This window comes from Miscanthus floridulus, chromosome 16 (genome assembly GCF_019320115.1).
Source record: "Miscanthus floridulus cultivar M001 chromosome 16, ASM1932011v1, whole genome shotgun sequence".
NCBI classification, from domain to species: Eukaryota; Viridiplantae; Streptophyta; class Magnoliopsida; order Poales; family Poaceae; genus Miscanthus; species Miscanthus floridulus.
The window spans coordinates 34,756,867-34,822,763 of record NC_089595.1 but is presented as its reverse complement, the minus strand read 5'-3'; the positions used below and the strand labels follow the sequence as shown (position 1 = coordinate 34,822,763).

At 46.0% G+C, this 65,897-nt stretch overlaps 5 protein-coding genes across 6 annotated transcripts; 1 reads left to right on the top strand and 4 right to left on the bottom strand.

Moving 5' to 3' along the window:
- Positions 1 to 5,280: 5,280 nt before the first annotated feature.
- LOC136514399 (mediator of RNA polymerase II transcription subunit 33A-like) lies at positions 5,281 to 21,353 on the bottom strand. The gene is made up of 12 exons (XM_066508360.1): positions 20,939 to 21,353; positions 20,694 to 20,804; positions 16,967 to 17,302; positions 15,920 to 16,230; positions 15,746 to 15,837; positions 15,275 to 15,596; positions 14,975 to 15,170; positions 14,762 to 14,876; positions 14,516 to 14,674; positions 13,152 to 13,818; positions 6,793 to 7,002; positions 5,281 to 6,639 (listed from the first exon to the last, which is right to left on the bottom strand). The coding sequence occupies exons 1-12, from the start codon at positions 21,217 to 21,219 to the stop codon at positions 5,546 to 5,548; spliced, it is 3,894 nt and encodes a 1,297-aa protein (XP_066364457.1). The 5' UTR covers positions 21,220 to 21,353; the 3' UTR covers positions 5,281 to 5,545.
- A 1,613-nt stretch (positions 21,354 to 22,966) lies between these two features.
- LOC136512592 (transketolase, chloroplastic-like) lies at positions 22,967 to 32,703 on the bottom strand. Its single transcript, XM_066506554.1, has 7 exons — positions 31,917 to 32,703; positions 26,068 to 26,158; positions 25,868 to 25,973; positions 25,499 to 25,781; positions 24,977 to 25,125; positions 24,729 to 24,882; positions 22,967 to 24,638 (listed from the first exon to the last, which is right to left on the bottom strand). Exons 1-7 carry the CDS (start codon positions 32,415 to 32,417, stop codon positions 23,682 to 23,684), a joined length of 2,241 nt encoding a protein of 746 aa, XP_066362651.1. The 5' UTR covers positions 32,418 to 32,703; the 3' UTR covers positions 22,967 to 23,681.
- Positions 32,704 to 45,571: 12,868 nt separating this feature from the next.
- Positions 45,572 to 46,378, bottom strand: LOC136510569 (uncharacterized). Its single transcript, XM_066504978.1, has one exon. It carries the CDS (start codon positions 46,376 to 46,378, stop codon positions 45,572 to 45,574), a length of 807 nt encoding a protein of 268 aa, XP_066361075.1.
- Positions 46,379 to 55,363: 8,985 nt separating this feature from the next.
- Positions 55,364 to 58,485, top strand: LOC136512898 (phospholipase D alpha 1-like). The gene is made up of 2 exons (XM_066506910.1): positions 55,364 to 57,443; positions 57,564 to 58,485. Exons 1-2 carry the CDS (start codon positions 55,412 to 55,414, stop codon positions 57,998 to 58,000), a joined length of 2,469 nt encoding a protein of 822 aa, XP_066363007.1. The 5' UTR covers positions 55,364 to 55,411; the 3' UTR covers positions 58,001 to 58,485.
- Positions 58,486 to 58,957: 472 nt separating this feature from the next.
- On the bottom strand, positions 58,958 to 63,829 carry LOC136512899 (phosphoenolpyruvate/phosphate translocator 3, chloroplastic-like). Of its 2 annotated transcripts, none has more exons than XM_066506911.1 (9): positions 63,046 to 63,829; positions 62,822 to 62,944; positions 62,474 to 62,649; positions 62,318 to 62,403; positions 62,154 to 62,238; positions 61,927 to 62,046; positions 61,763 to 61,831; positions 59,457 to 59,586; positions 58,958 to 59,367 (listed from the first exon to the last, which is right to left on the bottom strand). In XM_066506911.1, exons 1-9 carry the CDS (start codon positions 63,377 to 63,379, stop codon positions 59,291 to 59,293), a joined length of 1,200 nt encoding a protein of 399 aa, XP_066363008.1. In that variant the 5' UTR covers positions 63,380 to 63,829; the 3' UTR covers positions 58,958 to 59,290. The 2 variants fall into 2 exon arrangements, with proteins under 2 accessions (XP_066363008.1, XP_066363009.1); XM_066506912.1 differs by having other exon boundaries at positions 62,497 to 62,649; positions 63,046 to 63,183.
- Between the last annotated feature and the right edge of the window lie 2,068 nt (positions 63,830 to 65,897).

Sequence of the window (65,897 nt, the reverse complement as noted above, 5' to 3'; positions counted from 1 at the left end):
GCTCAACACTAGCCTTTTCCGCTATGTCACATTTAGCTAAAAGTGAGTTATTCTTAAGTTCTAGCTTTTCATTTTTAGCTCTTGTCTTTCTAATGATCTTAGTATATTGGTTAAGCAACTTGACAAGATGATTCAAATTCATCATCACTATCACTATCATCATTGCTAGCATGATCATCACCACTACTTTCATCATCACTTTGTACCTTTCGTTCACCCTTGGCCATAAGGCATAGGAGTGTAGAGGATGATGGTGGTGGTGTCGGTGAAGATAGTGAAGAATCAATCACAATAGTGGCCACCTTCTCGTTCTTACTATCATCATCGGATGAGCAACTTGATGAATCAATATCCATGAGCCAATCACCGACGATGTATGCCTTGCCATTTTTCTTCTTCTTGTGAAAGTCCTTCTTGCTATCCCTCTTCTTGTATGGCTTGTTTTTCTTCTTCTCATCATCATCTTCATTGCTTGAGTCATCTTTCTTGCACTTGTACTTCTTCTTGTATTTATCATTCTTTGGCTTGGGGCATTGATGTGCTAGATGACCAAGTTCTCCACAATTATAGCAATTCATCTCCAAGATTAGCTTCCTTCTATTGCTAGTGAAGAACTTCTTCTTTTTGCCATCAAATTTAACACCGTTATTGTTGAGCTTCTTAAGCATCTTGATGGTTCTTCTCACCATGAGAGCAAGACTTACATCATCAATTTCATCATCACTAGAGCTCTCATATTCAACTCTTGTTTTGCCCTTCTCTTGGTTAGCCTTGAATGCCAAGTCTTTCTTCTTGGTGGAGGAAGAGCCATCTTGTGGTGTGATGTGCATATACATTTCATGTGCATTGATCTTTCCTAATATTTGTGTTGGGGTAACGGTGAAAAGATCACCTTGATGAAGCATGGTCACAATGTGCCCATACTTGTCAATGGGGAGGACACTCAAGATCATTCTTACAACATCGGATGGTGCCATTTGTGTAAGTCTAAGCCCATTGACTTCCTCTACAAGAACATTTAAGCGTGAGTACATCTCATTAGCACTTTCTTTAGAAAGCATCTCAAAAGAATTAAGCTTTTTTATGACAAGATGATAGCGTTCCTCATGCTCACTCTTTGTTCCCTCATGGAGCACACAAATGTCCGACCATAGTGCATGGGTGTCCTTGTGGTTCCGCACACGATTAAACACATATTTGCAAAGGCCTCTAAAGATGGCCTTTTTAGCCTTTGCATTCCATTTCTCATAATTGACTTCATCGCCTTGAAGGTGTGTGGGATCCTTAGGTTTTGGGAAACCTTGAGAGGCGGCTCTAAGAATTTCAACATCTAGAGCTTCTAAGTAAGCCTCCATGCGGATTTTTCAATAAGAAAAATTATCTCCCTCAAAGATAGGAGGAGGTCCATCCTCGTGGGACATCTTTCTCTAGGCGGTTAAGCCTAAATTCGTGAGCACAAGGCTCTGATACCAATTGAAAGAATCAAGATGCCCAAGAGGGAGGATGAATTGGGTTAATTCTAAAATTCTTTGCAATAATTAAACCCTACACTTAGCCCACTTCACCCCTTGTGCCTAGAATGTGATTCTATTGATCTACCGCATAAAAGTTTAGCACCCTAAGTTCCAATCCTACTCTAGCATGGTAATTCTAAGAATTTAAAGATAAGAAATGAATTGCTCAAATGTAAATGCTTAAAGTAAAGAGAGGAGAAGGAACACGGCGATGTTTTGCCGAGGTATCGAAGAGTCGCCACTCCCCACTAGTCCTCGTTGGAGCACCCGCGTAAGGGTGTAGCTCTCCCTTGATCCGCGCAAGGATCAAATGCTCTCTACGGGCTGATTCTTCGACACTCCGTCACGGTGAATCACCCACAACCGCTCACAACTTGAGTTGGGTCATCCACAAGCTTCGCTGGATAATCACCAAACTCCCGATCACCACCAAACCGTCTAGGTGATGGCGATCACCAAGAGTAACAAGCACGAACTCTCACTTGACCACAACAAGCCTAATGAGAAGGGTGGATGCACACTTGCTACTCTCCTTGCACTAATGAGGCTTTAATCTTGGATTCTCAAATCTCAATCACCTCACTAGGCTCTTGCTCTCCTTTGCACTCTCAGGGGTGTTTCACAGCTGAACAAATGGGCAAGAGACCTCCCTTGGATGAATAGAGGAAGTATTTATACCCCCTCATTCAAAACAAAACATTAGGAGGTTGAGTCAGCACTCTGTGGGGTGACTGGATGCTCCTGTCAAGGTGACCAGACGCTCCGATCAGTTATCCCCGCCACAGAGCTGTTAAGTTGTGACCAGACTCTGACCTGCATCTTGTCAACACTGACCGGACACGTCCGGTCAACACTGACTGGACACGTCCAGTCACGAAAACTACTCTCTAGAACCTTATTGATGTTGACCGAACGCTAGCACCCAGAATCCGGTCACTTCGCTGTTCAGCGTCTGGTCAGTTACCGGATCCTGACCAGCGTCCGGTCAGCACTGACCGGACACGTCTGATCATGAATCTCCCTCTCTGGAACCTTTCTGGAGTTGACCGGACACAGGAACACAGCGTCCGGTCGCAACCAGACGGCTCTAGTTGACCAAATGAACTGACCAGACTCACCCTTCAGCGTCCGGTCACAACCAAACCAGCGTTCGGTCAGTCATTTGACCCTCCATTCACTTTCAACTCGAAATCATATGTGAATGAAGTTTGCTCCAATTGATCTTAGGGCTACTCCTGAGCTTCCTAGTGCTAGATTTGACAAGTGTGCACCACACCTAACCCACTAGACTCACCTAGGTCAAGCTACTAGTCCATACCCCCCTTAATAGTACATCTAAATAAAAAACAAAGTCCTAAACTACTCTAAGTGTCTCTTCAACACCAAACGACACTTAGAACTAGTCCATTCTTAACCTTGTCGTCCATCCATTGAAAACCAAAATAATTTTCATCGTAGGGGCATGACAACCATGATTGCCCAATCAATTGCCATTACCATGACCTAACTTAATTGCCTCTACAAAACACACTTTAGTCATAGTAATCTCATATTGTCATTAATCACCGAAACCTAACTAGGGGCCTAGATGCTTTCACGAGCCAAGACAAAGGGTTAGAAGGAAAAGTTGTTGAGTATGGGCGGAAAAGAAATTCTTATAAAGTCTATCGCTCAAGCCGTGCCAGTCTATGCGATGATGGTTTTCAAAATCCTAAAAAACATTTGTAAAGGGATTTCAGACACCATATCACAGTTCTGGTGGGGTGATGAAGATGACCATAAGAAGATTCATTGGAAGGCGTGGTGGAAGCTTTGCATTCCTAAGAAGAGAGGAGGTATGGGTTTCAGAGATTTGGAGAGCTTTAATCTTGCGCTGCTGGCCAAACAGATTTGGAGACTGTTGCTTGAACCGGATTCACTTTGTGCTAGAGTGCTAAGAGCAAGATACTATCCTGATGGAAAATTGTTAAATGCAAAATTAAACAGTGGGAGTTCATATACTTGGCAAAGTATCCTGGCAGGATTGGAGTGTTTTAAACATGGATATATTTGGAGAGTGGGGGATGGTTCTCAGATTAATATATGGGAGGATTGTTGGATTCCATCAAGCCATAATCTCAAAATTATGACACCAAGGGGAAACAATTTAGTCATGGAGGAGTTAATCAATCCAGTGACGGGTTATTGGGATGAGGACTTGATCATAGATTTGTTCTGGCCAGTTGATGTTCACCAGATCCTACAAATACCATTATCTGTTGGTAGAGAGGACCTTGTGGAATGGCATTATAACTAGAACGGTTTCTTTTCAGTCCGTTCAGCATATCATATACAATGGTCACGTAAATTTGGTGGTAACACGCTACAGGTGCAAGCAAGTGGTGTGGGTGATATTGATATTTGGGGAAAACTCTGGCAATTGCAAGTTCCGAGCAAGATCAAAATTTTTGGTTGGAGGGTCCTGCATGGCACTATACCATGCAAAGGGATTCTTGCAAACCGACATATAGAGAACTCAAGCAGCTGTCCAGCATGTCATGAGGGATGTGAAAATATTAAACACCTTCTGTTCACCTACAATCGTGTCAAAGGGATATGGCAATGACTTGGTGTTTTGGAACAAGATGGAGAGAGTTCTAGCATCAGATAGATCGGGGTCTGTTTTACTAGCAGATTTCATTAACAACTCTAGACCGGTTATGAATCTAAATCAGGTTGGTCTTGCTGAACTAATACTGACGGGAGGTTGGTATATTTGGTGGGAGCGTAGGAAATTCGTCCACGGTGAGGCCATCCAGCAACCGATGTAGTCAGCTCTCTCAATTGCTTCTCTGACGACAAACTATAAAACTGCTATGAAGAAGTCTATCAAACAAAGAGAGGGATGGAAGAGATCGCCAGAAGGAAAGTTACTGATAAATATAGATGGAAGTTTCAGAGAGGAAAGCAGCAGTGGAGGTACTGGCGTGGTCATCAGAGACTCAAAAGGAACGTTCATTGCAGGATCTTGTAACTATATGGAACATGTGGTGGACGCCCCAACATCAGAGGTAATGGCGCTAAAGGAGGGACTTTTGTTAGCATAACGGATTGGATGTAATGGTTTCATCATACAATCAGACTGCATGGAAGTCGTGGAAACTATGAGACTTGGGATCTCGTTTGCTACAGGTGCACCAATTTATGATGACTGTTTCCTCCTATAACAAGACTTTGAAGCTATCTCCGTTGAGCATTGTGATCGGGAAGCGAATACGGTGGCGCATGAAATAGCTAGAGTAGCTTTATCTTTGAAAGATAATTGTATTTGGGTTGATGAATCCCCCTAATTTTCTTTTTGAAGCTATGGTAAACGATGTAATCATGTTTGATAATCAATAAAGTGCGCCACATGGCTTTCCTCAAAAAAAAATCATGGTGCTGTATTGGACTTGTGCCAATTTGATATGTGCATTTCAATGATTAGTAAGGGGCTGTCCTGGTTGTAATGAACTGGTGGTGTAGTTGAATGGGCTGGCTGCTGTTGTTTGAATTTGAAATGCATTAAATGATGTATTTGGCGCCTTTTTTTGAATTGAATTGGCTGCAGTTGCTGTTCGGCTGGAGCTTGGCTGAATCTTGGTACTGTTCAATGTGGCTGAATTCAGCCGGAAATTTTACCAGCCGACCGGGGCCTATGGAAGCAAAGAGGCTAACGGCACATCTGCACGGGTCGTCCGATGGAACGGACGCCTGACTCCTAGCAATACTGTTTTCTAATACTGAATTTTTCCAATTATTCCATGAATTTTATACACCCCAAATGGACGACTGCCAGTAAATGACAAGTTCATTAATTACACACTGACATGTAACTAGTACAAAAACTGCTGGCCATCTCTTTAGCTAACCGACAATATGAACAATCAAGCTTCGGTAGAACTGTACTGTTTATTTTTCTGATGACTGAATTTTCAGATCAATAACATGTTATATGTGTATATGGACCAAGCTGTCGTAGAAAACTATACTGCCAGTTGAGCACCAGCTTATTATTGCAAAAGGGATTCAACTACTGAAGTCACGGTTTTGGTTCCCCCTCGCTCAAGCAAAGAGAGGGCAAGATCACCCTCGTGCCATCTCTGAAGCCCAGATGCCAATTTCTGTAGCGTCTTTAGCTTCACTTCAGGAATCCATGTGGGCACAAAGTTGACCAGCAAGTTGACAAAACAGAGAACATAGGACCTCCATGTGGCATCGCCACAGCCCAGCACAATGTTACCCTCCATTACCCTGGCCATGAACTCCAAGTGCCTATCGACAACCTGTTGCCTTTTGGATGTGTATATCCAAGTGTAAGCTGGCGACGTTTCTCCAACTCCCCAGATGCTTGCACCCGAAAAGAGGAGAACATAGGCTAATGTGTGTCCTTCGATTATGCTGCATACCTGACCAGCGGAACCAAGCTTAGCTTTTCCACCTGAAAGCAGCAGAGTGGGGATAATCTGCTCGTAGAGGAGACGAATCAAATTCACCCCACCAGCATGACAAAGCATAGTTGCTGCAAGTGATGCTATCTGCTCTACCAAGGATGATGCAGCTGATAGCGGCAAACAGTCTGACCTCAAACGAGCAGGTCTATCAGAACTACAAGCATTTGCTAGCGCATGGGCTCTCTCAATGACCACCTCCAAAATCTCTTCACAAACAAAGCTGTTGTTTGGAAATAACCAGCAAGATCTCATGTAAAGAAATCCTGGTGCTACAGCAAGCCTGTGGGCTTTTTCATCAAAAGTCTGCCCCAGCAGATTAGCAACTCCTCTGTTTGCTACGAAGCAGGAGCGCCCATCAACCAAAGGCCCAAGGAAAGAAGAGAAGCAACTCCTGATCAGTTGTGCCACCGCGGTGTTATCTCGAGTGAAGGGGGACTGCGAACAAGTCAGGATGATGAAATCATGCCACCGCCGTACTTTTTGGGACCACAATGCACCTATAATTTGCGAAGAGGGCCATGAACTAGATGTTGTACAAATTTCAATTCCTTGGCCAATGATGCCGTGTAGGTGACTGAATTCCTCCATCTTGACTGTTATTGACAAACTGATTAGCGCTGCTATTGGCAATGGAAGCATTGGCATCACAGAACCTGTAGAAGGATTAAGTGCCCAGTTAAGAGTGTGATATGAGATATTGGCCTGAGGAAAGTTAGTACTATCTTAAATACTGAAAATTATAGATTGTGATAATGTAAATCCAAAGAACAAAAATGAACAAATTACACAAACAGGCATTGACATACGTGGTCGTGGACAGATATTGATATGAACACCAGCAAATGCAAGAACTTCTTTTATCTCCGATTCAACTACTGGAAGAGTTGCAGCTGGACTTGGCCAGTCCATTCCATTCAACATAACTGGCTTCCATATGCCACGAGTGACTTCTGCAGAAAGGTAGCTGACAATAGCAGCAAGTGAAGCAGGCAAGAAATCTGCAAGATCTCTTAGACCTGAAATCAAGTACAATGGTAATATGCTAATAAGTATGCAAGGACAGTTGGAGAGCAAAACTGGAAAAAAAAAGACTGGTTGTTTACTGGAGTACAATAAAGTAAGCCTCTACAGCTCTACCTACAAATATATAATGGTCAAGATAAATACAGTAAGGAACTTTTTTTTTTTGAAACGAATCAGGCAGGAGAGCTGCCGATTATATTAAAAAGAAGATAAGCCCAAAGTGGGCACACAGTAAGGAACTTTGAAACTCAAGCAGTGTTCTAAGAGCAGGTGACTGAGACTGAACCTTGGCGCTGTCTGTCACTCAGCTGCCAAACTTTTTTAGGTATGTTGCCCACATTTTTTCTCGAAAAACGCAGGAGATGTGCGCCTCATTATATTAAGAAAAAAGAGGGTGTAAGAACCCAACAACACTTACACCAAACACCCAACACACCAACACACACTCAACACCACGCACTCACAGCCTAACACGCCTCAGGAAAAACTGGAGGCCGACCCAAACAACACCAAACAGCCCCAGAGACTAATCACCAGGGAGGGGGGCAGACAGGAGGGATAATCCTCGAGCCCCTGCTGAGGTCCAAAGCCTACGCTCCTCTCCAGCCAAGATTAAAGCCCCAGCAACACTTGGAGCCGACCCATCGAAAACACAGCGATTACGATGATTCCAGAGAATCTAGGCTCCAAGAATGATTAGGGAATTAACACCTTGTCTCACCAGCTCAGAAGTAGCACTACTAGCTCTTTCCCACCAATCAAGAAAGGAGTTTTCCGAAGGTTGTGGGGATAAGGCATGAAGACCAACCTGTCTTAGCAAAAGGAACCAAAATTCCCTAGCAAAGATGCAGCCGACCAGGAGATGGTTGATGGTTTCATCATCTTGATCACAAAGTGGACAGCATTTCGGGCGGGCCAGCCCACGGCGTGCAAGTCTATCTGCTGTCCAGCACTTATTGTGCGCAACAAGCCACATGAAGAACCGACATTTAGGTGGTGCCCAGGACTTCCAAATTTTCTCCCATGGAGCAAAGAGGGTCGAACCCAAGAAGAAACCCTCATACTGTGTATGTTGTCCACATAGGCAGTGACTAGGCAAGCAAGGCAGTGCACGAAGAAGGCAGGCCAGATCATTGGACAATTACTGGAAGAACGAGAACTGTCGTAGGAGCAACAAAGTTCCCCATGACCTTCTGCGCCTTGCATAGTGCTCAATATATTGTGCATGTGCTACATAAGGTTGGCAGAACTTAGAAAACTTAGTCCAAATGGAACTGTGCATGTGCTAGACTTAAAAGTTGCAAATGTTCGATGAAATCCTTGGACAAAATGGACAGAAATGCTCCCTTTTTTGCTTTTGAAAGGCATTTTTGTCCAATCATTCAGTGGCAAATAGTTGAGATTGACATGGAACGAAAATCAATTCTCCAAACTGGAGAAATTAAAAATGTCCAGATTCATATGGAACACTTAGGGGTGTTTGGTTTGAGGAACCACCTCATTCTAGATGAGATGGTGCATCATGAGCTCATTCCTCAAATTTGGTAAAATTACTCAATTTCTCATGCTAGTACTAATTATTAGAAACAAGACATCTCTTACTGTTTCAAAGCATTAAAAAACTCATTGGAATCACATTCCTACTTTCGGAAAACCAGATGAGCAAAAGATGCGCAAATCGAAGAAAAAAATATTTTTCTTTTCTCTTTCTAGACCTGCCGAGGGCACACAAGAAAAGGTCTTTCAACTGAATGATAGCAAACAAGTACAAATGTGTGAAAAATGAGCATTAGGAATTATGCATAGCTAACACATTGTTATACTGTACTTCTTGTACAACTCTCGTATATATATGAAAGGCACCCTACAATAGGTGTGTGGTGTTCACCAAACCATTATCCCCGCTTGTTCTACATGGTATCACGAGTTCGGGCCTAGGTCTTCTCGCCCACCAACCAAACCCTAGAGCCCCCCCCCCCCCCCCATCAGGCACGTCGATCGCTACTACCTCCCCTACAGTCGATCCTCGATCGTTACCGCGTCCTGCTGGGCGTCGACCACTTCCTCCCTTCCGCTAACTCCCAAACATAGCCGCATCGTCCTCCCACCTCCCAAACCCTAGCTGGCGGCGCCAACTTCCTGCCACGCCGCCGCTAACTCACCTCCCTCGCCATGTGGACGAACACCTCCATGTCCAGCGGCATGCTCGGCTCCAACACCTCGGGCTCCCTGCCGCATGACTCAGAGACGACACCACCAATCTTCTTCACCCCCTTTGCGATGATCGCCATCAAGTCCCATGGTCCAAGGACCCTTGAGTTGAAACACGCTTACTTCAACCGATGGTCTCCCTTCTTCCTCTCCTTGTGGAGCAAGTTTGGGCTTCACTGGCCCCTAGTGTTCTCAGGCCATACCCACAGGTGCACATCGTCTTTGTGCCGGCGCAAGTCTCTGACGCGTCTATGCTGCCCCCTAGTGCTAAATCGAGAAGAGGGCAAGCAAAATCAAGTGACTTGGACACCATGAGGTAGGCATAGATGGAATTACAATACAACAAACCATTTTGCCATCCTAATCTCGACTCTTCTATTCCTTTCTTCACTATCCATGGGCTCTGACAGTTCATGCTATGTTTAATTGGACGCCTATGGCCTAGGCGACGCACTAGGTCTCCACCTAGCGCTTAACCATGCCTAAGCAAGCATTTAACAAAGTTCTTTTGAATACTGCATAGTGCAATGGCGGACAAGTACAAGGCCCTCATCGACAACGGCACTAGGCGCATGGTGCCTCCCCCCTTGCTACTGTCGTGACAGACAAGTGGAGTAGGCCAGAATCTACTACGACGAGACCTTCAGTCCGGTTGTCAAGCCGGAGGGCGTCCTCAGCATCGCCGCCTTGTGCTCCTGGCCGATTCACCAGTTGGACATGAAGAACACCTTTCTTCACAGACATCTGGAGGAAACCGTGTACTGCCAACAGCTGTCAGGCTTCGTCAACCCCGTTGCCCCTGACTATGTCGTACGGTCTAAAGCAGGCTCACCGTGCTTGGAACCGGTGCTTCACCATGTAAATTTGCGCCATCGACTTCACCACTTCCAAGTTTGATGCATTCCCCTTTGTTTACAAAGACAGAAACCATGCTACCTACCTACTGCTCTTCGTCGACGACATCATCCTTATGGTGTTATCCTCTGCGCTGCTCATGCACATCACTAAGCGCCTTCACTTGGAGTTTGCCATGACGGACCTCAGGGACCTGCACCACTTCCTCGACATCTATCACACACTCCAGTGACGCCCATTCCTGTCACACTGCCAGTACACTGTCGAGCTCCTCCAACATGTTGGTCGACAGCGACACCAGTGGACACCTGGGCCAAGCTGTCGATCATAGACTGAGCCCCCATCACTGATGCCTCAGAGTACTAGAGCCTTGCTAGTGCGCTCCAGTACCTCTCCCTAACGCAACCGAAAGTATGCAGTTCTGCCTGTTCATGCATCTCATCCTAACGAGCCTCATCTCACACCGATCAAGCAGATCCTCCGCTCTGTGAAGGGCTCACTCTCCACATGCCTTCACATTGGCGTTAGTCCAGCCACCTCCCTAAATGCATACTCCGACACCGGCTCATCTTCCTTGGAGACAACCTAGTGTCCTGGTCTTCCACTGCTGGAGCGCGGAGGCGGAGTATCACATTGTCGCCCACGCCATTGCAGAGTGCTGCTGGCTACGGGAACTCCTTCAAGAGCTTCACATCTCGATTCCTTCAGCGATGATTGTCTAATGTGACAACGTGAGCCCATTCTACATGGTGGTTATTGGGGATTCAACCTCAGACAACACAGTCCCCGAATTTGACTAACAAACTGTAACCAATGTGTTGTCTTCATAGCAAATCATGTTTGTTGCACAGAAATGACTTCACGTTGTTCAAAACCTTCGGAGGTATTCGGTGAAGTCAAAAAGGGCAAAGACGAAGACATTTGGACGAAGTCCAAGGCAGAGGACCGAAGACAATGGACACACTTCGCGATGAAGCGAAGTCAGAGGCGAACAGAACGAAGCCAACACAGGTTGAGGCCGCAAAGCCTCATCTGGAAGACTCATCTCGGCGAAGCTAGATGGACAAAGTAGAAACCTTGAATAGAAAAGCACCGGTTCGAGTGTAATAGCTAATCCAGGGGCAAAAGTGCAATTGTAATAGAATAATCGAAGGTTCTCGCTCCTATAAATACCCTCTGACATGTACTGTACTGGACATGAAAATTTTATCCAATTGAGTTAATTCTACTCAATGATGCTTGAGTGATTGTTTCGCCCAACAGTGGTCAAACCCATTCATCACCGGCGCACCAAGCACATCTAGATCAACATCCACTTCATCCGAGAGAGGGTTGCCTTGGGCCATGTCCGTGTCCTCCATGTTCCCTCAACTGCATCAATTTGCAGACATCATGACGAAGGGCTGAAGGGCGGGCCTGGTGCAAGCGGTAGAGTCTTACCGCCTGTGACCGGAAGGTCCCGGGTTCGAGTCGCGGTCTCCTCGCATTGCACAGGCGAGGGTAAGGCTTGCCACTGACACCCTTCCCCAGACCCCGCACAGAGCGGGAGCTCTCTGCACTGGGTACGCCCATGACGAAGGGCTCTATAGTCTGTGGACCCGTGATCCTACCGCTACGACTGCAGACAGGTATTAGGAATTATGTTTAGCTAACACACTGTTGTACTACCATTATTACCAATTCTTGTACAACTCTCGTATATGGCTATACATATGAAATGCCTACAATGGGTGTGTGGTGTTCCCCTTAAACCATTATGCCCACTTGTTTTTTTATGAGATGGTGATGGATCAACTCAGTTCCATTCCGTAACAACAACAACAACAACATAGCCTTTCAGTCCCAAGCAAGTTGGGGTAGGCTAGAGCAGAATAACACCATCAGGGCTCTAGCAGAATACTCTTAGGAAGTTTTGAATATCAAAGAAATGAAAAGCAACATTATGGTTTATAGGCTACTCGCTAGAAAAATATTTGTGATATTTCCAGTTTTCCTCTCATTTTGAAGGAACGTACCATGTTGAGATCTTAGCAAGTTTATTGGCCACCTTTCATGAAGATTACTATTTACTAGTAAACTATGTCCAAACGTACAAATATCTCTGCCACTAAAACTTGCCAGCACCTTTTTTTTCTGCAGTTCTACTATGTTTCTGCTGTATAGTTTTGTTTACTTTTTTATCATACGAAGCCCAAATGTAGTGCAAAATCTTTTCAATGAAGATGATTGTATAGGAGGGGGGCAGGGACAAGGGCCTCAACCTGAGCAGGGGGGGATAACGAGTATACAACAGGCTCCCCAAATGGCAACAGGTTGTTTTTCCCCATTCTATGAATCACCAAATTGGAATTTTCTTTTTTATCAGGGGGGTGATAAGGTTTCATGTGGCTTGTCACTTGTGCAAGTAAGATCAGGATAAAATTTCAGTGGCTCGGACAGTAAGATAACTGTTGGTTTGAAATATTCGCTCTGAAGAAAGTAAATCAAATTTTCTTCATACTAAATGATCATTCCCTTTCAGAAACGTTTTTTTCCTCAAAAGTTGCAGGAAAAGCCACCTTTTTTTGTGCACAACATACTAAGAATGCAAAACACTATTTTTCAGATTTGATATGTACCACAAAAAGATGTAAACTATATGATACACAAAAGTAGGTCATCAGCTACATGCAGGTATTAGATAACCAGGGGAAGTGAAAAGATGCAGAACCACCAACCATATGTTACAGTAACCCACTTGGTAGAATGACACATAAACGAAAACTAACAGGGCACAAAGCCAAGTGCATTCCTTACGTATCCACAAAGGAACAGTGGGCTTAAACCTTAATTCATGAGGGTACCCAATGATAATACACCTTAATAAACCTTAAACCTTAAACCCAGTGACAGCAAAGACGCAGACCCGCCACCTACCATGTACCGACAGAACTACACCACCTAGCAATCCAGCATGGGACCAAACAAAAAAGTAGGGAGTGAAAAGATGATGGACTACTTCATTCCTCAAACCAAACACGCTATTAGTTTGTAGAGCAATACCAAAACAGACGGAAGTTGTAGTCAGAGGTATAACCTGTAACCAAATCACGGGATGAAAGTCTGCCATGAGCGCATGAAGTTAGCACAGCCTCAAGCACAAAAGGAACAGCTTCAAGAATTTCCCATGCTGGAAGTGTTGGCCACTGGCACATATCTTCCTGTACACCTGCAGGTGAACTACTCGTACTGGAATTTTCTGTTGACTGAGGATTTACAGACAGGACACCACCTTTTGGCACTTTATTATGGCATATAATTTTCAGTATCATGTTTGCCACATGGAGCACAGTTGTCCTGCTGCAAGCACTAGAAAGTGTAGAGGCTATGCAAGCTTGATTCTGGAAGTACCATGACCTTAGCTTTGGAAATGAGTCAATATACACTGGCTTTTGAAATGGTGTATCTAATTTAAATATGCTTGATTGAGTAACATTAGATAGATTTTTCGAAGAAGAATGATTATTACGTAATAACAAGAGAAAATCCAAACGGAGCTCTGACCAAAGAGAGACTCCACGCCTTGATAAAGCATTCTCAATAGGTGGTCTATGAAATTTCCAAAAGCGAAGCAGGGACAGGAAAGCACATGAGAATACTGAATACACAGAAGCCTCTTCAAATTTACAACTCCTATGATCAGATGGAGGTAAAGATCCAAAAATCTCACAGAGAGGCATTAACATAGATGCTACTTCTGGCACCTGCAAAATATCATGTCACAAGGGAGATGGTACCATAAGCCCACAACAGGTTCATACAGCACATATACCACCAAAGCATGTAAACCAATTACTACTCCGTGCAAGTAAATTTTCTTTTACAATGTAGTTGCAAGTGGTCACCAGCCCAGTGGCTTATGGTTGGCGGTTGGCCCAGGTCATGGTGCGGGCCTATAGGGTGAAGCCGGGGGTTCAGGGGTTTTCTCCGTCGGTTTGGCTGAGGTTCCTTCTCAAAGTAAAAATCATAGGGGTGGTCTTTCCCCACTGGCCGAGTTTTTTTTTTATCAATGTAACATGTGGTGCTGACATCCAACGAGCATTAAACCGCATCCAAGGAATGTACTAAAAAAATTCCAGTAGGTTTGAACGGCATCATGATTGCAGCAATAACTTAAAGAGATACTATCCGTAATTCAAAACCACAAGTAAACACAAGTCATTCACATATGAAAATATGAAAGATGCACATGGACTGACAAAGTTTTGTCAATACTTATCCATGCCTGAGAAATATGTTTAACACAAGATTAGTTCAAAAAATATTTTCATTCTGCTTCAAGGAACACATATAATTCTAGGTTATTCTTGATTTCATCTCAAACTTCATCAGAAGCCCATGTTATCCATGACTAAGTCAAAACGAATAGAGCTGAACTATTAAGCTAGCGATGTTTCTTACCAGGCCATACATTGAAAGAATATGAACAGTGTCAATAGAAGAAATTCCTGATACAAGAGCGTGTAGCATAGGCATGTCCTGTACATATCGCCCTTCTGGTCCAGAATCCAGAGGGAGGAATGTCGATAACAACTTAAGCACCATTTGAACAACATGTTCCTAAGCAGAAAAACAAATTGCACGCAAACATGTTACATTCTTCTGTAGAACATTACTACAATATGGTTCTTTTAAATTGAATAATACCTGAATGTTCCAACCACGAAGCAGTGATGCTCCACACAAAATCTTCGAAGCTGCCAACTTTTCCTCCGGTGACCCACTTACTGCAAAAGAGTACAATTTCTCCAACTCTGCTACACTAAGAAAACAAAATAGGAATGAGATCATGAATCAAGCTAGTCAACAGACATAAAACAAAAAAAGCTCTAAAATTAGTATATTCCAATGATTTATAACCTCGAAGCAGGTGTGACCATAAGGGCGTCCTTAAGTTCTATAAGTGGAGACCCTTCTACTAAAGATGGCCATGGAGACTCCTGAACTGGAGAGGATTCTTTAAGTGGAACCACGTAGCCAGGCCAGAAATAAGCAGATGTATCAATTAAGTTCCTTGTGATGCAGGCTTCCACGATAAGATGTAGCATATTTCCAACTACAATTTTGAAGCGTAACTATGATTTAGATAATTCATAATTCCGAAAAGAACAAGATAACCAAAGGATACTAAATGTTAAAATATCTCAGTTCATAGGTAACCTGCTTTAATAGAGGGACTGTCTTTGAAAGAACTGTACATGTTCTCACTCCCATTTTTCAGGTTAGACAGAACAACTGCTGCTTTTCTAGCTGCACTATTTGCCAAATGTACAGCTGCTGGAGGTGGTGAAAGAAGACCAAAAAATTGCCTCAGAATCTGAAGTGAAGACACTAATTGTCCTCTTATAACAGAGGTTGTTTCCCCTTCCAGATTGCCCACCTCTTCCTTCACAATAGTTGCAATGGACAAGGGGATAATAGCCAACAACATGCACAACCGTGAATCAAGACGAGGAAATGGTCCTTCCGAAGCATCTGGGCCCTATTAAGCACATTTTTTAGCAAGGAGTAAATATCAATGTATGTGTTTGGAGCATATTCCAAATGACAACATAAGTAAATACTTTTTTTCTTTTTTATTATTCTTTATTTAAAAATAATACATATAGACTGTGGTTGAAGTCATCTCACTCGCTGTACTAGTCGCAAAGCCGAAATCCATAAAGCTTGAAAGGTCTCTTGCCAGGTTGCCCGATTCAACACTTGAAGTGTTTTGGATAGTTCTGTCAGCCAATGGTCTCATGTTAGAAAATGTTTTAAAGCTATGGGAAAGGCAAGAATTAACAGCTTTATGCATTTATGCACCTGTCAGATATTCAACTGATGATATAGCATGAAGATGTCTCCCATCCATTGTGTTCTCCATAAACATGTCAAAAGGAATCCAACAAGATCCCTTTCCAGCTCTGAATATACTGTAAACAGCTGAACTGCAAGGCTGTATGCTAACAGGAACTCCCAGAAGCCTTTTCCTGTCTAATTGGTAGTCCGTGCTTATGACATTCTGTATATTCATAATCAAGCTATCTAGCAGATTGTACGGAGACAATGTGTTCTTCTTTTTAAGAGCACCAATAAGATGAAGTTTCCGAAGTAGACAATTGAAATTTTCAGGTCTATCCTACCACATCCAAAAAGGAATGGAAGTATTATCAGTTTAACATACACAATACACTAGAACATTTAGACAGTGATTGAGTGGTCTGGAGAGGGGGATCACAATCCAAAAGCTTTCTAGTGATTATTTGTTACGCTTGCTCAATGTCAACAAATATACCTGTACCAAAGTTCTCCCAAACTATGCATGCATACTCACATTCTAAAATGAAATCATAAGCTTGAAGTTTAGAATCACAACAAAGCCATAAGTTTTATGAAGTTTCGTATCTGGGAAAGAGCCAAACATGACACGACAAGCTAGAAGTTGACTCATTTGAAAGTGCCTAAGATGATGTGTGGCTTGAACCAACTTCCCATATGTTCTCCCTAGTAAAATTAGTACGGTCGAAGTTCTTCTCTTCTTTTATTGGTCAAAATAGTGCTCTCAATCCCACCCATGCTAACATGTCACATTTAGGACAAAACGCAGATAGCAGCCGGCACTATTGCACATACCGCCAAAAACTCAAAGGTAGTACTATTACCATCTGATAACATGATAATATATCAATTTCATTTTCATCCCCAACCCCAAGCTTGTCAAGTGAAAAATGTTTCTAAAAACAAGCAAACTTTACCGATTTGGATGAAACCTAGTTTTTCAGGGAGTATGTAGCTGAGGATCTACAAACTTGTAATGATCAAGATTTGCATGGCAGAAAAGAGTAAAGTTACAAAGATAACACAGCATACGTGTTACGATTGACAAGCCGCAGAAAGACTTGGACAATTTTGTTTGCAGTGACCTTCTCAACAACTTCAATAGACATAAGTATATTCTTTCTTCTTAGATGTTCACGGTGCTCATCTCCCCTGTCAAGTGATCTCCCCTTGCCATTAAAATTCATATCATTTCTGTTGCCATGTTCATCAGCGGAGGTGATGGGCAATCCACAATCATCTAAGATGCAATCAATCAGCATGTTGACAAGACTCAACACAAACAAAATAACAGTATGTCCAAAATCCAAATGTTGAAAACCAAATCTATGTGAAAGCTGCATAGCACTGTCAATAGATTTGGCTAACCTGCATAGTAAATGCAAATATAAAGTTAGCACATTTGAGAGGATTATATGTTGGTATCAGAAAATTTGTTCACCACCACCAACAACAACATAGCCTTTCAGTCCCAAGCAAGTTGGGGTAGGCTAGAGTTGAAACCCACCAAGAGCCCCAAAGTTAGCACATTTGAGAAAATTTGTTCACCAAATAAAATATTTCAGAACATCTTCTATTCCCTAGAATAGTTCTGCTGCTAGATCAGGACTTGACTGATCACATGCTAATCAGCCCAGGCAACCGATAGACTCACCTACATAAAGTCGGTCCTTGCTTCTATCCCGGTTTACTATATGTCCACTGTTCTTTTCTCCAAGACCTTTGTGGAAAAAATCAATGCCATCATTAGAAGGTTTTGGTGGGCAGGTGTTCAGGACGACAATCCTACCTCTCCTATTGCTTTTCGCTCTTGGGACGTTATCTGCCAGCCCAAGGAAAATGGGGGGTTGGGGATCAGGGATCTGCATACTGTCAATAGAAGCCTCCTCACCCATGCTGCTTATAACATTGCTAATAACAAAAACCCTTTTCTCTCTTCTGTACTTAAGGCTAAATACTATCACAACGGTTCTTTTTGGACAGCTAATGCCAGTGGACCTAGGTCTATTTTTTGGTCCTCTATTTTACAGGTAAAAAAGGAACTCTGCACCAGCGCTGTCTACCAGATTCATGCAGGTAACACTTCCATCTGGTCAGCACCGTGGTGTCCTATATGGAACTCCATACATGACCACCTTCTCCTACCTGTCACTACAACACCCTTGCCAGCTACGGTTTCTGACGTCTGGATTAATAATACTCGCTCCTGGAACATGGAGATTATCTCCAACACTTTCGATAACCAGGCTGTCCAAGTCATCACTGGTGTCCAACCTGTTCCTAGTGATCAGCAAGACATCCTAAGATGGACGCCTTCTAAGAATGGAATCTGCACCACTAAAAATGTTTACAGGCACCTATCTTCCCAGCTCTTAGTCCAGCTCCCACAGCAAGGCTCCAGAAGCATCCATCCCCAAGCTAATCAAATTTTGCAGAGAGCTTGGAAAAGTAAGAATTTATCCCCTCTCATCAAGACCTTCACCTGGAGACTTATAAGAAGAGCCCTCGCCACTGCCGATCGGGCAGCAAGGTATGCCACTCACATTGACAAACATTGTGCCTCCTGTGGCGCAGTGGAAGATGACGCTCATCTCTTCTTCCACTGCAATCTCCCTCGTGCAGTTTGGTTTTCTGCTGATCCTTCTCTCAGAACTGACAGTCTTCCACAAGAACATAATGGAGTGCAATTAACTCTCCAAGCTTTTATTACCAATTCAACATCTGACTTTTTGTTTCATAAGAGCCTAATTACTATGTGGTATCTATGGAAGGCGAGAAATGATAATCGCTTCCAACGAAAGACCTGGACTCCTTGGCAGGTTCATCACGCAGTGCGCACATCACCACCCAACACCAAGTACAGATTGCAGGAACAGACATTGCAGGCGCCCAAACTCCAAGCCCGGCGGACAGGCAACCGCACATACCAGCAGCTGGCCCTGTCCAGAATCAACAGCCTAGTCACAACAACTACCTAGTGCAACATATGCCTACTCCTATTGAGGGAGCTGCTACAGCCATCGACGGGGACCCCAACTCCATGGTGTCTTCACCGCATCAGGGATGCCGATCAGCTACAACTCAAACTGGACCATCAGGTATGAATAGCTTATTGACAGGGATTCAACCACAAACGACGAACAGATACACCATCCATACACCAGCACTACTCCAGGGCATCAGATGCTTTGCTGATGCATCCACGCCTCCTGATCAACCATCAGCGATGCCAAGAGACGCTGGCATCGGAATTTTTATTGTTAACACACAGGTACAACCCACACCATCTACATCAAGGCGAGAATGACAGGATCCAGCTCGGTGATCATGGCAGAAGCTGCGGTGCTGGCCTTGGCCGCGGCCGTCACTGAAGGCATGAACCTGAACAATATCAACTTCTTATCAGACTGTGAACAACTAGTTCACTTCCTTAATGCCGCAGATCAGACTAATCCACCAGACTGGAGAATTAAATACTTCACACAGCTATTCTCCAATCACTCAAGTTGCAGGCAGTCAAGGATCTTCAAGATTTCCAGGACCCTCAACACTACAGTGGATGCATTAGCTAGGCAGGCACTTTCAGACTCAGAATCTCAGCATTTTGAGTCTTCCTGTTCCTACGCCCATGTAAACCAATGCTCATTACTGCAGGCTTTGCAATCTGTAAGCCAGAACTCTGTAAGGTTACTTTCAGCAAGATGCTGTTGAAATAAAAATGTTTGTTGTCAAAAAAAAAAAGAAAAAGTACATTGCAGACGAATATAACAATCAGTAAAAAATAAAGCCATTCTAAAGTTAATGCTAAAATATTGGAAAATATTTTCTCAAAAACCTGATAGAGATTAGCTGGATAAAGGCCTGAAAAGCTTCAATTGCACACATCTGAGCATCAGGAGTAGCTCACAATATTGACGGGCAGCATACATTGACGTGAAAAAGAATATTGTGCACTTGACAAATAGGCGCCTCAGTGGTATGTGGCATCTCAAACCCTTGGTGTTTGCACACATTTCAATCAGACACTTTGACCATGTTGGTACACATAGGAATAGTTTGCAGTTTCCTGACAAACTGTGCTGTGCTATGATATGCACTTATGCAGTAAGGTTTTTGGCTATGAATCAAATAGAAAATATGATTTTAACAAATAACTAAGAGTAAATTTTGCATGCCAACAGGTGATTGACCACAGTATCAGAACTTTAAAGATCGGAAGTCCATTATCAGAAAGCTGCAGATTGATGAACAATTTATAGTTGAAGATAGTTAGGTCAATTAAACTGTAGGTTTTAAATATTTACTCAGTAGCTTATATACCCAAAAAGTAGGGGGGAGTGCTTTTGAAAAGCCACCGCAATGTGAAAGGAGCTTAATGACACTTGTGAAGCCTTTGAACCACAGGACAAGGTTCTTTTTCTAGAACACGACTTCACGACAGCACAAGGTTAGAAATGGTGCACCTTTTCCTTTGAAGACCAAGACCAAGAATTTTGCAATCGTTTTCATCCTACCTAGTTTCCACCTCCAGATACATCTAACGGAATTACGGAAATGACCAGGCAACCCCCTAGCAGCCGGGTCAAGCTGGGCCCACGTACCCGCAAAGCATCAGCTAATACAGCACAGATTTAAACCGGGATATCCAACAAGCAAGTTGCCAATTCTGACGTGTGCAAGTTGTATCGTGAATACAGAGTACACCAAACCAAAAATCAAGGATGCAAGTGTAAACATAGTACTGGAGTAAGGTCCTTACATATCCTTCTTCTCCATGCGCTCCGGGTAAACAGGGGCCACCGCGTACCGGCCTAGAAGCTCGAGGTAGAGCCTGTACGCCTCCGGCTGCTCCCGCCGGTTCGGCACCACCCTGCATAGCAATAGTAATACAGTATTATACAAACCAGCACACAACAACCGGCAACTTAGCATCTGAAAGCGAACTAGGGCCGAAACCCAATTGATAAAAGGAGACGACGCGGGAAGGTGGAATCGCTCAAGCACCTCGGGGTAAGGAGGGCGAGGGTGTGGTGAGGGTCCACCAGGCGGGACAACATGGCCTGATCCAGCAGCTTCCACATGGCGGGTGTGTTGTGCGCGAAGCACAGGTTCGTCACCAGCGCCTGGGAGAGCGCGAGGCCGACCGGAGCGGACGCGGGGGCCTCGCGGATGCAGCGCGCGGCCTCGGCGGCCTGGAGAAGCGGCGGGTCCCCGCGCTCTGCGGAGGCCTTCACCGCCGCCATCACCCGCCGCACCAGCTCCAGCTCCGTGACGGCGGCAGCCATCGGCCCGCCTGGTTTTGGGGAGCTCTGCTCTGGTGTGCTGATTGCGCGCCTGTGCGGGGGATTTGGGTTGGCGATGGGAGGAGGAGAGGACAGAGGAGAGGCTGCTGCTGGTCGACGACTGTATTTAAACCCCAAAAATTAGAACGGGATAGCGAAAAGCTTTTACCAGCAAAGCGGTCAAGGTCAATCCCGATGAAAAAACATCGAGTGCTTTGACTTGATGAACGAAATAATCCCATCAAATATTATTGTCAAAAAATATATCCCTTTTAAAACGCCGGGCCCGCGTAGACACCACGATCTTCTTCGTCGGCACCACGGCGGGCGCCTGTGGCCCGATCCGGCAAGGTTGGGCCTACCGCCACGGCCATAGCCATCTTGTGCGATTTTTTTTATTATTTTTAACCCTTTTTAAACCATTTTCAAATTTGACACTGTTTAATTTTTTTTAAATCTAACATTTTTTGTTGTGACTAATGCCACGGCGCTGCGAAACTATACTGCTGCGCCATGCATAACGGCGCAGCAAGGCCACCACCGTGGCAACGACCAGACCCGCTGATCGCTGACATGGTGAAGCTGGCATTAGGCGCGGCTACTGAAATAGTTAGATTTGAAAAAAAGTGTTAGATTTAAAAAAAAAAAAAACAGTGTTAAACAGTGCATTAGGCGCGGCTAGTGAAATAGTTTAAAAAAGGGTTAAAAATAAAAACAAAATCTCTTGTGCCAACTGCCGAGTGCCAGCGCCCAGTTGTGCAGAGGAGAAAGAAGGATCCTGATCCTGTACAGGAGTAAGTGTGGACAGGATAAGCTAAGCTAGCTGTTATGTTTGAACTTTGAACATACTTATGTCATTTGTTCCTCAAAATTTTCTGGAGATCTAAATGCTATCCAAAGATTTCATGTAATTTATAGAGAGATAGTAGACACTGTCGATCCCATTTTGATGTCCTAGCCGGCCTCTACTGTGTGATATCAGAACTATCAGTTTTCAAATAGCCATTCGGGTTTTACACTTGCTATTTAATTCCACAAGAAAAGATATTGACATAAACAGTAATATTCAACGGGTTTGACCAAACACATCGAGCATATCATATCCTTGCATCAATTTGTTGTCCATTTGCCTTTCTCATCAACAATCTCCACCACAAAAGATAATGGAACGGAGCATTATTAGCTATATATGATTGTTTACTGTAGCGAGATTAGACAATATTGTCCAGGGTAGTAATTTTTTCCTTTTCCTCTAGGAAAATAAAGTTGATTTATTATGTGACCAGCCGTTTAACAACAGTCCCGGACAACAGAACATATAACATTTTACATCTCAATTTTATCTTCCAAAATCTAAACCTTGCATGAATACATAGCAGTTGGCAATATATGGTCCATGTTACTCTTCATAAATAAACTATTTAAATCATTTTATATGCAGTATTTAAGTAAAGTTAGGTTGTTAACCATATAAGATTTAAAAGTTGAAAGAACTCTTATAAAAAGAATAGGATCCTATCTAAGAGTTACTCAACTTTTTACAACAAGTATCTGCCCATAATTTGTGAGTTTACCGAAAAGCCACTAGGCGTTATTGTTCAATATTTTTTAATAAGGTATATAAGAAGGCATTGTTCAATATATTAAGGTATAAGAATTTTCATGAGATTGCAGCAACTTCACAATTTCCAATCGACCACAGAATTATTGTACATACTATGGCCCCAAATAAACATCAGCACCACAAATATCCATTGGCAAAAAAAGAAATCCATTATCCATGGCGTGGTGCATCCAACATGTCTTTCTAGTTCGGATCGGAGCTTCAACTGCACAGTCCTGACAATAGTTATCAGAGACAGCTAGCCTTCCTGAAGCAACAGCATTGGTATTTTGTTCACTTCTTTCTTGACAATGGTACATTCAGATTCATATGCAATTGCAAGTTACAGCAGCAACAGAAAGTTCAGCACATCAAGGCATTTGAAGTGGATAAAGGTTGCCATTGTTTTACTTCTAACCATGTCTGGTTTGAATTCAAGAAAAAAAAAAACAGAAAAAAGATAGACCACATGAAGTTGAATAGATGCTCTGCTTATATTGCAATCCTAAAAGCACCACAAACTGTATAGAAGTTAAAAAATCCAACTAAGGCACAGCGTGATTTAAACCCAGGATCTCACGAAGAAAAGAATGAAACATTGTTGCAAGAGCAAGACTATCAGTTGATTGCCAGTGTTACCAAAACAAACCAGCACCCAATTTAATCAAACTCAACTTCATGAATCGTCTAAGGGGTCACCGAATAAAAACCAATGTAAATGGAAAATACATTGTTTATTACAGTCCTAAAATACCACTCACCCTCCAAGCGCATCTTTATGCTCCCTCAATTATTTGGGCACAAGACCTCCAGGTATGGCGTTCCTTCGGCATCGGTGACAACAAAAACTCAGTTATGAGTCTTAGAAGCTTTTGGCTGCCGCAATAACGCCCTCCACAGTGATGCCATACTCCTTGTAGATCTTTCCAGCAGGAGCACTTGCGCCGAATTTGTCGATGCCAATGGCCTTGCCCTGGGCTCCAACATACTTCTGCCATCCGAGAGGAGAACCAGCCTCAATGCTGATTCTTGATGTAACAGCCTCAGGGAGAACACTCTCCTTGTATTCATCTGACTGCTCCTCAAAAAGTTCCCAGGAAACAAATGACACAACACGGACAGTCTTCCCCTCCTTCCTCAACTCATCAGCAGCCTTGGCAGCAATCTCTAGTTCAGAGCCGGTACTCAACACGATGAGATCAGGCTTGTTGCCGGTTGAATTGTCAGAGATGGTATATCCACCCTTCTCAACACCCTCAATTGAGGTGCCAGGCAGATGAGGAAGCTTTTGCCTTGAGAGAGCAAGAATAGATGGCCTCTTCCTGTTGAGAACTGCAACTTTGTATGCTCCAGCAGTCTCATTGCCATCAGCCGGGCGAAGCATCAGTATGTTCGGCATTGCGCGGAAACTCACCAAGTGCTCAATGGGCTGATGGGTTGGGCCATCCTCTCCGAGACCAATAGAGTCATGGGTCATAACATAGATAACTCCAGCTTCAGACAAAGCTGAGATTCTCATAGCACCTCTCATGTAATCAGTGAAGACAAAGAAAGTAGCACAGTATGGAACAAACCCTGGGCTGTGCAGAGCAATGCCATTAGCAATGGCGCCCATTCCGTGCTCTCTGACTCCAAAGCGGACACTGCGCTCCTCAGGCGTATCCTTCTGGAAGTCACCAAACATCTTAAGCAGGGTCATGTTGGAGGACGCAAGATCAGCACTACCTCCCATAAGACCAGGCACAACATTAGCAAGTGCGTTCAAGCACTGCTGGGAGAGGTTCCTGGTGGCATCCGCTTGGCTCTCTGGAGTGTATTTCTAGGGTGGAGAAACAAGAATCAACCATTAGAGTATAATCCTCCACACATCACATCAGCTGTAGTATTGTGTGTAGGTATGTATTCTTACCGGAAGAGCATCAGCCCAGCCAGTGGGAAACTCCCCTGTGATGAGACTTTTCAAAGTTGCTGCATCCTCTGCATACTTCTTCTCGTACTCTGCAAATTTGGCATTCCAATCAGCCTCAAGTGCGGCACCTTGTGGCGTGTGGCGGCTCCAGTGGCTGCAATGATACATTCAAAGAAATTGCATTTGTGCTATGCATTTCACCTTCTCATTTGGATACCTAGATTATCAGAGCAAACAACAAGACCTACCTCTTGACATCCTCTGGTACAAAGAATGGCTCATAGGGCCATCCAAGGTTCTGCCTGGTTGCTTCGACCTCTTTGGCACCCAATGCACTTCCATGCACACTGTATGAGTTGGCCTTGTTGGGTGATCCAAAACCGATTGTGGTTGTCACCTAAAAAGGATACAAATTAGACCAATATTATAAAATCTACAGCAAGCGAACTGAGCGATAGCTCAGTTGGTGGTCTCCCAGTGGTGGGAAGCCCCAAGTCGGGAGTTCAACTCCGCATGTTGTAAAAAAAATCCCCTCGCCTGTCCTATGCCAAAGCACAGGTCTAACGCCCAGCCCAGTCTCACGTGGGCAACGGTGCCGCTGTGTATGGGTGGGACAGGGGTTCGGAGATTTTCTCGATCTGCGTGAGAAGGTCATCATCTATCTTAAGCAGAATACCCGGGGGCCGTCTACCCCCTGCGGATCGATTTTTTAAAAAAAAAAATCTACAGCAAACAAAACATAAAAGATTGCAAATACCAAAGAAACAAACCTTGATTAAGGTGGGCTTGTCGGTAACCGCCTTTGCTTCCTTAATAGCTGCACGGATGTCATCATAGCCAGTGTTCCCATTCTTAACCCAGATTGTGTGCCACCCAAGAGCCTCAAAGCGGGTGCTCACGTCCTCTGTGAATGCAATCTCTGTATCTCCATCAATGGAAATGTGGTTGTCATCGTAGAAAGCAATGAGCTTGCCAAGACCCCAGTGCCCAGCCAAGGAACAAGCTTCATTAGCAACACCCTCCATTTGGCAACCATCTCCCAAAATAACGTACCTGTACAAAATTCATGAAACTACTTACCAAAATTGCACCACACAAACTAAAAGCAAAACATGGCACGTTCACATTAGAATTATTACGTGTAGTGGTCGACAATCTCATTGTCAGGCTTGTTGAAGCGGGCAGCCAGGTGCTTCTCAGCAAGTGCCAACCCAATGGCATTGGCGACACCCTGACCAAGAGGTCCTGCAGAACAACCATATCGGAAACCGAAACTTTCAGTTTTACAGTACAGCAGGGAAACTTTACTAGTGTCAGCTCTATAGAGAAGAAAATAGACCAGTGGTAACTTCAACTCCTGGAGTCTCAAAGTTCTCAGGGTGGCCCGGTGTTCTGCTTCCCCATTGCCTGAACTGCTTCAAGTCCTCCTCCTGCAGCAGCAGCATACCAGCCGTTCAAAAGAAATTCAATCGCACAAGAGGTGATGTAAATGATCCATATGAAACAGCAAGCAGTTCAACTAAGGTGAATCACACTAAAGTTCTGCTCAACTGAACATGAGTGCTGAGGGGTCCACGGTGTAACGTCTGGGTTTCCAACTAATCTTCGAAACTCAAATTTTCACTTAGCTTATTAGATTTTTGACAACTGGATAAAAGCAGCCAAGCAGGCACAGCCCTTTCTAGTGGAAAGGAATGTTGGAGGTAACAGAGCAATAATCAGCCAGGGCTTGGTCACCCAGATGACTGCATTGCAATATATATATATAGGATAAGAACTGCATTGATTACATACAGCTCACTAGAGCTTTTACTAGACAGGAAACCTGCCTGGGTACCCGCACACCTCTTGAGCTACCCAAGGACTTAATGACATAGATTAGCTAAAAACTTAAAAGCACTAAATGTGCCTGGGAAGCAGGGCTTACAGCTACAGTTCTCCCCCTAAGACCTGCTTCAACCCTTCTTGATCTGCTTGATGCCAATTCTGCTTCTCATATCTTCAAGCTTGGCCTTGCCCAAAGCCTTAGTGAGAATGTCTGCCAATTGATCAGCTGTAGGGATGTACTCAGTCCTGATGCTGCCTTCTTCAATACAATCCCTGATAAAATGTTGCTTAACTCTGATATGTTTGCTCCTGTCATGGAAGACAGGGTTCTTAGCAAGTGCAATTGCAGACTTGTTGTCAACCCTCAGTTCCACAGTCTCCACCTTTCTTCCCAACAGATCAGCCAACAATCTTGACAGACACAGGGCTTGTGTTGCTGCTGAAGTCATAGCCATATATTCAGCCTCACAACTAGACAAAGCCACCACCCTCTGCTTGATAGATTGCCAGCTGACCAAGCTGTTGCCAAAGAAGAACAGACAACCTGTTGTGCTTTTGCTGGAGTCAATATCACCGGCTAGGTCTGAATCACAGTAGCCCACAAACCTAGCAGAATTTGGGGCTCTTTTGAACTGCAGACCATAGTCCAATGTTCCAGCCAAGTACCTCAGCACCCTCTTGACTGCTTGCTGGTGCTCAGTGGTCGGTTTCTCCAAGAATCTGCTCACATAGCCCACTGAGAAAGCCAAATCAGGCCTGGTATGAACCAGGTATCTCAAGCTTCCAACCAGCCTCCTATACTGAGTTGGATCCACCTCCTTGGCAGTGCTATGCTTGCTGAGCTTCAGGCGCTCTTCCATTGGTGTAGCTGCTGGATTGCAATCAGACATGCCTCCCAGTTCTAGGATTTTCTTGGCATAGTGAGTCTGCCTCATGGTGATCCCATTCTTGCCTTGCTGTACTTCAATGCCAAGGTAGAAACTGAGCAAACCCAAGTCACTCATCTCAAAAGTGGATTTCATCCTTTCCTTGAAAGCCTTTACTTCATCTTTGACTGCTCCAGTGATAATCAGATCATCAACATAGACCCCAACCAGCAACACTAAGCCCTCTGAACCTTTCCTATAAATTGCTGCTTCATGTTTGCTCTGTTTGAACCCCATTTCCTTCAGAGTAGAGTCCAACTTAGCGTTCCACGCCCTGGGTGCCTGCTTCAGCCCATACAAAGCTTTGTGCAGGCGATATACCTTGCTTTCTTCCCCAGGAATAGCAAACCCAGGTGGCTGCTGGACATATACTTCTTCCTTGAGCTCTCCATTTAGAAAAGCTGACTTGACATCCATATGATGAACAGTCCATCCTTCCTGGGCAGCTAGAGCAAGCAACAGTCTCACTGATTCTATGCGCGCAACAGGAGCGAACACATCCTCATAATCAACACCCTCTTGCTGCACAAACCCACGAGCAACAAGCCGAGCCTTGTGCTTGATCACATCTCCTTTCTCATCTTTCTTCAGCTTGTAGACCCATTTTAGAGAAATTGGCCGATGGCCAGCTCGGGGAGACACAAGCTCCCAGGTGCCATTGCGCTCAACAGCGCGCAACTCCTCTTTCATTGCTGCCTGCCATGCAGGATCATCTTTAGCCTCTGCATAAGAAATGGGTTCCCCAAAGTGGGTGAGGTGGAGCTCTGCGAACAAGCGCTGCGCCGGCGGCGGAACTTCCTGTTCCCCGCCCAATATGCCATCTATGGTACGATAGCGCAGCTGCTCGTCGTTGTGATAAGTGTCCAGCCGTTCCTCATCATCTTCCAAGGGAGTCACGTGCTCCACTTGTGGGCTGGCTGGAGCTGGTGGTGGTGAAGGCATTCTGGATGTCTCAGACACCTCTTCTCCTGCATCAAGCACCGATTCTGCTGCTGGAAAAGCTTCAGGTGAGGCAGAATGGGGCTGAGGAGATGAGTGTGACTGCACTGAACCTCCAGCTCCAGGGACTTCTTCCTCCCAAGGAAATTCCACCACAAAATCACTACCAGCTGCCCCAGACGTACCTGCTGCTGGTGATGTCCAATCCCAACCTCTTCCTTCATCAAAAACCACATCTCGGCTGACACGTACACGCTGAGATGCTGGATCAAAAACTCGATAGGCTTTGGCTCCTTCAACATAGCCAATAAATACTCCAGCTTCACCACGATCATCAAGTTTTCTGAGCTGAGACAAACGGCGAGTATATGCCACACAACCAAACACCTTCAGATGGCCAACAGTGGGTGCTCGGCCATGCCATGCTTCATAGGGAGTGACATCACCTAGAGCCTTGGTTGGTGACCGATTCAGAATATGCACAGCAGTCATCACTGCCTCCCCCCAAAACTTGGCTGGCATCTGGCGCTGCTTGAGTAAGGCACGTGCCATGGCCACCACGGTTTGATTTCTACGCTCCACCACGCCATTCTGCTGTGGTGAATGAGGAGCACTGTAATGCCTTTTGACTCCTTCATTGGCACAATAAGCAGCAAATTCTGCAACAGTAAACTCTCCTCCATTATCTGTGCGCAGAACTTTCAGTTTACGCCCACTCTCCACCTCTGCAGCAGCCTTCACCTTTATGATAGCATCTGCTGCAGCATCCTTAGATGACAGCAGCACTGCCCACATGAATCGTGTGGCATCATCTACAAGCAGCAGAATATAGCGATTACCTGCCGAAGTTGCTGGTGTAACTGGCCCACAGAGATCACCATGCACCAATTCAAGGTGATCCTGAGCACGATATGTTGCTGCAGCAGGAAATGATCGCCTCCTCTGTTTGGTGGTGACACAAGTGTCACACACTTGCTCAACATGATCGATCTTTGGCATCCCTCTTGCCATTTCCTCCTTGCCAAGCCTCCGCAGGGCCTCAAAATTCAGATGCCCAAAACGCTCATGCCATTTCCACGCCTCCTCATCCCTGCGCGCAGCAAGACACACTGGCTGTGCTGTCTTCATATGCAGTACATACAGCCGGTTCGCGCCACGCCTCACCTTGGCCAGTAGGCGGCCGCTGCTGCGTTCCCAAATCTGCAGTACTCCATCATCAATCACCACCTTTGAGCCATTCTCATCAAGTTGACCGAGGCTCATGATCGAGTTCTTCAATGCCGGAATGAAATAAACTCCATGAAGAACACGATGCTCACCAGTCTTTGCTTCAAAAACAATTGAGCCAACGCCCTTGATTTCCACCTTGGACGCGTCCCCGAACCGAACCGTGCCTTGAACGTCCGTGTTCAGGTCTGAAAACAGGTCACGCTGCCCAGTCATGTGGTGTGTTGCGCCTGAATCAAGGTACCAGCCGCCAGCCATCTCTTCATCATCTGCTCCCAGATAAGCACGCGCACGTGGCTCAAAGAACTCAACGCGCTGTGCTGTATAGTTGAGCTCCGGCGTGCTCTGTTCCATCTCAATGAAGCCATGAGACAGAAACAGAGCTGCATCTTCCTCACACTCAGCAAACTGGGCACGCCCTTCATGTCCTCCTTGCTGCCCAGCTTGGTTACCGCCGCCACGGCCTCCTCCACGGTTTCCGCCACCGCGTCCACCACGATTTCCTCCCCCGCCGCCGCGCTCTGTTCCATCACGGCGCGGCTGGGGACATTCACGCGCCCAATGCCCTTCCTGATGGCAGTTGAGGCACGTGTTGGGGCCAACACGGCCGGCGCCATTGCCTTCTCCACGTCCGCTGCCACGGCCAGCACCTCTGCCCCGTCCGCGTCCACCTCCGCGGCTGCGTCCTCCGCCACCGCCGCGCTGGTTCTTGAAACCAGAACTGCCAGCTTCTTCTGCGCCTTTCTTCTCCTTCCTCAAACGCGCACGCCACTGCTCCTCAGTGTACAGCAGCTTGCCGTTGATGAACACCGGCTCTGTCACAGCTTGCGCTTCACGGTCATCCACCGCCTTGAGCCTTCCTGTCACCTCTTCAAGTGTGAGCGCCTCGAAGTCGAGGAACTGCTCAATGGCGACGACGATCTGCGCGTACTTGGTTGGCACCGTGCGCAGAAACTTTTCCACGACACGCGCCTCATCGATGTCCTTGTCTCCATGAAGCACCAGCTGCTGGTGCAGAGTTGACAGCCGCAGGGCAAAATCCTCCACCGGCTCGCCAGGCTTGACGTCAATGTTCTCCCACTCCCGACGCAGTCGCTGCAACGTCGCTCGGCGGACCCTGTCCACACCGATACGAGTCGCAGCGATGGCATCCCATGCCTCTTTTGCCGTCGCCTTGTCGAGGAGCGGGAGCCCCAACTCCTTGGGCACAGCAGCGACGATCACCTCCAGAGCTCGCCTGTCGTCGCGAAACTGCACTGGGCCTCCTTCGACAGCTTCCCAGAGGTCGCGCGCCTGCATCCTGAGCTTCATCGTCTGGCTCCACTCATAATAATTGGTCTTGTCCAGCATTGGCCATGATGTGCCGCTGCCGGAATCGCGGTAGACCACCCTGCCATGCGGCGACTCATAGCGACCACCGCCACGACGCCTTCGGTCACGCAGTGGTGACTGCGAACGGCGCCTGTCCCGTGGCGGAGTCCGTGGCCGCCGGTTCCTCCGGTCCTCCTCTTCTTCTTCCTCCTCCTCCTCCTCATCTCCCTTCTCTGCTGCTATCTCCGCCCGCAGCTCCTGCGCTGTCCTGGCCGCCGCCTCCGCGGCTGCTGCAGCCTGCTGTGCCGCCTCGACAGCCAGCGCCGCCGCCTCCTCTGCTGCCTTCAGGCGCGCAGCCCTGCCAGAGGGGTCGCCCAGCTCGCCCTCAGTGGCTCCCTTGGTCTTCCTAGCCCGGCGCTCAGAGGAGGTTGACGTCATGGAGAAGATGAGAGGGTGAGAAGGTGTCTAACCTGTCTCTGATACCAATTGTTGGAGGTAACAGAGCAATAATCAGCCAGGGCTTGGTCACCCAGATGACTGCATTGCAATATATATATATATATATAGGATAAGAACTGCATTGATTACATACAGCTCACTAGAGCTTTTACTAGACAGGAAACCTGCCTGGGTACCCGCACACCTCTTGAGCTACCCAAGAACTTAATGATATAGATTAGCTAAAAACTTAAAAGCACTAAATGTGCCTGGGAAGCAGGGCTTACCGCTACAAGGAAAACGAAGCCGACACCAAAAGTTCTAGTGGGAAGGAAAACGAAGCCGACACCAAAAGTAGCAGCCAAGATCCTTCCAACCTTCCACTATTTTACCAAACAAACAAGACCCAAACTTTACACACGAAATTACCAGCTCCCGAGTTCGCCGCTCCAACTTTCCACACGCAGGACACAGATGCAAAACACTGAAAAGGGAGCGAGCAGTGAACCAGCTGCCTTACCTTGACGCTGTCGTACCCGGCTAAGTGGAGCAGGGCGTACTGGAGCATGCACCCGTGGCCGGCAGAGAGGACGAAGCGGTCGCGGTTGAACCAGTAGGGGTTCTTGGGGTTGTAGCGCATGACCTCGTCGTAGAGGACGTGACCCACGGGCGCGCAGCCCATGGGCAGCCCCGGGTGCCCGGAGTTGGCCTTCTCGACGGCGTCGATGGCCAGGAACCGGATCGTGTTGACCGACTTCTCCAGCAGCTCGCCCGTGGCGGCCTTGATCCCCTCGAGCGTCTCGGCGGCGGCGGCGCGCACGACGCACTGGCGGCGGGAGACGGCCGCGGACGACGGCGGGCGGCGGCGGGCCGGGAGCGGGGAGCGCAGGCCGCGGCCGGCCACCGAGATGAGACGGCGGAAGCCGAGGCGCTCGGCCCGGGCCGACGCTCCGGCGCCGGGCGCGGGGCCGGCGCGCGCGGATATGGTGGCGTGCGCGGCGGCGACGGAGTGCGCGGCCATGGTATGATGGGCGTGTGCGTGCGTCTGAAGGCGGAGATGGCGAGGCTGCAGTTGTGGGCGATGAGGGGAGGGGCTATGTATGGACTCCAGCTCGGGTGCGTTTTGGCGGACTTGTTGGCAACAGCAGCTACGGGCCTACGGCGTTCCACGGCGGAGCTCCCCGTGGCGCGAACCATGGCTGCTCTCTCCATTTGTCTCCTCTCTTCTTCTGCGCCTAAAAAATATCTCTGCACCTAAAATATATCCAGGGTAAGAAGGATACTTTTCTCAGCATGAGATCGATGCTTTTCTCGGATGTACTATGCACGAAGGCACTTCTGGTATGTCTGTATGTGGTATGAGAAATCAATCCAAATACCATCTGTGCGAACAAAAAAGAGCATCTTGACTTCTTGAACTGAATGTATGAAGTTGAAGTATTTGCAAAGTACCTTTTTAAACATATCCAAAGTAATTTCGCATAAGGGTACGATGTAGTATTATTTCGCGAGATTTTTTTTATGTTTATAAAAGATCTATGAGTAAAATACACCGGAGGTCCATTAACTTTTGGTAAAATGTTATTTAGGTCCATCAACTTTGAAACTGCATGTTTGGGTCCATTAACTTTCGTTTTGTGTCATCTAGGTCCATCAACTTTGACTCATGCATTTTTGGTCCATGAACTTTTAAAATGGTTCACTGCAGGTCCACGCATGCATACACGCACGTTGACTTTTTGCGTCGGTGGAGCCATGCCTGCACTCGCCGCCAGTTTCGCTTTCACCTTCACCCAAGTACTGTAGGAGAGGAGTAACTAATTACTACTGTAATTACACATTGAGAAGAAGGCCGTGAGAAGTCCATGCTGGTGTACGTCTCCCATGAGAAGCGGCCCGGGTTCAACCACGAGAAGAAGGCCGGCGCCATGAACGAGCTGAACGCTGCTCCGCCGTGATCTCCAACTCGCCCTTCATCCTCAACCTGGACTGCGACCACTACATCAACAACTCGCAGGCGCTGCGCACGGGCATCTGCTTCATGCTCGGCCGCGACAGCGACACGGTGGCGTTCGTGCAGTTCCCACAACAGTTCGAGGGCGTGGACCCCATGGACCTGTACGCCAACCACAACCGCATCTTCTTCGACGGCACGCTCCGGGCGCTGGACGGCATGCAGGGCCCCATCTACGTCGGCACCGGGTGCATGTTCCGCCGCATCACGCTCTACGGCTTCGACCCGCCGAGGATCAACGTGGGCTGGAGCTCACCACCAAGGCCGCCGTGGCGAAAGGCAAGCACGGCTTCCTGCCCTTACCGAAGAAGTCGTACGGCAAGTCGGACGCGTTCGTGGACACCATCCCGAGAGCGTCCCACCCGTCGCCGTTCGTGGACGCAGACGAGGCCGCCGCCATCGTGTCCGACGAGGCGACCATCACCGAGGCCGTGGCGGTGTGCACGGCGGCGTACGAGAAGAAGACCGGGTGGGGCAGCGACATCGGGTGGGTGTACGGCACGGTGACGGAGGACGTGGTGACGGGGTACCGGATGCACATCAAGGGGTGGCGGTCCCGCTACTGCTCCATCTACCCGCACGCCTTCATCGGCACCGCGTGGCGAGCTCCGGCGGCCGTGCATGTGCACGTGGCTGCCCGCACGGGCTGCATGCGCGTCAGGTCAGGGTAAAACAGAGCGGCGCATCATCACTCAGTAGTCATCAGTAGTGCCGGACGCGTGCCACTGCCGACTTGCCGAGTTTGTGCAGTAAGTAGTGTCGACGACGCGGCGGCGGCTTCTTCAGTGACCTTCAGTGTCTGAAGTGCCGGACGCCGGTGAAGACGAGGGCCACCCCGTACTTGTTGCAGCAGTCCACGGCGTCCTGGTCCCGGATGCTGCCGCCGGGCTCCGGGATCAGCGATTCCGCTCTGGCACGCCTCCTCCACCGCATCGTTCCAAGCTGCATCATCATTCCGGTTCAACAACACATTAATTAGCTAATAGGAGTAAATAACAAACGTTGTTTTTAGTGTTCTTTGTTGCATCCAGAACCATGTGATTGCTTGCTTCTACGTACGGTTCAGGAACAAGATAAAAATTGATCGAAATCAACTAGTACTCGATAAATGCTTCAATTCCAATTTTTAAGCCAGCACTTTTTGGTTTCTTTTTCCCTTACCAAACGGGAAGAAGGCATCGCTGGCCAAAGCAGCTCCTATGGCATCCTCCCCTGCCTTCTTGAAAGCAATCCTCAGGCTCTCCCGCCGGTTCGGTTGGCCACTGCCCATGCCCAGCATGCAATTGTTCTGCAGAGACCAGCCATCATCAGGCACAGAATCAATAGACTGTACAGCTAGCTATATCGCGCTCCCCACATAACCTAAAAGGTATGCATGCGTGCACTACTGACCTTAGCGATCACAATAGCGTTGCTCTTGACGTGTGACGCAGAGGCACGCGAATTTCGCGTCCGAAAGCTCACTGCACCCAGGAGTCCTCTCTGACATTTTTGTGAAGGTGATGTCTTCCGGGGTCAGATCGTCCGACTCTTGAGCCAACCAGCCGCCAGTCACCTGTCGCAGCGACAGCATTCCTTTCCCGCTCCTCTTCGCCTCCAGTATCCTCAGCGTCTTGGATTTCGCAAGAGGTACGAGCTCTACGGCTGGCCCTGAGGGACCGAGCAACCAGCCGCCGCCGCCCAGCATCGTCATGCATGCACATACCTGCCCTGATGATGATGATTCGAGCACGAAACACACATGCATGCCCGGCAGACGAGCGACGGCGGCGAGTGCAGGCATGCCTCCACCGACGCAAAAAGTCAACGTGCGTGCATGCATGCGTGGACCTGCAGTGAACCATTTTAAAAGTTCATGGACCAAAAATGCATGAGTCAAAGTTGATAGACCTAGATGACACAAAACGAAAGTTAATGGACCCAAACATGCACTTTTAAAGTTAATGGACCTAGATGACATTTCACCGAAAGTTAATGGACCTCCGGTGTATTTTACTCAAGATCTATCGTTAAAGATGTTTTTAGACTGACGCTTTTCTTAAGCTACCAGTACAAATAATTTAAAATTGGGATTTGCTAACTTGAATTTTATAGGTGACCGGTTATTGCATATATTTTAAAAAAAATTATAGTTTTAGTTCCTTGCAATTTATGTAGATAAAACTGCACCAATGGATAAAATCGCAAACATGACAAAATCTGATATGGGTTGGCACAAAGATAATTTAACAATTTACAATTATTTCTATAGTCAGATAAGGACAAAAAAAATTTGATATGTTATGACACAAAGACAAATAACAAATCACAAAAATAATAATTTACTTGCACTAATTGTTAATACAAAAGTGTTGCATAAAATCATCTTAGAATTCAACCACCTGAAATATAGGAGAAGTGTTCAAAATTTTTTTTATGACTTTACAATATTACTAAAGTTCATGAATACCATCGGCCTCTAGTTCCCACTAAACGGGCAACCAAATATAGACAAATTGCATTGCACTAGTAGTCTGAATATATGCTAATGCAAACATCCAAATAGGCCATATATCTATAAAAAAAATCTAAAAAGGAACTCCATGTTCGTCGAGAGGGCAAGAAAATATGAGATTAATCAGAAAGAAAAGAATATGCCCAATTAGATTTTATAATTTTGTAACTATGTAGAGCAAATGAAAGAGTACATATGAATTATGATTGACAATTAGCTAAATTTGGTCCACATATTCTCCCTCCATTTCTTTTTATCTGTCATTCTCCCTTCCTGAAAAATCAAACGTACTTAACTTTGACCAAGTATATACATAAAAATATTAGTATTTATGGTACATATAATTAATATTATTAATTAGATAGATCGTTGACTCTATTTTTTAATAAACTTATTCGAAGAGACAAATGTTGCTAAATTTTTATAACGTAAGAAAGTTTGAACGTGGTGAGTACCGTAACGACAATTACAAAGAAACAGAGGTAGTACAGCCACATGGTAACAAACGAACAGTAAATCTATCTAACTAGTACTACGAGAAATATAACTGTTGTTAATGATCAAGATTGAATAGACATGGGCGAAAGAAAACGAATGCTTTTGTGAATGGCAAGCCGATAATGATGATCTCACGGCAACCAGACGCTTTAGTATAGAAATGATATTTTCGGACGACTCCCATTTTTAAAGAAACAGATGACTTAAAAAACCACGGTGGGAGGACTGTAGCTCAAGAATCGTTCTTGCAAATCAATTTTCAGAGCGGTTCTATTAAGAAAACTGCATCTAGAGACAGATCCATTTCATGGTCGATTTTCATAAGTGAACCACACGTAAAAATAGCATTTTCAGGGATGGACGTCTTTGCCGAACCGTCTATAAAAGAACTAGATTATAAAGGACAGTTCTTTTAAGAGAACCGTTCTTAAAAATGATTAACTAATGCGGTCCTCTTAGTCAATCAGCCCTAGAAAGAACTCCCTATAAATACTCTTCTTCCTCCTCATGACTGTAGCTGGTCATGTGTGATTGTAGTTGTTGATGACATTGTTGAGTTCACTTGGACACGAGAAAATAAAAAAAATAGGGCGAGGGGGTTTGCCCTTTGAACCTTTGAAGGAGTTGAGTTTGAGAAGTGAGTTTATATATGTATCCCTGAAGTCTTTTCAAAGTTTACCTTACATTTCTCTCACAATTTTTTTTTGTCATATAGATCTAGATCTGGAGAGGCATGTTGTTTCATAATTACTAGAAGAATACCCCGCGCTTTGCTGCGGGACTCTCTCGAAAATAAAACTATTGCATATATGAGATAAATCATCTACATATTCTTACATCCATTCTTACTAAATTTTGTTGCATTAAAAGATTAAAAGTTAGTGGGATGATATAACTATTAGTTAAAGATGATGTGGATACTTAATGGAAGATAATGTGGATGGCTTGCATGTTGAGATAGAGCATATAGTGGGAATTAGCGTTATAAGAGATATAGATTCACTTTTGTTAGCAATTTAGACCCATTTTTTGCACAACTTACTTGGCTCACATCAACTCTAGTTATTTTGTATAGTTACTATGTCAATATTAAACTATTTTTTCTATGACTACACAAGTTTTTAGATTTTTTTAGCTCTAGCTTTAGCTCTAGATCTGAAGGGTGGGCCTGGTGCAAGTGGTAGAGTCCTACCGCCTGTGACCGGAAGGTCCCGGGTTTGAGTTGCGGTCTCCTCGCATTGCACACACGAGGATAAGGCTCGCTACTTACACCATTCCCCAGACCCCGTATAAAGTGGGAGCTCTCTGCACTGGGTACGCCCTTTAGCTTTAGCTCTAGATCTAGATTAATATTTATATAAAAAATTTTAATTAACTCTTTCACCAGTTATATGCGAATAATATCAGCTTTGAAATCAGCCAATACCACAGCTTATGGAGAAATCAGCCAAGATAATGGAATATCATGAACCTAGCTGAGAATTCGTTTCGAGCATCTTGATGTAGTTTTGTCAAACATCTATGACAGCACTCCCCGGGCGGCTACAAGGAAGAAGATTCGGTAGCATCTTTTAGCAATATATCGTGTCAATCATGATAGAAATAATTAGCGAATGAAAGGAGTCTTTAACTTTTAAGCCTCACCACTAGGTGCATTATTAATTAATAGACCGGTTGGTTAAGTTGTTTGTGGTAGAACTGCCTATCATGTTTAAGTCCTCGAAGTTGAGCGTGGGTGCGTGTACATAGTACTGTGTGATCGCACTTACAAGGCTGGTGTAGCGACGAGAGTAGGATTCTGGCCAGCATCAGCTATTTAGCTTCACGATGAAAATAAGTGGGAAACGCTAGGGATGACGCGGTGTATCTAGTTAAAAAAGCCAAAGTGGTAATAAATCAACGAGTTTTTCAAGTGGCTAAAAAAGTTGCCTGGCTGGTGTAGCGACGAGAGTAGGATTCTGGCCAGCATTAGCTATTTAGCTTCACGATGAAAATAAGTGGGAAACGCTAGGGATGACGCGGTATATCTAGTTCAAAAAAAAAAACAAGTGGTAAATCAATGAGTTTTTCAAGTGGCTAAAAAAGTTGTCTGCATATTTGTTGGGTTCCTCCAACGGTTTTAAAATCTCGATCCTAAAATATAGAAGATAATTTTACATCACGAATCTTGGACTATTTCTAAATCATCATAACTAATTTTATATTTCTTGCTCTCTTGTATATTTGCATCAGGAACCCTATCATCCCTTTTATTTTTTCTCATATTCTTCCACCTTCAGTTTGGCGGATGGATATGCGTGCATATTTACCCGTACAATTGGATTGTTTTCACCAAGCGTGGAAAGATTGGGAGTTGTTGGAGAGCAGTTTTTTTTATTTTGCCAAAAAAAAGATTGGGAGTGGAATTTGGAAACTCTCGGAGATGTTCTAAGTCTATGAAATTTTTTCGCGGCCTAAATTATTTATTCTAATTATTTTCAACTAAAAAATAGAGGAACGGACCGCCTAGACCATCCCATAAACAGTGTCTGACTTCGCTCATTGAACATGTTCAACTAATAGAATAATGCTACAAACTCATGGATATTGATGTAACTTCACCCAAGAGTATTCCAAGTTATCGATTTTTATGATAAACATAAAATAAACTAGCAACGAATCAAGTATGTCAAGGATAACTGATAAGAGAAGATATACGATACTTTGGGTAGAGGAGAGTTTTCTAAGATTTCCCTTAAAGTTCTAAGGAAATAAAAATTAGGTCCTCACCAGATCCTATCCAACCATCAAGGGGGGTGAGAAAACAAGGTAGAGCTCAGGCTGGTTGATAGGGATATCATTTCTTTGTATACACACATCACTCCTCAAGAAAGGCTAATTACAAGAGTTCAAGCACGACAATTAAATCTTCGTTTGAGCTTGTTCCTAAATATTATTTTTCATTATTATGATCATAAATTGCTATCTAATGATATTATTCTTAAGAATGATGGAGAGGTAAAAAGAAGTTCATGGAGAGAGTCATGGGGGCAGAGAAGACCAATGCAGGGGATTCAATTGAAGTTGGAGGCACAATCCATATATATCAAGTTTGAGTACATCTTGAACTATAGGGGCAACTGATACTAAAATTCAGAAGTGCTTGCATCCTCTTAGTTCTCATGCTGAGTTGTATTGTTGCTTAGTTAAACTAGGTCCAGCCGAGTTTAGGCATGCGATATAAACTATCTTGGGACTACTTTTAGCCTTACAATTTATAAATTGAGCTATTGCTACTCCATGCTACCATGTTGTGCCTCCCAAGCTCAAAATATATAATTCTACTCAGATAGTTTTGACCCTAGCACACCCTCACAGGTATCATGAACCAGCCACCGGTTGTGTGATCCATGGTTTTTCTTTGGCAACAACCATATAAGATCTTAATAGACATGTGAGAGTGTGTGCCCACTGTCTACATAGTAGTTGATAGGGAAAATCCTTTGTGTTTTCTTTTTCTATCTTCTTGCTAACAATGTTGAACCATGAGTTTGTTATTGTGAGCGACCTATATAGGGCTACATGGACCAGATGTTTACAAGGATGGATGAAGCCATTGCAAAGGGGGTCAATGATGTTTTTGCCAAATAGTTTGGTTCTCAATGTCATATTTTTACTAAAAATGGTGATTATTTAAAGGGGCACCTCCTTGCCGTCCTTTCTCCTGCGACTAACCTTTTGTACAGACTTGCAAGTGCTGCGTTCAAATGGAGAAGGCAGAGCAAAATCAATTCTGCAATTTATTCCGGATTTTCTTTGTTGTGATGGAGTGACATTGTACAATCATCATTGATAGCGAGAGTTACAACAACCTTGCAAGCAGTGAAGTCGAGAATATTGGCTTGACCAAACAGACGTACCCAGGTTTGTACAACATCCAATGGAAAAATTAATAAGACAAAGGTTAATAAAATTGCACGCATGGATTTCAATTGGTACTTATAAAGATATATAGTACATATTTTGACATAATACCTATATGCAAGCATGCTTTTGTTGCTAGGTACACCATTTTTTTAAAGAAACGGGAGGAGAATCCCCTACTGAACTCATTTTATAGATTTAAGTCTGTATAAAAAGGAAAAGAACTATAAAAAAACTAAACTGAGCAAGCCAAGCTTGAAGAAGAGGGTTTTTTGAAGGCTTGCGCTCAAGAACATAAGAAAAAAGCTCCTTCTGAAGGCTACTCTTCCATCTGCCCAAAGATGCAGCAGCGCCATCAAAGATGATACTGTTACGCATTGTCCAAATACACCAAGCTGTTAGGATAACAATCTCCACGAAGATGGGCAAACCGAACTGAGCCCTAGCAACTTCTATCTCTCCATGATAGGCAAAGAAATATCCTAGATAATTCCAACTAGGCGCCACCACCAAGCACTAAAAGTGCATTCAAAGAACAAGTGATCCAATGTCTCTTCAAATACAATGAGATTGCTAATGAATACTCGTTCAAATACAATGGTAGAAAATTTACTCTCTCTTTTTTTGGAAACCTCGCCTCATTAGGCCTTTAATTAACAGAAAGCTCAACAAGATCGCGAGCCACCAAGTTTTGTACAAAGTTTGGGATCAGATACTCCCAGACCTCCGACATCCCAACACATGCCTAAAGTGGCTATCTCGTGCGCAGACGAGTTACAAAGACGAGGAACATATAAACATTCAAAACATAAAAAGTGATCTCTAATCACTCTACGGATGTCTTGAAAAATAACACCAGCTCGCGCTTGGTCCATCTCATCAGTGAGCACACCTCTTTGAAGTAGCAGGGAATCAGTCTCTATTTGCAGTTTTGAAATGCCAACAGAAGCTGCAGTATCGATTGCCGTCCAATAAGCAGTAGTTTCAGCCATCAGAGCATCATATATGTTTGCAGCCTTACCAGCACCTGCCAGGACTGCCTCTCCAGCGGCATCACGCACCGCAAAGCCCCAAGCCCCAAACTTCGTTGCATGATTAAAAGCTCCATCCACGTTTATTTTCAGGAAATCTTGTGGTGGCGGTGTCCAGCGGTGTCTCCTTGATGCTACAGTCACTAAACTCGGCTCGTTCTTTTGCTTTCACTCCTCTGTTAGTTGCCAAACTGCATATATGATTTCAGAATTTGTCAGCAGCTTTTCTCCCGCATTGATTGCGTTGCGTGCACTCCACCACTTCCAGAGCAGGTTTAGCACCATTATGCATGTCTCTTCCTCCAGGGAAAGGATATTGATTACCACTTCACGTGACGATCGTAACTCAATTAATTCCTCCCTGAGATAACTAAGGCTCCAATCTAGCCAGCATCTTTGCATAGGTTTGCATTTGAGAAAACAATGTCCCCCGTCTTCGTCAAAATGTTTGTAAACTGGGCATAGAGTGTCAATCGGACCCAACCTTCTCTAATATTCTTCTTCATCGGCAGACTATTATGCACTAGTCTCCAAACAAATTGCCTAACTTTTGGTTGAACTGGTAGCTTCCAGATTTTTTCCACTTGAATTGTCCCGAGGTCACTTCTCTTGATCCGGATGATTCGCCACGCTGGAGAACTGCTGAGAATTCCTTCTTATCATCAAGGACATGGTAGGCTGACTTCACTAAAAATAGTCCTTTTGCATCATAATACCATGCAACAAAATCTTCATGTCCAGATCTCACCGGTATCGCCATGATATCCTTCACGTCATCCTCCTAAAAAATATCCCTCAACAGCTGGACATCCCACGAGCCAGTACTTGGATCAATGAGCTCCGAAACTTTTGAGAGAATTATTGCACCTTTAGGAGTAATTGGTCGGTGTGTTGTTCCCCCCAGAATCCATGGGTCTTCCCATATTTTGATCGATTCTCCATTGCCCACACGCCATATGATGCCTTCTTTCAGGGCTTGAATCCCACGTACAATGCTTCATAAGGTCACCATCTGGGCAATATTTGGCCATCAACAACCTTGCACATAGTGAATCTGGGTTCATCACTATCCTCCAAGCTTGCCTAGCCAGCATTGCCAAGTTGAAGAGATGGAGATCACGATAACCCAGACCCCCCTTATCCCTTCGGCTGCATAGTGTGTCCCAGGAGAGCCAATAATTTTTATTCTCTTTATCTTGATGAGCCCACCAAAACCTGTTAATCATTTTGCTAATGTCATCACACAGCATATTGGTAAGATCAAAGCATGACATAGCATAAGTTGGAATTGCTTGTGCAATGGCTTTGATCAATATTTCCTTGCCAGCTTTGGAGAGGAGCTTCTCCTTCCAGCCTTGGATCGTTTTCCACACTCGATCCTTGAGATACTCAAAAGTTTTCCTCTTGGAGCCACCAACATAAACCGGCAAGCCAAGATAGCGCTCACAGCTAGCTTCTGTGGATATGTCAAGAATTTCCATGAAACTTTCTTTTGCTACAGCTTCAGTGTTTCTTCTAAACATAATTGATGATTTATCCTTGTTGATGGTTTGCCCTAAACACTCCTCATAAAGTTGTAGCACATGCCGCAAATGATTTTCACTCTCATCATTACCTTTTAAGAGAAGCAATGAATCATTAGCGAACAAAAGATGAGTGATGCTCGGTGCATTGTTGCAAATAGACACTCCCTCCAAAACACCATTACTTTCTGCAACATTTAGCAAGGTAGAAAAGCCTTCAGCACATAACAAAAAGAGATAGAGAGAAAGTGGTCTCCTTGATGTAACCCCCATGAGGGAATTATTTCATCTGCAAGTTCCCCATTCACTTTGATCCGATATGACACAGTTGATATGCACTGCATAATCAGTTTGGACTCCATCATCTTTTGTAAAAAGCTCCATTCAACACGGTCGTAGGCCTTGCTCATATCAAGCTTCAGAGCTGCATAGCCCACAGCCCCTCTTCTTTTATTCTACATATAGTGTGACATTTCATAGACTATTAATACATTGTCCATAATCAATCTTCTAGGGACAAATGCGCTTTGGTTTGGAGCAATAATATCAGGGAGGATCAATTTCAGGCGATTTGCCAAAAGCTTCGAGGCTATCTTGTAGATCACAATACAGAGACTAATAGGGCGAAGATCTTTGAGTCTCTCAGGTCTCGGCACTTTTGGAATCAAAACCACCACCGTTTCATTCCACTGGCTAGGCATTTCACCTCCATCTAAAAAGTGCTTGACTTCTTTGATCACATCATCACCGCAAATATTCCAATATTTCTTGTAAAATAGATCGCCGATGCTGTCCAAAGCCCTTTTAATTTCATCAGTTGTGAATTGTTTGATCAAAGACATGTTCATCTCCTGGGTCACTTTGGGCTGCACATATTGCAATAATTCATCAGTGCTCCCCCCTGCATTGGCATGAAACAAACTTTTATAATAATTAGTAATAATGATATGCTTCTCCCCCTCCTGCTCCACTACTGATCCATCCTCCATCACTAATTTACAAATACGGCTCCTCCTCTTTCTTTCAGAAGCAAATTGGTGAAAGAATTTTGTATTTCGATCACCATTATCTAGCCAATGAGCATGTGCTCTTTGCTTCCAATACAAATTTCTTTGCTCCTCAAGCCTCTCCAATTTATACTTTAAAATCTGCTCTCTCTCCCCACTGTATGTGCACTAATCAGCATTCTCCTGCACAACTCTAACTTCTTACGAGCAAATTTGATTCTCCTCTCAAGATCACCCAAAATATTCTTACTCCAATCCCACAAATCACTAGCAACCCCCTTCACCGCATTTTCCACTTTCTCTCCTCTCACTTGAGTAGCAAGTTTCCAAGCATTCTCGATAATCACCCCACATTGTTCTTCTTCAACCTAGCCCGCCTCAAAACAAAAAGTAGCCCTCGGGTGAGTATTTTCTCCCCCGTACAAGTCCTCCTTATTCACAATGACGGGCCTATGATCAGAATGGTGTTGATCTCCATTTATCACCATGTAACCTGGGAATCGCTCCCTCCATTCACCATCCGCAACAGCCCTATACAAACGCTCGTGAATGTAATGTTCAGAAGTACGACTGTTATTCCACCAAGTAAACACATCATCTTCAAAGCCTAGATCATGAAGGCCACAGTCATCCAACGCTTCCTTGAATTTGTCCATGCACACTTGGGGTCGAGGCACCCCACCATCCTTCTCACAGCTTAGGAGTATTTCATTAAAATCACCCATGCAAATCCATGGCCTCCCTCTTGCCGCATTCAGGATACGCAATGCACTCCACGACAAATCCTTTTTATCTGAACTTGGTTCACCATAGAAGCCCGTGAACCACCAGATGAAACCATCATTCTTCGTCACATCCACATCTATGTACAACCTTGAGACCGCTCGAACATGCAAATCAACCCCATTCTTCCAAAAGAGTGCGAGACCACCACTCCTCCCATCGCAATCTTTTGTGAAGCAATTCATCATCCCCAATTTCCACCAAAAGCCTTTGACTTTATTTTCCTCCATCTATGTCTCCGACAAAAATAGAATGTCGGGGTCCTCCTCCTTCTGAATATTCAGAAGGCCATGAACTACCGGGCCGTTCCCCAACCCCCGGCAGTTCCACGCGATGAGCTTCATTGGGCTCCGTGGGACTGTTCCAACAGTCCCGCTTTCACAAGTTCGGCTTCCATGGATGCACCTACACCACTCTGTAACTTGGATTTCTTCACCCTTAAATCATGCTCATCATCAGGATCCATCAGCGCCCCACCACACTTCTTCTTCAGCTCCTCAGGTGCAAGATCAGAATTGGATCCTTCTCTTTTCCCCCGAGGCTTCCTCTTGTATTTGCCCGGAGTCTTTTTATTTTTTGGCGACTCAGTCCCCTTGAGCACGTCACTATCCAACTTCTCCTTATCTACGTGCATGGGAAGTAGGGCACTATTTCCTTCACCCCCAACACCTTCCACCCAAACGCCCATCTCCTGCTCCTTGACACTTGCATCCACCTCCGTAAATAGCTTCTACCGCGGCACCAGATCACTCAGAGCTGGAGCCACAGTTCCATCAGTGATCTTCAAAGGACCGATCCCTTCTTCCTCCTCACCCCCAACTGCCTTTGTCCCCTGCGTGCGTTCCGGAGATCTGCGCCAAGATGGAGCGTCACTCCTAGAACGCCCCTCGGTACTCCTACTGCCTGAGCCCACACCACCTCCCTAGCGACCATCTCTCCTAGTACCACTCAAAAAGAAATTCCTGCCATCACCCCCTCGCCCTCCATCATTACCACCACACTTCTTTGGAGGGATAAACCTGAGTTCTCTACTGAAAGGCATCACGTCATCCTTTCCCTTTTTCTTCTTGCACACTTTGTCAGTATGCCCAATAATACCACAGCAGTAACAAAACTCAGGAAGGAACTCATACGACAGTGGGCACCACCGATCCTCCACCCCCTCTTCTAGCGAGATCGTGACTCCCCTCATCAAAGGTTTGTGAATGTCCAGTCTCACTTTCAGCCTAAGAAAACAACCCGCAACTATATCATCAGCCTCCATCTCCATATACTCCCCCACCTCATTGCCAATCACTCTAGCAGTCGATTTGTTCATCAAACCCATTGGCAAATTCGCAACCCTCACCCAAATCGGGATGAAAGAGAAATCTATCTCATCGAGGGTTTTAGAGCCATCAAAATCTGCTACCACCATAAGCTTCTTCGACACCGTCCATGGCCCCTCCTCTATTGCCTTCCTCTTCCCCGCCGCCTGACCAAAGGTGAGCAAGAAGAAATTGTCGCCTAGGTCCTTACATTCAATCCCACGTACAGGACACCAGATCCAACCCAAAGCTTGTTCGATCACTTCAGGACGGATGTTCCTTTCTGAGAGGAGCTTGCCAAACGCCTTCAACAGTGCAGCATCCCTTTTGCCCTTCAACTCCGACCCCGATCCAATGCGGACCGATTTCTTCTCAGCCTCCGAAAGTTGCAGATCCTTCAACAACCTCTCCACCTTCTCCATGGATCACCAGCCGGTCAAACTGAGCCGTGATCGCGTCGGATCAAAAGGGGCTAGCAGTTATTGTTTTTGCTTGGGGGTGGACACCGGGTGCAATACACAATTATGGTGTTCTCGGATCCAAACAAGAGGAAGGTTCGGATCAGGAAACAAACACGACAGGGGGATCAGGACAAGGGAGAGGAACAGCGAGAGAGCGTGCAAGATCCGACCGAAATCACCGTTCGCCGGCGACGTAGACTCGAGTCGCTCTAGGCCCGAGAAAAAAACCTCCATACCTATAACTACTGCTAAAATTGTAGAAGCTTATCTCAATTGGGTATAGAAAAGAAATAATGACGGTTTTAGAAAAACATGGGCTAATTCAGATGCTGCGTTACCTTTATCTAATTCTTTTTTTGAGGAAAATCCTTTATTTAATTCCCAATTGCTACAAAGTCAATATGTTGCTTTGACTCCTGTCGGAACTAAAATTTTACAACATATACAGAAAAAAGGACAATATGAAATAAAAGGGAACATATCATTCTATCAGGCAAGAGCTCTTGCAGTGTTGAATTTGTCCACGAATCATGTTGTATTGGAACATTGTCTTGATGACCTTTGTTTTATAAATTGATTTGAGAACGAACGTGAGTTGTTGCTCTTAGCGCCTGTTCTGTGGCCCTCTAGCTGTAGTCATTTTTTTATTAGTTTGAGATGTTGTTATTATCCTTTTTTATTTTCGCGGAGGCCTTTTTCCCTCGGAAGAAAAGCAGTGTGGCATTTCTAACATTCGCATTCATATTTGCATGGCTCAGCGTGAGCAGGGCAAGCAACATGCCAACATGCAGCGATGTCCGGCGGAGAAAAATTAGATGCAGTCTGGCTGCAGATGCGCTCGGTGCAGACTCCGCGCCGATGGAAGCCACGCGTCCCGAAATTTAATCGCACGGCCAAACGAGGAACGGCTTCGACGCCCAGCGCATCGGCTCCCAGGCGATTAGCAGCAATCAGAATATTATTTTTCTATCATGATAAATCAATAATCTACACGATCGTATACTATCGTTTCAGCCCCAGCCGAACAGGCCGTGCGGCTCAGGCTCACTCAAACCAGCCCAGCCTCATCCCCATCGCGTGCTCTTTCATCCGCATCCACTTCCCCCATCCCCTAGCGCCGCCACTGCCCCTCTCGATCATCGGCGTCGTTGGCTTCGCGTACATTGGTTCCAGGCCCGGCCCACGGCGAACTCTGCGACAAGCTGGGACCCCGGGCGTCCAGCCATATGAGGTAGGTCAGGTCCTCCATGAGCTTGCCGCAGATCCGCAGTCTCATCGGAATGGACCATGGTGCTGATGAATGTTACGAGCAGACCGATGGTGCCCACGCTATTGGTGTTTGACATGTAAAGGCTTCGATTCTGTTGTCCTAAGTCACATTCATTTTGCCAAAATTTTAATCACCGTGCCGTTGTTTGATGCAGCAGCCTGAACTTTCCATTTTGTTTCTAGGGAGCCAGGAAGCTATCCTATCTGAACTAGAAAGGTGCATCTCATCAATACGGCTCAATTTGTTGAAACACCAACTTAAACTATGGACGTACATGTTCGCGGTGATCAAGTCGGCGTCCTCTGCCCAGTCAAAACTGGAGAAGGGTTGGAGCTGGAATTGTATAAAAATCTAATGCATATGGTTGTATTGGAATGTAGTTTCATGACTGTAACCTTTCTTTGCAACCTGAGAGCTTGTAGTGATTGTAGTGGTAAACTCAGGCCCCAATTGTAATATGTACACTGTGCTTTTTTATTTGAAAGATATATGGTTCTCTAGAATACAAGCGGGCTATATGAGATGCAAAATGAACAGAGTGCCTGAATACATCTGTGTTGACAATAGCAAAGCGTTGATTTCTGAATGTTTGTATGACACAGCCTGAAATGGATAAGCTCTTTTTTCTTAGCAGAAAAGGATAAGCAGGTCATTGTCTGCAATGACCTTGTATTCAGTTTGTATTACTATATTTGATATCCAACAGGGAGGATCTTCTCAAGCACATCATCTAGATGTTCCATTTAGTGTAGGAATTCAGACATTTGCATTGACAAGACCAAAGCGTTGATGACTGAATTTTTGAATGCCAAAATAAAATAAAATGCATTCAAACAGAATGCAACCAAGTCTTACAGAGTGCTATTAATTCAAACTGGAGGTAAAATGATACAATTCAGTGACCGAAAATGACTATTATTCATTGAAGCGTAACTTTCATCATCCAACTCATTTTGACGAAGACTATCTGAAACCTTCTTGCATTCTACAAGTAGTTCTGAAAGACCGAGTTTTTGACGAAATCTTTTCTTGAAGACATTATTCATACCTTCACTACTTTGAGTTGAGTTCATATCCACCGTAAAAGAGTCACGATGTACAGCAGCCCACTTTACCCGTATACTATACAGGTTTTGCATCCATGAGTTATCCTCAAGTTTGTATTCCCTCAACAATTCATTCCACTTTTCAATGAAGTAAGCCTCTGACCTGTCCTTATACACATCTCTTAAAATCAGTTAGAAACTTGCCATCTGAATCATGAATTACATGCCTGAGATGTTTAGCAGCATTTAGACAAATATACCACAAACAAAGTCGATGGCTTGTATTTGGGAATACGTATGCAATTGCTCACGCCATGGCTTCATCTTGATCAGTGAATATTGTGCTAGGATGCTTACCAGACATTGCCACCAGAAAGGTTTCAAAGAGCCAAACAAATGATTCAATTGTTTCACTATATAAAAGTGCAGCTCCAAAAATTACTGTCCGCTTGTGATGATTGGCTCCAAGCATCGGAGCAAAAGGCATCTCAAATTTATTAGTCTAAAAAGTTGTGTCAAATGACACAGCATTACCAAAGCACTTGTAATCCATGATAGATTGACTGTCTGCCCAAAAAAAAATTGATATCCGACCATCTTCCTTATTTATCTAAATAGCATAAAAAAATTAAGGATCCTCTAATTGCTTGTTCTTCAAGTATTCCAACAGTGTTTTTGCATCATTAGCTTCTAAGTACTTCCTACGCTCACGACCAATCTCATTATTGCTATCCATATGAGAAAATGGCACCTTGTCTTCTCCTCCATAAAACTCCTTCATGAACTCATATACTTGGGCTGGCTTCATCCCTGCTTCCCGTATTTCGCCAATTAGTTTACTGTCTGCCTCTATAATACGTCGCTAGGACCTCAACTTGTGTGACTTATTTAGACTAGTAAGATAATGATTGTGATCAAGTACAACCTTTTATACTGTCCATATCCCCTCTCTGCTGATAGTAAACTGAACTCGAGCATTGCAACCTGCCCTTGTATTGTCCTACTATGATGACTCATTTTCTCGATGTCCTTGGCTGCTACAAACTATATATTTCTGACATATCGTCTTATCTGCTCTACGCTTTATATAACTCTTTCTAATGCTAAATCCAACCTTACCGGCATATGTGTTGTACATCTCATAAGCTTTGTCCTTTGATTGGAAAGTCATTCCAACCTCGGGAGTGATCAAAGTTTTCCCAATTTTATCAACTGCCTATAGTACAATAGGATGGATATAGTTACATAGCCATGCTGAATCCATTTTTGAAAGATTCTGCCATAGAAAAGGATTGCCATTTCATACCTCAACTCCTTGTGGTGCCATGGCTTCTGGCAAGTGCACAGCTGATGTAGTCACGGGCAATGTTGACGTTGACTCCATGATGTTGGACTGCACCACAGGTGTAGTGCCTGTATGGATGTTCTCCTAGCCAAAAGATGCGTTGAGACATTTTTGTGGTAACCAATGATGAAAATATTGCATAAATTGCATTAATGGTGTTCGGAGATTCATCGGCATCTGCAATATCCTCTCGCGCCGCAGCGTCATCAGCGGCAACACTCAAAGCTGGATCGTCCTCCATGTACTGCAGCGGGCGAGGGCACCCTAGCAGCCGGCTGCTGCCGTGAGGCGTCAGGTACGTGCGTCTCAGATCACAACTCCAACCGCTCGGCCGTCGGTGGCGGTGCTCACGTAGTCACGATGTTGGTCGCAGCCTTTTCCTGTGTCATTTGCGGCGCTAATGGGCTTTCTTGTCTATCGTATGAGCCAAGCCGAATGTAGAGCCAGGGAAGCAAGCCGATGTGCCAATTGAGCCACACTGCTGTGTCAACATATGATTGGGGGTCTGCACGGGGCGTCGCTGTAGCGATTTTTTAACACTTTTTTAAACTAATTTTAAATCTAACACTGTTTTTTTTTTTCAAAACTAACAATTTTGGTGGCGCCTATTGCCATGGCGCGGCGAAACGCCTATGTCGCGTCATGCATGGTGGCACGGCGGGAGGCTGACGTGGTGACGACCGGGGCTGCTGATTGATGACATGGCAGGGTCCGTCGCGCCACCGACCACGGCGCGACAGTGACGCGCCATAGCCCACGGTGCGGCAGGACCTGGACGCAAACAGAAGATCGGTTGCTGTCGGTGAGAATCGGCAGCGACGCGAATATGGACCCTAGCTTCGCGTCGCAGCTGAACGGCACCTGCAGCTCCGACCCCAATGCATTCGCCTTCCTCAACCCCTTGCCGGTGGGCTCCGAGCAGGTGCTCTAGGCTAGTCTGACATGAGGTCGCGCAGCATGGTCAACTACTGCGCGTACAACCAAGGTGCCTTCTTCGACGATTTTCGTGGCGGTGATGACTAAGCTCGGGAGGATCGGGGTCAAGACTCCAGCCACCGGTGGCGAGATACGCCAGGACTGCCGGTTCCCGAACTAGTTGCTAGTCAATCTCGTCAATAGTGCTGCCGCGACGTATTGAAACGAATATGAAGCAAATAAATAAAGTCCGTATGCAAGTTGACAAGCTGCCACAACATTTTCATTGGTTCAACATAAGTTCGACATAACATAACCAACTAAGCCTGTAAGTTTCGGACGACAATATTCGTTCGACCTAACAAACTAAGATCCAGGAGTGTAAGGATCCCTCGAACGCCTCTGTCTCTTTGGATTTGTTGGCAACACATTGAGAGTGTAGCCAACGTCGGAGTGGTCGCGTTGCCGGTGCGTACGGCTCGTACCCTGCAAGTATATGATATGCACGATTACTTATAATCTTTATGATCGTTAGTTCATGGAGCCTATGTATTTAAAGAAACTACATTTGTTACTACCTGTGAGGCTCCTTGGGTACCAAGCGGGGCACCACCTAGCTGAGACATGCCGATCTCGTCCTACGGCCAATCGTCCCACTGGTGGTGCTGTCTGCGGAAGCCCAGGGGGTCATCGTCGTCCTCGGTTGCAGGGTCCTTCCCGACGCTATGATGTGGTGATGTACGCACTGCGGAAGTGGCACCTGTCACCGACTGAGAAGAGCCGGCTGGTGTCCTCAAAGAGCTAGAAGACGTGCCACCCGACCGCGTCGGGACTGTGTCCATGCAGCTCAGCTTCTGAGCTAGCTTCCTGCAGCTCCGCTTCACTTTATGCATAAATAGACGTTTAGAGTTAGTGTATTTACCAAACACATATACAGTAAAGATACATTTTTAGAACGGACAAGTTTATGTTTACCTCCACAAAAGCCTCAAGAACGCCTGGGCCCTGCCCTCTAGACTCGTGAAGCAGAAACGCTGCTTCATTGGACATCCTTGACAATTGTGTTGCCTGGGTACAGAAATGCGGTTGGACAGTTTTAGTACACATACTTAATACCAAATGGATAACAAATTGTATCATTCGAGTATCTTACCATGTATCTTTGAAGCGGGGCTCTCTATAGTTGTGTGTCCTCCCTAGTGGACACGTCATACACATCTTCGATCACATCTTCCTTCAAGTCCTCGTCAATCACCTCCTTAGTGTACGGGGGCTTGCTATGTGTCCTCGTAGACCTGTGAAGCCACCGTAGGTACTCGTCGAAGGTGTGATGGTCATGTGGGGGACCTGCATGGACCGGCTGCCGTTCCCTGTTCTGCCACAAGTGGATATATGCATTGTGTGTCACGTGCCAATCCTTGGTCTTGTACCTCTTTCTGCGGTCATACCTGCAATAAAACGATGTTAGTTGTACCACATACACCTCTGAGTTGTAGCTTTGTTATTAATCGATCATGCACCCGTGCAATTCTTGATTGGTGGAGTAAAGCGGTGGTGGGTAGCCTGTTATTCTTCTAAACTGTCTGCAGACCCTGATGGGCAAGTGAATCTTGACCACGTAGAAGAAAATAAGAGGGACGTTGTAGCGATACTCGTCTGACTTATCCCTAGTGACAGGACTCAGATAGTACTCGAGCTCTGAAGCATCCCATGGACACCAATGCACCTGAACATTTCGTAATTGAGTTAGGTTGTGATATAGTGTACATCGAACAAGACACATGTATGATAGTAAAGAGAGCGTAACCTAGAGCTGTGTTAGGACATCGAGATCGTTTTTGTACTCCCTGTACTTGCGCCTCACATTCCTTCTAACTAACTCTGCTTCCGTCTAGATATATAGAGTTGTAGGGAGTGTATCTTGTCCGTTCCATTGCTGCATTGAACACGATAATGAATTAGTCATTAATAATTTCATCATATGTAACTGCCTGAAAGAATATAGTGAACCGAAGTACTTACCGGTAAACTAGTATTAAGGGGCCTCCCAACAGGCCATCGTTCCCAACACCAAACCTAGAGTAGATAGGAGCAACCCCCAAGGTTCGCATACCCTGAGGTGCGACGACAGGCAACGCATAGCTATCGATACGTCCATGCCAGGACTGCGCTGCCCCAGCTGTAAGCCGCTATGTTCTCCCACGGCTGGCGTATTATGTCAAGAAAGATCCAGCTGATGGTGTTGCCCGAGACGTCTAGGAAGAGAAAAACACCAAGAAAGTGCCAGAGCCACACTCTAGCGAACCTGTCGATCACAGCCTCATCAGCCTATGAGTCCAAGTAATCAAAGTGCTCTGTGATCCAGGACGACGAAACACTGGAACTTTTCCTGAAATTCACCAAAGAAAATGAGACCCGATGGCTACAGAAAAGCAATGCAAGTATTAAATAGGCATAAATTGCTCACTTATTTTTCTTGAAAACCTCATCGTCCGGTGGAAGAAAGCCAGTGAACTGAGCCACCAGCTCCCTCCAGTGATCGTTGTCAACTATACCTGTCACTGGAAGTTCCCCCAACCGAAGGCCAAAGATAGCCTTCACGTCCTGTATGATCGAGGTCATCTCGCCGCAAGGTAGGTGGAACATGTGGGTCTCAGGCCTCCACCTGTTATAAGAATAGAACAACTGTTAGTTGCCTCAAATTTGTTATAAGAATATTTACGTACAAAGAAGGCACTCGCACCTGTCTACAGTTACAGTAAGTAGTGCTGGATCAAGGGGCGGAAGACCGTAGTTGACAACACGGACAAGCTCGAGGAAGCCGGCATGCCGTATGTACGGCGCGTAATGCTCGTGCCACTGGTGTGTCCTGGTGTGCGTGCGGGGCCTCAAATGAGGCAAGGCCACCTGTGCGTCGGTGTCACTCAAGATGTGTGCTTGGTGCTGGTCGTCGTACTACACCTCAAGAAGGGGGTACAACGGGTGCTGCGTGGGATGGACCATTCTGTTACAAATTGATAAACAAAGGGTTAGAATATTCAAATTAACAATATTTAAATTAACATTATGTAACACTGCAAAATTTGAACTACAATATGAAAGCACATGTATATATTCAAAGTAATATTAACAGACATATTAAACAACTTCACTAGGAAAAGAAGCAACTTCTATGTAAGAACTTGTTGTCCACCGATGTTTCTTATTAAATTATAACAATAGCTTGTCTACATCTGCTAGAGCAGCTCATTATAATTTTAACCTATGGATGAGTAGCCCAGTATAAGATGAATTGATTGAGAACTATCATGTGTGTCATACTTAGTTCTATACTCTATACTAACATGTCTAAAAATACAAGCTGTCTGTTTTTCGCACATTGCTATGATGGACTCATAGCAGTACGATATCGACGATGTTGTGCATGATTTTGGAGGTTATAGTGCTTTCAATATATGCTTGAGTAAAATGATCATTTGGATTAATATTTTTATGTAAGAAAACAAGCATATAACAATTTAAATCATTAAAAACTCAACCAACCAAAATTGTCGATATATATATGCATCCCTAGTGCACAAAAAAACACATAAATAAATTTATATTCCACGTGCCTTTTAATTAGACATTTGTTTTCGCTATAATTAATAATACATTATAAAAAAATAACAATTAAAGTATATAAATAATAATACAATGTAAGATAAATTAACGGCTAAAGTATATTTTAAAAGAATCTCTCAATCTAATGGCTAACGATTAATATAAAGGGGTAGTGAAGGTATGAGGGTTTTGATTATGAAGAAATAGGCACCAAATTTCACCTCAACGAGGGTTGAACTACAGTGAGGGCGTCCGTGTCGCGCTGGCGTGCGTGGTGCGGCAGACGCGGCGGCGGCAGGCGAGGCGGGCGGCTCGCGGGCAGGCAGGAGGGAGGGCGGCTCGCGGGCGTTATTTATTTGGTCCTGCCGCGCCGTGGGCTATGGCGCGGCAGATCCTACCACGTCACCGGTCAGCGCCCCGTCAGCCTCCCGCCGCGCCACCATGGCACGGCACAGGTGTTTCGCCGCGTCATGGAAATAGACGCGGCTAAAAGTGTTAGTTTTGAAAAAAAACGGTGTTAGATTTAAAAATTTAAAAAAGTGTTAAAAATAAAAAAAAATCGCTGCAGCCAGCCTTCACCGAATTTTTTTGCTGTCCGGCAGGCTGGGTTTGCGCTGCTCCCCACGCGGTTTACTATTCCTGATCTCCTTCCAACGCATGGCTCCCCGTCCATTGCTTTGCTCCGCCATTGTCCACACACCTGCAGCTCGCCTCCTGCCTTTAACCCACCGGCAATGTCAGTAGCCTCGATTTCCTAGCTTCCTTCCTGCTCTCATTCCTCTGTAGGTGCAGGTGATCTGAAATCGACGGGAGGGATGGCGAGGATACTGCTCCATGGCTCGCTTCACGTCACCATCTGTGAGGCAGAGGAGCTGTCCAACTCCAGCCGGCCCAGCAGCCAGGCTCCCGGGTTCCTCCGCAAGTTGGTTGAGACGGTGGAGGACACGGTGGGCGTGGGCAAGGGCACCAGCAAGATCTACGCCACCATCGGGCTCGGCAAGGCCCGCGTCGGGCGCACCCGCACGCTCACCGACGAGACGGCCAGCCCGCGGTGGTACGAGTCCTTCCACGTCTACTGCGCGCACCTCGCCTCCGACGTCGTCTTCACCGTCCGGGCCAATAACCCCATCGGCGCCTCCACCGTCGGCGTCGCCTACCTCCCCGTCCGCGACATCTTCGACGGCCACGAGGTGGACCGCTGGCTCCACCTCTGCGACGGCGGCGGCGACGGCAAGGAACGCACGCCGCTCGAGAGCGGCGGGAAGGTCCACGTCAAGCTCCAGTACTTCGACATCTCCAAGGACCGGAGCTGGGGCAGGGGCGTGCGCAGCGGCAAGTACCCCGGCGTGCCCTACACCTTCTTCTCGCAGCGGCAGGGGTGCAGGGTGACGCTGTACCAGGACGCGCACGTCCCCGACGGCTTCGTCCCGAGGATCCCGCTCGACGGTGGCAGGTGCTACGAGGCGCACCGGTGCTGGGAGGACATCTTCGACGCCATCAGCGGCGCCAAGCACCTCATCTACATCACCGGGTGGTCGGTGTACACGGAGATCACGCTGCTCAGGGACGGCGCCCGCCCGCCCAGGCCCGGCGGAGGCGTCACGCTCGGCGAGCTGCTCAAGAAGAAGGCCGGCGAGGGCGTCCGCGTGCTCATGCTCGTCTGGGACGACCGCACCTCCGTCGGCGTGCTCAAGAAGGACGGGCTCATGGCCACACACGACGAGGAGACGATGAACTACTTCCAGGGCACCGACGTGCACTGCGTGCTGTGCCCGCGGAACCCCGACGACTCCGGGAGCATCGTGCAGGACCTGCAGATCTCGACCATGTTCACGCACCACCAGAAGATCGTCGTCGTCGACCACGACATGCCGGTGCCCCGGTCGCAGCAGCGGCAGCGGAGGATCCTCAGCTTCGTGGGCGGGCTGGACCTCTGCGACGGCCGCTACGACACGCCGTCCCACTCGCTGTTCCGGACGCTGGACGGCGTGCACCACGACGACTTCCACCAGCCCAACTTCGCGACGGCCGCCATCGCCAAGGGCGGGCCGAGGGAGCCGTGGCACGACATCCACTGCCGCCTCGAGGGCCCCGTGGCGTGGGACGTGCTCTACAACTTCGAGCAGCGGTGGCGCAAGCAGGGCGGCAAGGACCTGCTCATCCAGCTCCGGGACCTCGCCGACGAGCTCATCCCGCCGTCGCCCGTCACGTTCCCGGACGACCCCGAGACGTGGAACGTGCAGCTGTTCCGCTCCATCGACGGCGGCGCCGCGTTCGGGTTCCCGGACACCCCCGACGACGCCACCAGGGCCGGGCTCGTCAGCGGCAAGGACCAGATCATCGACCGGAGCATCCAGGACGCCTACATCCACGCCATCCGCCGCGCCAGGAGCTTCATCTACATCGAGAACCAGTACTTCCTCGGCAGCTCCTACTGCTGGAAGCCCGACGGGATCAAGCCCGAGGACATCGGCGCGCTGCACCTCATCCCCAAGGAGCTATCCATGAAGGTAGTGAGCAAGATCGAGGCCGGCGAGCGGTTCGCGGTCTACGTCGTTGTGCCCATGTGGCCCGAGGGCATCCCGGAGAGCGGCTCCGTGCAGGCCATCCTCGACTGGCAGAGGAGGACCATGGAGATGATGTACACCGACATTGCGCAGGCCATCCAGGCCAAGGGGATCGACGCCAACCCCAGGGACTACCTCACCTTCTTCTGCCTCGGCAACCGGGAGGCGAAGAAGCCCGGGGAGTATGTGCCCACGGAGGAGGCTGAGCCTGACACTGACTACATCAAGGCCCAGCACAACAGGAGGTTCATGATCTATGTCCACACCAAGATGATGATGGGTAATCCGTCCGTCCACCCTCCCTCCTAGAATTACTCTTGATTTTTCGAATTCGAGGCGTCCATCTTCTTAGAATATATTACTCTTGAATTTTCAAATTCGAAATTTGCTGTGCGGGCAGTGGATGATGAGTACATCATTGTGGGGTCGGCCAACATCAACCAGCGTTCCATGGACGGGGCGCGGGACTCGGAGATCGCGATGGGCGCGTACCAGCCGCACCACCTGGCGGCGGCGAGCCGGCCGGCGAGAGGGCAGGTGCACGGGTTCCGGATGTCGCTGTGGTACGAGCACCTGGGCGCGGCGGACGACGCGTTCACCCGGCCGGACAGCCTCGAGTGCATCCGCAAGGTGAACGCCATGGCGGACAGGTACTGGGACCTGTACGCCGGCGACGGGCCCGAGCGCGACCTGCCGGGGCACCTACTCACCTACCCCGTCGCCGTCGCCGCCGACGGCTCCGTCAATCAGCTGCCGGGGACGGAGTTCTTCCCGGACACGCAGGCGCGGGTGCTTGGCGCCAAGTCCGACTACCTCCCGCCTATTCTCACCACATAGGCGTGTGCTCTGGTTCTCTGAATCGCAATGCCCATCATCTTCTTCTGTTTGTCTTTTGGATTTACTATTTTTTTTTCTGAACCTGATTTTACTGGTTTTGGTTATTATTTTGTTGGAATAAGAGAAGAACTAGTTTGCTATTTTTTTTTAGAAAAAAAAGATGCACTAATGCAGTGTACATGATGATGAACTCATTGTTATTTTAGGTTTTAGTATTGTATTGTATCAAGTAGTATTTTTAACATCATTGCATAATTATTGGACTGATGGTGTTTTGGTTAGTTTCTGCGCTATCAATTGTTGAATAGCCATATCCATTTGTGATTTGTACGAGTTGGAGAACTGCTACCAAACCATTTGCTAGATTTCACTGTCATATCCTCATGGAGACATGGACTGAACGAATTCACATATTACTGTTTATGAGTTATGACTGTGCACCACTTAATTTTGGGATTTATTTACATTTCTTTCCCTTTCTAGAAGTGCATATGTGGTGCTAGGTGAATTGGACTGGACGGAGCTAATTGTGCAGTCTTCTTGTTGACACTCAGATTTGGCTCACGTGGAACATGAAGCGATTGAAGAATATCCAAAAAAAACTACTTTGACAATCGCTCTGTATTTACTGTTTTTTTTTACTAATGTTTTTCATGGTGAATACCTTCTCAACTGCTCTCATCCACAAAGGCGATTTCTTTTATAAATCATGAACAAAGGCGATATATCTTTTTATCAATCATGGCTAAGCTGCCTAAGCTATCAATATCACCTGTTAATTCTGTGATTCTGTCTGTTTCATATATACTATATCCAGGAACCAGGATATATTTTTTTTCAACAAAAAACACAAAGTTTGTCAAAAAAATGATAGAATAGAAAGAAAACATTGGACCATATTTTGATGTGAACTCAATCTATTGAGCATTCTGCCAGTTCAACTGAATGACATGAAGACGGAAGTGATGTATAATCTCATTGACATTTAAAGAGTATCAGGCTACCACTAAAATGAGACATCCAGAAGTATGTGCCAAAATTCGTATTCTCTTGAAATCTACCTGAAAATGCTATGTCGGCGTTGCTCACTTGTTCCACCACACCTCGAGTAAACTTAGTACAAGCTTCTCGCAGCCAAAGAAGCTGACAAGAGAACATATGCTTTTTAAGATAAACATGGGGAAACGATAGGTGTTTGCTACCGTGAAGGCAAGTCTGCTTCACCGCATCAGTTGATAGTTCCAAATTCTCGATCCTTCTATAGTTTGTTGCCTCGTCAGGTGGTTGTTTTCATGCAGCCTTAGTCTTTGGTTTTAGCTTTTTGAACTGAGAGTACAGGAAAACTCCAGCAAGAGCAACACCGGTTCCTGCAGCCAAGGAAGAAAACTTACAATTCAGACATAGATGAGATGGTCAGTAACTGGTACTTGCATGAAGGATAGAATCACTTCTGTACCTAAGGCATTTATAGGTGAAATTGGAGTTCTGAAGAAGAGAACGGATGACACAATGACTACCACACGTTTAAGAGAGTTGGCAACCGAATGGGTCACAGGAGATACTCTGGCCAATAAACTGTACGAAACCTGCCAAGAAATAAATAGAGACTTTATTAGAGGTAATTCAGTGTGCAACAGAATTCAAAGTAACAGTTAGAGCAAGTATAAGAGCAAGGCTAATAATACAGCCAGCTTGCTGGCTGTAAGGTTCTCTGTAGCCTTCTCTCAGCCCACTCATATAGTAGTTAACTCTTTACAGTTAATACATGGCCCACTTATCTCTCTCACAGACTTTCTTGGTTCTTGTGCCAAAACCAGCTGTAAGCTTACAGCCCGCTTCTCCTCTCTCCTCTCCTCTCTCTCCTCCACCTCAGCATTTAGTCGGCTTACAGCCTGCTATTATACTTGCTCTAATATTAGACTGTAAGTCGACTAAACGCTGAGGTGGAGGAGAGAGGGGAGAAGACAGAGAAGAAGCGGGCTGTAAGCTTACATCCGGCTTGGGCACAAGAACCAAGAAAGTATGTGAGAGAGACAAGTGGGCCATGTATTAACTGTAAAGAGCTAACTACTATATGAGTAGGCTGAAAGAAGGCTGCAAAGAACCTTACAGCCAGTAAGCCGACTGTATTATTAGCCTTGCTCGTAGATAAGAGATAATCCAAAAACTGATAGACGCTTATGTGGAAAACCCGATACTTTTTAGGCTCAAAAAGAAAAACTAAAAATTATTGAACATATTTTTTTATCGAAAAGACGAGCCTGGTGCGAGTCTTATCGTCCGTGACCGAAAGATCCTAAATTCGATTCACGATCTCCTCACAGGCGAGCAGGGGGCGAAGCTACGTGAACTCATTGGGGGTCGGCCGACCCCGACGGGCTTCCGTCGCTCTTTATACCTAGGTATTTTTTACCGGCAAAGACCCCAGTAAAAAATATATCAGGCCCCGGTAGATTGGCAGCCCAGCAGGTTACAGCACCGAAAGTCCATCTCCTCGGCTTTCCAACCCATTAGAGCAGCCCAGAAGCCTATACGTGCATACGGAGTACGTACTTTCCTTGCCCTTTCCTCCGGCCGCCCCTACAGGCTGTCGCTGGTCGCCCTTTCGACTTCGTGATTCTCATCTTCTCACAGCGCAAATCCTCGTGGCGGTGATTGCCGATAGGGTGCCTGGCTGGCCGCCAGACGGAATCCCAGCGCAAATCCTCGTGGCGGCGATTGCCGATTGGATTCCTGGCGGCCGCCGTACGGAATCCCAGTGATGAGCCTGAGTGCCTAACGAGTGACGGCTTGGCAGCGGCCTCTAGAGAGAAGTTCTCTACTCATCTCCTGTGTCTCAAGCACCTGGGGGAGCTGAGGTAAGTTTTGATACCCAATCTTCAATTGGTAATTAACGATAAAGTATGAACAGTGAGGTTTTAGGGTTTTATTTTTTTCAGCTATACAATTTGAACTCAAAAAACAGTTACTACATTGTGTTGCTTCTTCAGTAGCAGTAAAGAACGTGCTCTTTTATTCAACCAGATGCCAGGTATCTAGGCGACTTTTAACAATATAGGCATGGCCGTGCATTATGGTTGGTAAAAAAAAAACATTAGCTTTTCCTTTGGTCTTTCGGCTTCTCAGTACTAGTTCTTCCTATCACCACACACCACTCCATTGGTTAAGAGTGTTTTTTCAGTGAAGACTATACTGAGAAGTTATATTGAAGATGAATTTATGAATGTTTGTATTATATGCTTTGTAGAACCCGTATTTCTAGCCTCAGTTCCAATTAACGTTGTGATAGTTTGCTTTCACAAGATGAAGGATCATAGCCATAGAGAGAAACCTTATCAATTTGATAACATAATATTATATTACATTGTAACCTATGAATTAGCACTTAGTAGCATGAATATTGACCCCGACGACCGTTTACCCTGGCTTCACCACTGCAGGCGAGGGTAAGGCTTGCCACTGACATCCTTCCCCAGACCCCGTACAGAGCGGGAGCTCTCTGCACTGGGTACGCCCTTTATATTTTTTTCATCGGATGACATAGGAGAGCTGAAAAATTATTCAACATAACTGAAGATAATATCATATTTAACTGGAAGGAGCTGATCCTAGCAATAAAACAATGGACAAAACATATATATTATCTGCAAGCAAATAGTAAGTAGTTTGTTTGGATCTAGCCAACCGCAGTAGCCACTAACAGACAATTTTAGCAACCTCTGAGAGACCACAAAAAATGTTTTTAGTGGAGACTGGCCTCACCTGTTGGTAAAAATAGAAACATGTGCCAGCAAGTGCCGCTCTTACACATAATTCTTTTACATTAACTCCCTGCAAACCCAGAAAATTTAGTATTCAGCAATTTCATGTCAGTGAAGAGTTGAAATATTCCGAGGTTTCTTGTTTTCCATGCTGGCCACACTTACAGCATTCTGTAGATACGATGGGCTAAACTTGATGCCTTCTACAGATAGCATCAGTGGAGCAGATAACAAGAATGCCATGACAGTTATTATCGAGAAGAGATTTATGTCATCCAAACTGTCCTGTAACAAGAACAAGTTTTGTTAAGGGGTGCAGTGTTCACAGCATATATCATGCTGAACTGTTGTGAATCTACAGTTAGGGAACATTATAAGAGCAAAAAGCTCACCTCTTTATCAGCGAGAATTTTCTTGCTGTAAACATTCCACGATTGATTCGTAAGATTCGAAGCCATGGCACTCCAGAATCCAATCCTGTTTTCTCCTAATATTAGAATCAAATACACAATATTGCTTTGAGTAAACTCTTTGACACTTTGAAGCAATAAATTACCAGTTGAAAGAAACTTCAGTCATGGACGCCAATACAACTCCACCAACAATAGGGACGAGTGAACCCAACACCAATAGAGAAGGCGTCTGTAGAAACATTAGAATAGAGAAACAGAGGTTCATATGGAGTATCCACCTTTAAGGGCAAATAACCTACCAAGGTGTGAACCAACCAATTACCGCTCCTAGGAACAGGACAGAGAGGAGGACCGAGAAGAAATGTTCCATGGCCTTGATGGTGTGCGTGAAGGAGACAGCCACCTTGCCCAAACTCATATTGGTGAAAACATTTCCAAGCATGTGGATCAAAGCCAAAGGCAGGAGCTTTGCATACTGCATCAGCAAATGAATAACAACTCATCGCATCAGCTAACCAGTTTTACATCGGTGCAGCTTAGTCAATTGGAGCGTCAAGCTATCTTGTACTAAAATCTATAATATCTTACAGCTGCAGGTCACAGCAAAGGTGAGTAGTAACCTTCTTTTTTTGTTTATTACACAGTACCTGTTTGAGGGAGAGCCTCGGTTTGGGATGCAGATTGAGCAGCCACATGAGTGTGATGAAGAAGGATCCGGATGCGAACTGGAAGGTGGTGATGGTGTAAGGGAAGGGTATCGCTTTCAGAACCTGATCGACGCACAAATTCCAAAACAATGTAATTAGAAGGTTCGATACGGTTGAACAACCCCATTAGGAAAAGACCTGAAGAACGGGACGAAACGGCGGACCAGCTTGTTTTAGATGTTGAGCAGGTACCAGACGAGGATCATGGTCCCGAGCTGCAGCGTCCGCGAAATGCCGCCGGGGCCCTCCGGCATACCGGCGGCCGGCGGCAACGCCGTGGCCGCCGCTGCCCGCGTCCTCACCGCGGCGACGCCCGGCGCGAGCAGTGGCGAGGGCAGCGGCCGCAGGCCCCCGCGAATGTCGAGCGGGAGCTTGGGCGCGCCGGCGACCGGCCAGCGGCAGCCATGAGAAGAAGAGGGGTAGGAGGAGGACGAGAAGGCGACGTGGCGCGAGTGGGGTAGGGATGGGGGCGCGGGCCAGCGGCGCGCCGCGGCCCATGTTCTAGAGGAGGAGGCGGACGAGCAGGACGCCGCCATGCTCTGCATCTCGGCGCGCCCGCGATACCCTCCTCAGCAGTCAGGTCCGGGTCAGCGCCACTTGGTGGCGTCGATGGCCACGGACTCCGACGGGGTTTCTGGAAGGGGCCGGGGGTGGAGGAGCGAATGCGGCTGGGATAGATGGGAGCAGCGGTGCCGCTGTCTGTCACCACGGCGCGGCCATTTATGGAGGAGGGAGGGGCTCTCGGGAGAGGGAAAGGGAAAGGGACGGCGGTCGGCTTCCGCTGCTGCTTCTGCCCGCCCGCGCCTGTGGCGCGCGAGGCGACGGGAATCGGACGGTAGTGGAAGTCCGGGAGGGCAGACGGCGTGGAGTGGACCGGGGGGGCGGGGTGACCGGACGCGCGGCGCGGAGACGAAACGAAACCGAACGGAGCTCGCTCGCTCCAGAGTCCGGACGGCGGTCGCCGCGGGGCAGGCGGTTTGGGCGGCTGCACGGCGCGTCCAAGTGGCAACAGACCTCAACATCTCAAGTCTCAACTACTACGGTGTCCCGTTTGCTTGTACCGCAGCACGTGAAAAGCCACACCGCGCGACGAAAAAAATGTGGCGCTCCTGGCTTTCAGCATCCACCATGTTTTTGTTTTGGCCATGAGAAACTACGAAGGCTGCCACACTTTTGGCATGCATAGTATGCAGCCGCAATCAAACACGGAGTTGCCAAACCTACATTGTGACAAGCTCGATTTGAAAACACCGCAGCTGCAGCAAGCAAATAGTCGGCTTTGGAAGGCTTCTATCACTATTTTCATGCTTTTCTATTATACCAATAAAATACTTCTCCATCCAATCCTAGACTCCTTTTAGGATTTGATTGGCTGCTCGCACTGTATTATATATTGTATTAGGTTGTATGCAACATGTCATTAACTTAGACAAGGCTATACAACTCACTGTTGTTTAGTTTGCTTCATAGGAAACTACGCAGTGTTATGGTCGTGATTGGTTTCAAATGTACAAATACATGCTTGGTTAACTGCATTCACTATTACTCCCTCTGTTCCAAATAATAAGACATTTTACCATTTCTAGATACATAGATTTTGCTATGTATCTAGATATACATTTATGTCTACATACATAGTAAAATTAATATATGTAGAAAAACCTAAAACGTCTTATATATTTGGAACGGAGAGAGCACAAAATTGATTTTAGGAAGCAACAACTTTTATTTGCAGAGACGACAAAAACTCATACATATCTCCATAAATACCTAATGAACTTTGAAGGCGGCCAATTCATTTTAGGAGATAATCTGTCTTTGAGAAATTGATTAATATAGGCAGGCCTCTTAAAAGTTTGGTCTCTGAAACTAGAACCTATTTTCAGAAGTGAACCCCTTATGAGGCCTGCCTGTGCCAATGAGGTCCAAGGCCCGCCAAAACCCTACTTCAATCCCTCTCAACCGATGCCCTATCCCCTCGCCAACTCCGTTCAGCCAACACCCCTCCCTCTCTTGCACGAACTCCCCTCTCTTTGGAGTGCGCAAGTGGTTGCGCGAGCTCGAGTGTAACACCCTCGGTGTTACACTATACAGTCTTTTGCTAAAACACTGCATGCATCATACTTATGTGTAAACAGTGGTGGATGCACGATGCGGGATAAGGGGGGGGGGGCTAAAACAATGGAGATGTTGAGTTGCATGAAGATTTAATGGTGAAATCAAGCTTTTGCTACAGTGATTAGGCTTGAAATCAAGAAATTAGGGGGGGCTGGAGCCCCCCCAGCCCCCCCTGTGGATCCGCCGCTGTGTGTAAATGTGTGTAATATAGTGTGTAAAGCAATATACGTAACTTGAAATGTTCATTGGAAACACGAAACGAATGTTATATTTCATGGTAGGGTTCTAGACGAATTTTTATTGAACGAAAATGCTATAGAACGCATACCCGACACTTTAATAAAATTTGTAGTACAAACTTCGTAGGTGGCGATGAAATACTCGCGGTCGAGAACGGGATTCGCTAGATAGCTTACTTAATAGCTTGGAAATAGAAGTTGACGCGAATCCGAACAAAAACTTAGTCATTTTCTTAAGTCAAAAAATAGGTCGACGAAGCTAAGTTTGGGAATTTTTATAGGAGAATCGGATTAAGTAGTGGCGTGGACTTAGGGTTTGTTTTAGTAGCTTGATATACCATCTCGAGCATAAAATAGTTGGTTTAGCAATTGAAGCATTGAGGTGGGTTTTTGGGACGCTTTAAAAAGCAGTGCAAGACACATTCCCTGAACGATTGCAGCGTCTGGCCGCGGTCACTAGGCTTTCGGTTCGGCTTGGCGCGCGGCACTGGCCTGCCCCTGGCACGCACACTGCCGTTGATGTGCCCCGTCACACGCTCACGCACGCACGCGCACGGCGCAAGCGAGCCTGGCTACTCTGCCCGCCATCACGTCCGCCTGAGCCACGCTGCTCGCCGTCGCATCAAGCTGCGCACTCGGTCGCGCTACGCTCCGACCAT

Bases quoted from the DNA above. Each gene is read 5' to 3' on its own strand.
- LOC136512899 (XM_066506911.1), bottom strand. From the start codon at position 63,379: ATGGGCCGCGGCGCGCCGCTGGCCCGCGCCCCCATCCCTACCCCACTC. The intron at 62,239-62,317 runs GTAATTTATTGC...AGGAGAAAACAG, and splicing joins ACTGAAGTTTCTTTCAACTG to GATTGGATTCTGGAGTGCCA. The intron at 59,587-61,762 runs GTGAGGCCAGTC...ATTTCTTGGCAG, and splicing joins GTTTCTATTTTTACCAACAG to GTTTCGTACAGTTTATTGGC.
- LOC136512592 (XM_066506554.1), bottom strand. From the start codon at position 32,417: ATGGCCGCGCACTCCGTCGCCGCCGCGCACGCCACCATATCCGCGCGC. The intron at 26,159-31,916 runs GTAAGGCAGCTG...CTGCTGCTGCAG, and splicing joins CCGGGTACGACAGCGTCAAG to GAGGAGGACTTGAAGCAGTT. The intron at 25,126-25,498 runs GTTTGTTTCTTT...TATCCTTTTTAG, and splicing joins ACAAGCCCACCTTAATCAAG to GTGACAACCACAATCGGTTT.
- LOC136510569 (XM_066504978.1), bottom strand. From the start codon at position 46,378: ATGGAGAAGGTGGAGAGGTTGTTGAAGGATCTGCAACTTTCGGAGGCT.
- LOC136512898 (XM_066506910.1), top strand. From the start codon at position 55,412: ATGGCGAGGATACTGCTCCATGGCTCGCTTCACGTCACCATCTGTGAG. The intron at 57,444-57,563 runs GTAATCCGTCCG...CTGTGCGGGCAG, and splicing joins CCACACCAAGATGATGATGG to TGGATGATGAGTACATCATT.
- LOC136514399 (XM_066508360.1), bottom strand. From the start codon at position 21,219: ATGGCTGCCGCCGTCACGGAGCTGGAGCTGGTGCGGCGGGTGATGGCG. The intron at 20,805-20,938 runs GTGCTTGAGCGA...ATTGCTATGCAG, and splicing joins CTCGCCCTCCTTACCCCGAG to GGTGGTGCCGAACCGGCGGG. The intron at 14,675-14,761 runs GTATTATTCAAT...TTTTCTGCTTAG, and splicing joins TTCGTGGTTGGAACATTCAG to GAACATGTTGTTCAAATGGT.